The sequence below is a fragment of the Dermacentor variabilis genome, chromosome 5, assembly GCF_050947875.1.
Source record: "Dermacentor variabilis isolate Ectoservices chromosome 5, ASM5094787v1, whole genome shotgun sequence".
Taxonomy (NCBI): domain Eukaryota; kingdom Metazoa; phylum Arthropoda; class Arachnida; order Ixodida; family Ixodidae; genus Dermacentor; species Dermacentor variabilis.
The window spans coordinates 200,945,943-201,018,031 of NC_134572.1; the positions used below are offsets into that span (position 1 = coordinate 200,945,943).

The 72,089-nt window shown below is 45.3% G+C and overlaps 1 protein-coding gene and 2 long non-coding RNA genes across 5 annotated transcripts; 2 read left to right on the forward strand and 1 right to left on the reverse strand.

Moving 5' to 3' along the window:
* The first annotated feature begins 31,006 nt into the window (after positions 1-31,006).
* LOC142583432 (uncharacterized) lies at positions 31,007-42,965 on the forward strand. Of its 2 annotated transcripts, XM_075693899.1 has the most exons (3): positions 31,007-35,400; positions 37,167-38,689; positions 41,895-42,965. In XM_075693899.1, exons 2-3 carry the CDS (start codon positions 38,610-38,612, stop codon positions 42,406-42,408), a joined length of 594 nt encoding a protein of 197 aa, XP_075550014.1. In that variant the 5' UTR covers positions 31,007-35,400; positions 37,167-38,609; the 3' UTR covers positions 42,409-42,965. The 2 variants fall into 2 exon arrangements, with proteins under 2 accessions (XP_075550014.1, XP_075550015.1); XM_075693900.1 differs by lacking the exon at positions 31,007-35,400 and having other exon boundaries at positions 35,583-38,689.
* A 3,521-nt stretch (positions 42,966-46,486) lies between these two features.
* LOC142582066 (uncharacterized) lies at positions 46,487-49,879 on the reverse strand. 2 transcript variants are annotated; one of them, XR_012828374.1, is made up of 3 exons: positions 49,577-49,879; positions 48,997-49,085; positions 46,487-46,656 (listed from the first exon to the last, which is right to left on the reverse strand). It is a non-coding gene; the product is annotated as an uncharacterized LOC142582066 (long non-coding RNA). The 2 variants fall into 2 exon arrangements; XR_012828373.1 differs by lacking the exon at positions 48,997-49,085.
* A 5,023-nt stretch (positions 49,880-54,902) lies between these two features.
* On the forward strand, positions 54,903-57,147 carry LOC142583434 (uncharacterized). Its single transcript, XR_012828625.1, has 3 exons — positions 54,903-54,990; positions 56,603-56,677; positions 56,736-57,147. It is a non-coding gene; the product is annotated as an uncharacterized LOC142583434 (long non-coding RNA).
* The last annotated feature ends 14,942 nt before the right edge of the window (positions 57,148-72,089 follow it).

Sequence of the window (72,089 nt, forward strand, 5' to 3'; positions counted from 1 at the left end):
CATAACTTTCTAGCTGTCCAGTGCGTGACGTTGCGCTCGACGGCGAGCTAGCTGAATGTGCAGCAAATGTGCATTGCGAGTGATGCCATACAGTGCTATTTGCCTGTCCTGTGTGGCCTTTCCCCTTGCGTACAGCGTTCTGCCGCCACGGGTCGGACCGGCGTCATCACTTGGCAAGACGTCTTCCTGGTCGTCGTCGTCATCCTCACCGGCAATGTTGCTGTCGTCGTCAAGAAGCGGCTCGCTGGCGTCGAGACATAGCTTATGCAGCGCTGCACAAGCCGCGACAATCTTTTCCGCTACAGCGGGGCAGTACTGCAGCGCACGATAACGCTACAAGCAGCGGAACCGACTCTTCATAAAGCCGATGCAGCCCTCCATCACAGACCTCATTGACGCGTGAGCTTGATTAAAACGGCCCTCCGGAGACGATAGCGCGGGATGTCCCGGAACCGGCGTGATGAGCCATGGCTCCAGTGGGTATGCACTGTCGCCTGCAGAATAAATCTAGCGCAGGAATTGCGCCGAATTCATTACAGACATTGGCTGTGGTTCACAAGCGCGTTTGTATGCATTTCTGTACTCACCAAGGAGAAACTCTCCTCTGTGGACGATTTGGGTGTCGGCGAAAATGCTCCGCAGGGCTGAGCCACGCCATACGTATGCGTCGTGACAGGAGCCCGCGAAGCGAGGGTCGATGGCCAGCACTCGCATGTTAGAGTCGCACACCTGTGAATTGTAGTATATCAGTAAATTACGTCACTGTCGCGAGTTGGAATTTTATATATATCATGAGTATATTAGGTAGAGCGTGCTTACCACCATGGTGTTCAGCGCGTAGTATCCCTTCCGACACCAGTACGTCTGCTTCTCGGCTGGGGGCAGGTCCGGGCCGGCTATTGCGATGTAGGTGCCGTCCACGCATCCTACGACGTCAGAGATGTTGCCGCTCCGCAAGAAACCTTGCTTGACGAGCGCTATCTCCGATCTTGTACGCGGAAACGACACCCAGCGCTGTTCGGTGCCGACACGGACAATTGCTTCCGATACCGCGCGAACGCAGCGGCTGACAGACGGCTGGGAAAGCGATACGGTGGCTCCGCTACCGACAGCCGTTTGGAAGCCACCGGTAGCATAAAACCGAAGGGCGCAAATTACCTGATCTTGAACGGTGAGCCCTTCTATCTATCGGAGGCGAAAGTGCCTCCGAAAAGACTCGTCGGACGTGGCGCACGGGTCCCGTTGTTCTCTAAGTCGCCTCTCTCCTCCGTTATCAAAAGGCAAAAAAAGCAGGTTCGCATCCATCGTAGTGCTGCGGTCTACTCCAAACAAAGGAATCGCAGCAAGATCCGTTGATGCGCGGTGACTGCAGTGACTGTTTGAATCACGTGTACGCGCCGAAGCATGTTCAGTTATCACACAAAACGTGAAGAGTAAGTGCAAAACCACTGACGTCAGTCTGACGTTTCAGAAAGGAAACGGAATCTAGGAGCGCCGGTCGTCATCGTCATTCGTAGGCCTACAGCCAATCAGCGGCGGCCGAAGTGGACAGTCCACTAGGTGGACTCTTGCAGAATAGCCCCCCAGAAAAGTTCACAAGGTAATCATTAAAAATATTTGCAAGAGCACTACCCGAAACTTCGTTTCCACCAAGTATTAGAGTTTGTATACGCGGAGCTGATTTTCGACGATTTAAGACATCATTTACCGTTTTCCAAAAGGTATCAGGCTTGTTCAAACCCTCGAATTCTGCATGAAAATAGGACTTCATATGCGATTTTAGTTCCTTATTTAGCTTGTTTCTATACGACTTGTATTCCTTTAATATACTTGAATCCTTAGTCTTGACGAACTTGTGATACAGCGCGTTTTTATAATTATTACGTTTTAGCAATTGGGGGGTTATCCATGGCTTCCGTAATTTTTTACCGAGCCTGAGCTTATTTTTTTCCGGAAAATGGTTCTTACATATTCTAGACTTCATCAATATAGGCGATTTCCACGTTATCTATTTCTAAAATTTGTTGACACCGTAGAAGTTCGTCTCTGAAGCTATCTAGACGTGTTTGAGTTTTACTTTGATATAGGATATACTCATGCTTCCTGTTCTTTTTAAAGTTGTGTTTTCTTAGAAAAAGAAATACTGGAAGGTTATTACTAAGATCGTGTCACATCACCCCGGCAGTAGCATTTTCAGTGTCACCATTTCTAATGAGCAAGTCCAACAATGTTTCAATTTCGGATGTAATGCTTGTTGGCGTACGTAATAAATTTTCATAACCATTTGAAGCTAAAATATTTAACATAGTCTTTTGTGGTACAGAAGCGGTCAGCATGTCGATATTAAAATCGCCAGCAGACACCAAGTATTTCCTATTTTCTGCAGTAAAAGACAGCAGCTGTTCATAAAGAAAAGGAACTGAACAACATTTCCATTTGGAGGCCTGTAGCAAACAGAAAATATGTACTCCCATTCGCACGAACTGTTACCATTTCAATATCTTCGAAACAAACATAAAAGTCGGAAAGCAATTCCCAACTTACATGTTCTTTCAACAACAGCAAAACACCGCCGCCCCGGCGGTTCGCTCGGTTCACACAAAAAAGGTTACTCCATTACTCCATCGCGCTCCCGTCACCTTATGAGCGACTCAAAGTACCGTTTACGATGCAAGAGCTTGACGCTGCGATTTCGGTTTCTCGACGCTCATCGGCACCAGGACCAGACGGAATCACATGCGCTACACTCTGCCATCTTCCAGTTGCGTCGGAAAAGTGATGGAAAGAATGGTCTTGTCAAGGCTGCAATGGTTTCTAGAGAAATAATTGCTTTCCTGATTTTATGCACGGATTTAGAACAGGCCGTTCTTCCATTGACGGTGTTATCGACTTGGTCTCCACTATTCAACAGGAAAGAAGTCGCCGTCGGTTAGTTGGAGATGATTTTCTGGATATTAAGGGTGCACACAACTATGTACTCCACTATGCAATCGTTGATGCACTGGAAGATTTACACGTCGGTGGCCGGCTATATGCATGGATTGTTAGCTACCTCATTCGCCGCACGGTGCATATGTCGACAAGTGATGGCGACACCGGACAGTACCATATACATCGAGGTGTTCCACAAGGGGGAGTTCTCAGTCCAACTCTTTTCAATGTAGCGTTGATTGGCCTTGCATCCGAACTTGCTAGCACGGTGAAGATTAGCGCGTATTCGGACGACATGCCTATGGACAGCTGGAGCCACCCGTCCCCAAATGTGTGCTGGGCTTCAACGTACAGTGACAATCGCAGTTAAGTATCTGAGGCATCAAGGCCTCCAACTCTCAACAAAAAAAAATGTTCCGTGATTACATTCACGCGAAAACAAATGACCAGGTACCCGATAATCGTTAACGGAGTAGCGATACCTACGGTTACACACTACAGATTCCTTGACTTAGTCATAGACCGGGGATTATTTTGGTCAAGACACGAAGCCGCACTGAAGTCAAAGCTGAACAGTTTTGTTCACGTCCTTCGCGTCGTTGCAGCAACAAGATGGGGAACATCGGAGTCATCATTACTCCAATTATACCAAGCACTATTCGTAGGGTATATACGGTACAGCATTCAGGCGCTCTCAAGCAAGGCACTTAGCAGTGTACGCGCGCTGGAGAGCATTCAAGCTAAAGCATTGCGCACAAGTTTAGGCCTCCCACGATGCACGTCAAACAATGGAACAATAGCGAAAGCTCCTGCTTGTCCTACTGGGGTATACTTGCTGTGCGAGCCCCTTCGAATGTATCTTCGCGTGTTGACCCGACACATGCGCCATTCTCTGTCATGGCAACCTGCCACCCATCCAGGTTCCAGCTTTTCAAGGTCTATATCATGCCATCACACTTTTGCCGTCAAGATTTTCTCCCGCCTGTATTCGAGAATGCCCCCGTGGGTTCTGCCTAAACCTGTCGTTACATTGCAGATCGCTGGAATTACTAAAAAGTCATCCGTTGCATCTATTGGCGTCTGGCAACTCACCCTGTTGCACATTTCTGCAACCTACGGAGATACTGTACACGTGTATACCGATGGCTCTGTCACATCATATGCCTCTACTGCAGCCTTCATCATTCCGCAGATGATCATCGCTCGGCGGTTTAAACTAGACCATAGCTCAACATCAACTGCCGCAGAACTTGTTGCTATCCGGGAGGTACTTCGATTTCTCTCCGTGGAGCCTCCACACGCATGGACGATATTCTGCGATTGCAAGCCAGCTCTTCAAACGATTGACAGTGTCTTCAGACGGGGCCCGTATTATTCCATGGCCATAGAAATTACACAGCGTCTCGACCACGCAACTAGAAATGGCCACAATGTCACCTTTCAGTGGATGCCCTCGCACTGTGGCCTGTTGGGGAACGAACAGGCGGACGCTGAAGCAAAAACTGCTTTAGATAATGCTCGTGAAGTACGCATTCCGTTCTCACGAACAGACACAAATGCCCTACTTTGTCGCGTAAACCGCAACTCTACGTTAGAACACTGGACCCAACCAGATCGTCGAGACAAGCGATTACACAAATGGGACCAAGAAATGAAATTTCGTATGCCTCACAAGCTCAAAAGAAGCCAGACAAGCTTGGTGCACCGGATTCACCTTGGTGTCGCATTCACCAACCGTTATAAACATATGATAGGTGCCAGTGATACTAGCCCAAACTGTGAATGCTGTGACGTGCCAGAAATGCTTGAACATATATTTTGTCTGTGTCCTGCGTACGCGCAAAAACGACAGCAACTAATCTCTTCCATTGAAAAGATCCATGAGAGACCGCCATTAGACGGGTTTCTTTTAAGTCCTTGGCCTAATGCAAGCATCGCAGCCCTAGTAACAAGAGCCGCTATAGCTTTTCTCCAAGCCACTCGGCTGGACGCACGGTTTTAGAGATGCCAACACTATGCAAAGTTGTATATACGCATCTCTTCCTTATACCATCATCATTCATCAGCCCTTTCACTTCCCCTCCCTTTTCCCCAGTGTAGAGTAGCAGGCCAGAGCAAGGTATGACTCAGGCCGACCTCTCTGCCTTCCTGTAACTAAATTTATCTCTCTCTCTTTCTCTTTGTCAGAAAATACCGTCGATTGTGCCCTCGGTGCCAACGCCGCAAGGTTTCTGGTCAGCGTCTCTCTGGTCCACTCCAGCCATTTATCGGCCCTGCCAGGTCCTTTGATCGCGTAAGCATTGATCTGTAGGGTCCTTTCCGAGCATGGCTTCCAGAAACCACTGGATAGTCGTTTCCATCCATCATTTGACGTAATATGCAGCAAAAGCCGCCCTGTCTACTGCCGCAACGACATCGCTTATCAAACCACCACCGCCTGCTGTCCTTTAACTAATGGTTTGACGGGAAAATTCAACCGTACTCTTCGTGACACGCTCTCCACATACGTCCCCTCTGATCACACTGATTGGGACCTTATTTTGCCGTTCATGACGTGCGCCTACAATGCTGCACCACACGCGACCACAGGTTCTCCCCCATTATTCATCTTGTATGGTGTTACGTTTCGCCTACAACGCGCGGTATAGCCGGCGCGGATGCAACGGACGCCGGGGCTTCGTTCAAAGCGGCGGACATTTTGGCCCGTTCGGCGCCGCTGCTACGCCTCCCCGCCAAGCGCGTCCAGGCATGTTCCAATGCCACGTGTCTTCGTGTGTGCGTGTGTGCATGTTGGTGCCCACGCTTGTCAAAGCGCGGCAGCCGGGGAGAGGAGCTCCCCCAACTGTGAAGCGAGGAGGTCTGAGCGGCGCCGGCCCGGCGGATGCGTCACCTACTCGTCTCAACGTGCCCGAGCGGCGCATCACGTGCCCCTCTGACGAGGCGTTCCTTCTTGCCCTCAACGGCGAGAGTATAAAACCAGCTCCCCCGGACGCGTATTTTCATCCGCTAGCAGCTACAACGGGGCGTGGCACTATAGGCCAAAGCAGGTCACGTGACTTCCGCTGCTTTGAAAGAAGTCAGCTAAAAGCTAAGTGTACTGTGGCGTATGTATTGTTAAACAAGATTTCGTAAATCACAAAAATACTGTACGCGACGCCAATTGCTGAAATTGACGCCTGTTGGAAGCTACGACACTTACGGCACCGCAACCTCGCCCTGGCAAATGGCGACGCCCTAGGATGAGCACTGCTGATCGAGCTACCGAGCGTCGGTGGAGCGCCACAGCCTGCAGAAAGCGAAATGTGAGTAAACTTTTACATCATTAGCTGTGCTGTCTCAATCGGTGCGCTTGACTGTGCTACTAGAAAGCGTGATGAGTGGGCTTGCTGGTATGTACTTATGTCGCGTTCGTAGCATTTGCTGTGTTGACGCCAGGTATGTACGCTTCAGCACGAGTTGGAATTGTTGGTCGCTGACACGGTCGTGGTCGCTGCGAGCGCGTGAGGTCCAGGAAATGAAGATGCAGTGTTTATAATAACAATAATAACTAGAGAGAGTCAATGTTTGCAGCTGCTTATTTAGATAGTCTCTCTCTCTTAACCGTGGGAAAGTGCAAGTAGAATGCTGGGCAAGTTTTGCACTTTTCTGTTCGCGCTTTTCGAGTGTGCAAAGAGGACAAAACGCGGGTAATGGGACACATGCATGCAACATTACGAACTATTTGAATGAACCTTAAACAAAACTTTTATGGTGACGCTTTCTGTTACCTCCTTTCTGCGTTATCCGCATCATGCTTATTGCAGCTTCGGTGGATAGTTTAAAAAGAAAACGAGAAACCCTCGTTTGCAGAGGCAAGAATCTTTATTTGCTGCATAAAGATACTCTGAATTAACGTCGATCATGCCATTCACAATAACACTGACAAATTTAATTACTTCAGATCACTTGTTACTCAGTCAGCTGCATTGGCTGTTTTAGAGTTCCAAGAAATATGAAAGGATGTTAAAGACACAATTAAGCTTCTACGGAAAAGATTTGCTGACAGCCAGCTAAATGAGCAAGATCAGCTGTGAAGCCTGCTTGAATAGCAGGCTTTACTGCCAGTGTACCCTTTGGCTTATATGTATCGCCTGTGTGGGCACATCAGAAGGTTAAAAGCCATTGTTACAAGTCTCGCCACATACTGCTTGATGTTGTGCCGTGTTCAAATTCTGCAAACGAATGTAGTCCTTCGATTTCATGAAGCACATTATTCATCATGAGCAGGCAGCAAGGATTCTCAAAGGAATCAATGAGTCTGCCCCAACGAAATCTGGAATCTCTTCTGATGTTCTTCAGCGCACAACTTTTGGTGCAACTAGGCCCTCGGTGAGACCAAGGTGCATGTTGCTCAGAACAGTGATAAGCCATTGACATTAAAAAAAGTGCCCCATTTCACAAAAAAACAGCTACCTTTAAAAGCTCAGTATAGGCAGATGCACCCTCTTCTTTTTGCGACTCTGCTGAACCTAGTGCATCAAGCAAAACAATAAAAAGAAGACTGCTCAACAAAGCTGGGAGATGTTTGATCGCCTCAAGCAAGGGCCTCTGTCAAGAAAATAAAGAGACATGTGAAACGCAGTCTATGTTAAAACATTGATGGCATTAGTACTGCAGCAAATAAATGTTACAGCATGGTCAACCAAGGTTGATCTTGAAGGTGATACAATGTCATACAGTTTCTATATAACGATAGCTGGTACAAGGAAAGTACAACCGAATTTGAGCCAATCCCAAAGACAGTGCCTCAAAGCACGAGCTCCCGAGAAACTACCACATGACACACTCGCCACACATCTCAAAGGGCTAGTGGGCTTCGGCACATTAGGAGTCTCCGTCCAATCATAGCCTAGTGATTAGAGCATTTGGCTGCTGTGCTCAAAGGCAGAGGTTCGATTCCATTGTTGGTCAGGCATTTCTTCTTACTACAGAGGTCCAAGTTGAGTAGAGGCATTGCAACAAGGCTAGTGCATCTATGCAAACAGTAAAGTTAGCTAGATCTCCATGCACAATGTTTGAGGATGCAGATGCAAAATGCAAATCAATCACTGAATGCATTAATGTGGATGAGGTGCCCAAAGATGGAGCTTGCATTCCTGAGAAGAGTAGACACTGCAGCAACATTAGAGCATGATCTGTGCTAGAGCTCAACGAGGGTGTGCCAGTATAAGCACAGGCACTTCGTGTACAATATGACAAGGCAGCTGTCTACCGACACCATTCCCTATGTTTATGTCATGTGCCTCCAACAAACATCCTTGAAAGACAACCCGCGGATCTCGCACGCTCAGATGATCGCAGCACATTCAATGATGCAAGGGTCAGACCTGTAGATGAGTGGAGCGGGAGAAACAGAAGAGCTCTGAAGCACAGACAGCATAGGTCTCATCCAGCGAGCAACCCGAATAACAAACTATATAAGGGAAATGTAATCATGTAATCATTCAAGTAATACAGTTTTGTTATCATCTTAAACGAACTGACACTTGTTTTTCCAGCATGTAATCATTCAAGTAATGCAGTTTTGTCATCATTTTAAACGAACCAACACTTGTTTTCACTGTCAGCATGCGGCATCAAGAGAGTGCTCAATGAGCAGAAGCTGGATATTGGAGTTATACAACGAAGCACGTCCAGCAAGCAACTAAGGGGAGCAATTCACAAGCGCAGACAAGGGTGCTTGACAACTCTAAAGTTGAAAAAAAAAAGACAACTTGAAGTGAGTGTCACCGAGCAGTGTCATGTTGAACGGGGCCCAACTTATGGAGCAAGGGCCTTTGACTAATCACTACCCTCCTAAAGGTTGCATGTTCCGCTATTTTTAAATTTATTCTCCTTTGCAAAAAGCTGCTCTGCTTTCAAGGTCGTTTCTAGAGTGAAATTTTCAGAAACAGGACGAGGTACTTCTCACGTAAATTAAATTTCTGCTAACAGAATGAAAATATCAGGTATTGTACATATGGCGACAACACAAAAAATAAACTTGGTTTTCAAGTGATGGGATATTTACAGTTTTTACACTTCCTAAAAAAGAAGTGGCTGATCGCGCTGTCACCACAGCAGCTGGTGCGCGCAGCGGCTATTCTGGCAAATGACGCACCTTGGCTTTGCTATAAGAGCCCTGTCTGGATGGAGCCAGCATCACTTCAGAGCGATCCAGGCAGCAAGTAGCACCTGCCATGTACTAAACCCAGACCTTGCATCTTTGCAGGTACATAAGCGTTCAAATGTTCATCTCGAGTTCAAATTATAGCTGCTGGATCGCTCTGCATTGTTGCATTGTTGCTCTGTTGTAGGAAAATTGTAATGGGTGAAAATCCGCTGAAATCATTTGGACAGGTTCTTGCGGACAAACCGCCGGGTACCATTAAAGAACTAGCTAAAGTCTTGGTTGACATAACCTCAAAGCTGGAAAGTATCACAACAAGCATCAGAGTTGACATAAAAAGCTTAGTAGCAGACAACAAACAGTCCCAGAGGGACATGCAGGACATCAAGACATCCATGGATGTCATGAATAGGACATTTGAGCAACTAAGGACTGACGTGCACAACGTGCACCACGAACTATCAGAAGTGAAACACCAGCAGGCTAGCATTATTGGCGATGTGTGCCAGTTGCAGGGGGAAGTGAGAGAAATGCGACAGGAAATAATCGAGCTCAAGCAATACAGTCGTCGGAACAACTTGCAAATAAGAAATGTTCCATTGTCGGCAGACGAATCGCTGCCAGACATGATGCAAAACATAGCGACTTGCTTGAAGATGGAACTTCGTACCGAAGATATCGATGTACTGCATCGAGTTCCGACCAAAAACAAGGCTCAACAGAATATTTTGGTAAGGTTTACCTCCATTGCAGTCCGAGACAAAATGATAAAGAATGCCAAGAAAGAGAGATTGTCTACATTGGCCCTTGGCTTCCAAAAGAATGAGCCCATATTCATTAATGAACACCTCTGCCAAGTGAGAAGAGAGAAAAATTGGAAGTATGTATGGGAATCGCAGGCCAAAATTCTAATGCGGAAAACCGAGAATTCTCGTGTATTGCACATCATTTCTGAAGACGACCTGAAAAAGGTAGTTTAGAGCCTCTAGAGCTAAGTCTTGTTTGCCACACCAATCATGGCGTTCTCTAGAGCCTCTAGAGCTAAGTCTTGTTTGCCACACATTCTCAATCCGTGATGGCATTCTCAATCCATGGCATTCTCAATCCGTGATGTTGAACGGGAATTCCACAAAACCCAGGGTATATCGATACTTCACTGTAACATTCGAAGTTTTCGAAGAAACAAAGATACATTGTGTTCCTTTTTGGCACAGCATAATTTTACCTTTGATGTAATTGGCTTAACGGAAACTTGGTTAAAAGAAGGTGAGCACATCTCCATTCCGGGATACAGTCTTGTAAGCAATCCCAGGAATGCTGTATCGCGCGGTGGTGGAGTGGCTCTACTAATCAAGCAGACGGTACCCTTTAGGATTATCACCGATACTGAGATTAGTAACAGTACGGTTGAATCTCTCTTTGTTCTTTTAGATTCACGTTCAGTTGTTGGTGCAATATACCGGCCACCAAACTCGAGTCTGCCCGTTTTTTATCAATCGTTGGAATCTATCCTTTCCACCCTAAGCAGTAAGAGCTATGGTACCATCACTATTGTTTGCGACTTTAACATTGATGTCAGCAAAGACACGAATTGTGAATACACGCACCTACTGGAGTCATACAACTTTAAGAATACAATCTAAGAACCTGCTAGATTGTCACCAAGTGCATCTACAACTATAGACCATGTATTGTGTAACAGTGATAACATACATTCTGGCGTATACGATAAGTCTCACTGACCACTGCCCTATTTTGTGTTATTACACAGCGCAAATAACACCATTGCAAAAAAGACCATCTTGGCAAATCGCAGGATAAATTACAAAATACTGCGGCAAAAAATTAAGGAAAAGGAATTTCAAGATGAATTTAGCAGTGACGCTCATATCGAATGCGCAAACTTTACAATTGCATTAGCCCACATGATATCTCAGTGTACCACATATAAACAAAACAAATACGAGGAACCTTTGTGCCTGTGGATGAATAACGCCATACTTACAGCAATAAAAGAAAAGGACTGGTGGTACCAAAAATGGAAAAAACATAGAGATAACACCTATTATTTGCAAAATTATCGAATATCTCGTAACCACGTAGTAGCTGTTATCCGGAGGCGGAAAAAAGAATACAATGCATTCTTAATAAAACAAGCACAAGGCAATACCAAAAAAATGTGGGAAATTATAAAAGCAGTAATTGATAAACCAAATAAAAAAACCGATCACTCTTGAACATGTTGATGCCAAGTGCGCCGGCACTTTTAATGCGTATTTTACTAGCATTGGCCCAAAGCTAGCGGAGCGTATTCCAGTTACTGAAAGCAATGTCGATTGCCCCATCATCCATGCATGTTTTTCCTTGGATCAAGTGGACGAGCATGCCATAACCTCAATAATATCAGGCATGCCTTGCTACAAAGCTACTGGCCACGATGGCATTACCGTAAAAGCATTGAAAGACAATATGGATATTCTTGTGCCAGTACTCACTAAAATAATTAATAACTGTATAAGCCGAGGCACATACCCTGACATATTAAAGATAGCAAGAGTTCCTCCTATATATAAAAATGGTGACGTCGATGACCCTGGAAGCTATCGGCCTATCTCTGTGCTTAGCATAATAAATACTGTATTTGAAAAGGTCATCGCAGCTCAGCTGAAGCACTACCTAAACGAAAACAAGCTTCTAACAGATTCCCAACATGGATTTAGAGCCAATCGATCAATGTCATCAGCAGTGTTAGAACTAACCCAGAGTATATATACAGCTCTACACAAAAATGAGATTGGCGTAGGATTATTTTTAGATTTAAAGAAAGCATTTGACACGGTCTGTCATTGCATACTTCTAGAAAAATTACGAACTTATGGTTTTAGCGAAATTACAATGGACCTCTTTTCAAGCTACCTAAATTGTCGAAAACAATATGTAAAATTTGGCTCCTTTGTTTCCCTGTATACTACTATAGTCACAGGAGTTCCGCAAGGATCAGTTTTGGGGCCCATACTGTTCTCGCTATATGTAAATGACCTCCCAACAATACTAAAGTCATCAAAATGTATCATGTACACTGACGATACCACGCTATTATTTTCGTGTAAATCTCCTGGCATATTGCGGAACACTATAAACAGCGAGTTATCCAACATATCAACTTGGTTTGCTTGTAATAAATTAACACTAAACAGAGATAAGACAAAATACATGGTATTCAACTCCCGTTATTCCAGGGGTGACACAATTGGCATGCAAATTCACCTTCTAGGTGGAACAGTAGAACAGCTCGATCACATAAAATATTTAGGGGTATTATTGGACTGCAACTTGAACTGGAGACCACATATATCTAGTATATGCGTGAAATTAGCTTCGCCTTGCTATTTATTAATAAAATGCAGGGAATATCTTGACCTTAGCGTACTTAAAGTTGTTTACTTTTCCATATTTCACTGTCACATCACATACTGTTCTGAATCATGGTCTAGCACATATAAAACATACATAGATCCCGTCTTTCGGTTACAGAAAAGGGCCTTGCGCATTATGACACACACAAGCCCACATGATAATACTGACATGCTGTTCTGTCGTCTCGGTATATTACCATTATCTCTGGCATGCGAAATGAAAGTCGCCATTTTGATTAACAATATTTTTCGTGGGAATCACTTATTATCACGAAGCCTGTTTATTACACCTAATCGCAATACAAGGGGTGCAAAAGATATAAATTTTAACCTACCAATCACTCGTAACACGTATGGCCAACGACTACTTGAGTTTCATGGTGCTAAAATTTGGAGTACAGTACCTCTTGAGGTAAAAATTGCCATCAATTTCGTGTCTGCTGTTAAAAAGCTATACCTATCAAAAAGTACGTGATTTTTCGTCAGTCTGGTTCTCCACTTGTTTCAGACTGTGCAAGATTATTCCTCGTGGATCTATTCAGAAAGCCTAAACACTTCAACACAGACCCTTGCAAATATGTCACTTCTACGTATAATATGCTATCTTGGTTTTTTCATTGTGTATGTGCATGTATTCTCCTGACAGTTCTGTTTTATTACCATTGATTGATATGCACTGTTTTTCTTTTTTAATGGTTTTAATTATATGTATCCACCTAACTGTATTAGGTTGTATCATTAAAAACTAGATATGCACATGACATTGTAGCTGCTACTACATATATGACTATGGGCCTACACTAGCCTTTGGCTACAGGCCCAACAGTTCCTTTGTACAAATTATTATCAATGAAAAACTGAATTGAATTGAAATTGAAATCCTGCAATACAGGGCACCTAGAAGGTATCAAAGAATAATGAATATGTGCATTATTTTTTAAATGGTGCTTTTGTAAGCCAATACACTCATGCTCAATACAATGATCATAACTTTCTGTTTGTACCAAATTGATGAAATTTATGCAAAGTTTTACTAAAATTGGTTAAATTGTTCAAAAGTTGACCTTTCAGTCTTGCATCCGTCCTTAAATACCAGGCATGTTTTTTAGCTGCGGCTCATTTTTTTTTTAAATCGCCTGTGGCGTATAGCACAGTTCTAACCCTTAAACTACATTACTCGGCGATTTGGCCATAACTGCTACGAAAAAGTGAGTTCATGACACACATTGAAATTTACAAGTTATAGCTGGTGAGTTCGCTAGGTGTGTCCACTTGGGAACAAATTCTCATGATGCGATTTTTGAGGTATTGATATTCAAAGTCTATGACAAAATACATGGTGATTTTAGTTACTAGTTTGACAGCAAAACCCATAAACCGATACCATCCTCCGAATTTGTTCCAAAGTCGATGCGTTTTTCATACTGGCTAACTGCAAGTCGTAAATTGCAACATGTGCTGTAAATAATTAGTAAAGAACTAATTAGCAAAATTTGGTAGTAGATTTCACATTTGCTTATTTGGGGGATTGTTCTCTGCCTCATCAATTAACTTAGTTCAAGTATTAAAATGTGCCACAGACAATTCTTAAAAATTTTCTGCAGCTAAAAAAAACTGACATATTAGCTGTCACCAGTTTTAGTGGCTCTTAGCTGCCGGCACATTCGCTTGAACTGAGTCGCTTAATTTGTGCCCGCGTTTTGGTTTCCTTGTATTGCCAGCTTTGGCTGGCCGACCAGAAGGAATTCGGCCGGACTTTCTGGTGACTCCGCTTCGGCGCCTTGCCGAAGCTGTTGGCTGGACCCGGATTTTTTTACCATGGTGTCTATGCGCTCGAGCAGCAGCATTTAGCCTCAGGAGCATGCTGTATGCTCCACTGCTGCTGGAAACTTTTCCTATTGCAGCAGTAAAGCTCCTCAGCAACACTCCATAGCCGGGGTTCCCTTCTGCAAACTTGTGCATTCTCCTGAGTGCCCTTTCCAATGCAGTGTAGGTTTCTTCAGTGTCCTGCAAAATTATTTTACATCATATTGCACCATTCTGTTCACACAGGGAAACAGCACAAAAACTCAACCATCAAGCAGAGTCAGACATGCAGCTTCACATAATGTTAACTATTGTAAGCAGTTCCATCGTGAAGTCTGTAATCTTTAGTTACATCACATGCCTATAGGTTATTTGTATTATGGGCAAACTTTGTTCTGTCTTTGGGCAGACGAACCTGTATTCTTATTGATTTGGCGTTGTCACATTATGCAATGTTCTTGCACATGCTTTGGTTGTCTGTTTAAGTTGTGTGCTTTTAATACCGAACATTACTGCCAGCCATATGCTGTCTGCATATGGCTGGCAAGGTTGGCAAGTAGCAAAGGTTGAGAAATAGTCACCCTCAAATAAGCTTGGATGACATAAACACACTTTGTGGCCTTGAAGTACCCATGCGGTTTCAAATATGTGTGGAGCAATATGTAAAGAAGACTTTTGTGTTCGCAGCTCCCATTGTATACAATCAGCCACAATTATGTCAGCTGCAGTTGTACATTTTCGACTACTATTATTACTCTTCTAAGCATGGGGCACAACTCAATCTTGGATATAAAGCACTGCACACTGTCATTCACACCTCGAAATGACTCCATATGGAAAGAGTCAGAATACCTCTGGTTGTGCACAGAAGTCGGGAGCAGTGCTTGGCCCTGGCTGAGGACAGGAGTCGGGAGCAGTGCTTGGTCCTGGCTGAGGACAGAAGTCGGGAGCGGTGCTTGGTCCTGGCTGTTGACAGGAGTTGGGAGCAATTCTTTGCCATGGCTGTTGTTGCGATGGCGCGCCTGAGGCACTTTCCGCCATGTTGAGGGCTTCATCTTCTATTGGCTCACTGGGAGCATCGCCTTGTGCTGGCCTCATCGGTAAAAAGAAATCCAGCGGGGGGCATCGCTCACCTAATGCAAGCTGCCCAAGCTGCTTACAGTCTGCTGGTGTGAGCTTAGGGCTATTAGGGAAGCACCCTCCGAAGGCCCTCTGCACTGCAGCCTGGTGCTTACAGAAGGCACCTTGGCTGCCTACCCAACAGGTGCAAATGCCCACATCAGCTTGTACCTGATATGTTGCGTTGCTGGAGGAACTGGGCACATAGTATGTTTCGCCAGATTTGGTAACACTCCCTGCGGGCAGCTCTGGAAGGTCTTGCAGCAGGTGTTCAAACGTGAGGCGATGTGATGCCTCTCGGTGGTGCGCATGCCGTAGAAGCCTTGTCTCGAAATACTTCTCCCAAGTCGAGACTATTATGTCGACCAAGGCAACTGCATTGTATGCCTTTGTACGGCAAAGGACAACATCCTTTAGAATTCTTATTGAGGCTTCTGAATAGTTGTTTGTGTTGTGCCCCCTTGTTGCAAGATTTGTTCGGTACATCTGCACCCATTCTTTTTCGCAGCAGAGAAATGCCTTGACTCGGTGGACATAGCCTTCATGGCCAACAGTGCGGAGATGCTCTTTTGCTGCTTCCAGCTGGCTCTTGTCCTTTGCATAAAGTACCTGCAAATTACAAGGCAAGTAGGATCTTGCTCAGGACATTCATGGTTATACCGCACCCTGAGTGGGGATGAGGAAGAGAATAAGAAGGTGCACCTAGCAAGTGGAAGTTATTGCTTAAAAAAAGGGTGAGGGAGGATAAATAGAAAAGGGGATGGTGTTTAGCTGATATAGAAAAACGACAGGTATGGGTCCTGCTGTTATTTGCAAGCAGGGCTGAAGAAAACAGAAACAGATTCTAACATGCTAGCAGGGGCTGATCATACAGTGGGCTTACCTTCCTGCAAAATAGGAAATAAAGGGAATTAAAATTAAAATAAAAATGGTAGATGAAATTTCCCAAAGGCTTGTTCAGTTGGGAGTAGAAGTACTAATACAAATCTTTTTCAGTAGTGAGGGAGAGAGAAATCTGATTGACCAAATATTAAATAAAACAATCACTTTATGCTTGGTAAGATGGCATTTTAGTAAAACATGCCTTGTCCGGTAAGAAAGTCAAGAAATCTAACAACTTAGTAAATTAGAAAAGAAGATATGATCAGTTGTGGTCTAACAAGCTGTCAGACCTAATGGCATAAATGTTTCAAAGGTAGCCAATGAGTTCATTTGTTACACTAATGGACAAATATAACCAGCAGCCCTTCATTTTTTGCAGTCTGCAGATGGGCTTAGAAGCATTGAATCATCGAAAACAAGAAAAAAGCTGATTTTATAGAAATATATAAGCGACTTTTCTTTTGCTTCTAGAAACAAGCAATACTGCTCATAAATAGTAGGTCCCCTTTTCCTTCTTGTATTTGATTTCTTACTCTCCCATTAGAGCTGGGATATTTGCAATGGCACTGCTGATTGTAGTCATTAGTATGAGCAGATGGACATGTTCTACCAAGTTTCCATGGTGAGTGCTGTTGATGTAGGCTTATTTTAGTTTATTTTTCCCTCTTTTTAGGCTTGGCAATAATAGTTGCATTATGCACTTTTTCATGTTCGACATACAATCAAGGTTACTGAAATGCAAGAAAGCCTGTGGCAGCTACCATTGCAAATTACACATGCCCCAAAGATGTAAGGTGTTTTTTTTTTTCTAAAGAAAACACATGCAGTCTCACTGTCAACACAGGATAGCTTTTAAGTCTTGAGGCCTGTATGCTTGAATACCTCAAGGGCAGCCACTGCTTTATTTTTATTGGTAGTGGACTGTATGTCACAAGTAGAAGTAATTTCTGCTGCCTTGATGAGTGTCATGATGTATGCCACATAAATTTTTTTTACTAGGATGTCATAAAAAAATGTTCATTTCCATTGCACTTTACCTCATTTCAACACCTCTTGGTATGTACGACAGTCACTTCATCATGCAATTTTTAAGTGTTCATTTCTGTACCTTTTGGAAGGCAGCCATCAGTTGACGTCGGTCTTCCTTGGGGACTTTGTTACCCGCTGCAGTCAGCCAGCGCCATTCTGCTTGCAGCACATGAAACTGGCATAGGAGCTGTTCTGCTGCGGGCCATACCTTTTTCAGAGCATCCTTCTCGGGACGGGAATTGTCTGACATCAGTACTAAGGGAGCCTGCAATAAGGATTGCATAGATTGCAAATATATTCTAACATCTGGATGTAGATATCTAAGTAGGCTTTCTGCTGCCTATTCATTGCTAATTTTCCTCCATAACTCTATTTCATTAAACTAAAATACTGAATGAATGGTATAAGAATGATGTCGAATCTATGTGTTGTGCCTGTTCTTTTACAGAATTTATAACATTTTGAAAATTTGCTTTTTCAATGCATTTATAACACCTCAAGTTTGCTGTCTGGGCTCTAATGTTTGTTAAATACAACACCATTACAAGAACACTCACTGCCATACATTGAATGAATTAGCCACCCAAATGACAATAACCAATTGCAGTTAGAGTAGCAACAAGTTTGAGCTCCACCTGCTAGGCTATTATCTTCACTGCTATGAATCCATTTGTTCATACCAAATGCTATAATGCAGCTGGCACCGAACTTAGTGGACATGTGTCAGTAAAACTATGGTCGAAACATTATTGTAGTGGCTATTTCTGATGCTAACTGCCGATTCAAATTGTGAATAAATCAAATTATTGGAAAAGAAACTGCACCAATCTTTTTAAACTGTATATGCAGTAGCAACTGCTGACAACACTAAGGTGAAAGTTGGAACAATGTTGTTAACACTTGCATCATGCCTTGCCCATCGTTTTTTATGCCACACAATTGGAACCTAAAACCAAAAAGCTTGCTCTAATTCCCAGAGAGTTTTATTTTTCCTATCATTTATAGAACTTGACAAATTTAAACCATTATAAAAATGAAGAATGCAAAATGAAAAGTGGGGGACACCATAATTTTGTAACCAGGTGCCCTCGGAATCTAGTTTAATACGATGGAGTGGAGATGCATTTCTCAAGCAACTTCCAGTTGCAGTAATCACTGAAGAGCTTTATTGGACTGCAGTGCATTGTTTGCTTTATGGAAAGCGCCGCGCTCCACTTTGAAATCGAGGGGCAGCTTCAATGTCCTCATTTTTTCCACTGTCAGTATTTCATTTGTTCTTTACCTGCCTTAACATGTCACCGTACTAACCAGCTCACATGAAGAACCTAGTTCAGTGGGGCAGCTTCAAGTCAAGGCTCGTTAGAGAATGTGGCAGTTAGTGTGCACTTTCATGCATGCACTTATCCTCATTTACTTAAATCGCACCACCACAAGTCGCTCGTTCACAGTGCCGTTGGTGCTTGTGCGATATCAGGTTTAGGTGCCTGTACATAATACTACACAACAGTAATGCATACAATGGTGATCCTAATCAGTATTATTTTTAGGAAAGTAGCTCCTCTATGAGGCTTAAGCAGAACCGAAAAATCGGCTATCACAACATCGCTTTCTTCTAGAGTCCGGCCAAGGTAACTATGTTCATTTGCAGTTTATTTGTTAGATTGTCTGGCAGTCCCTGAAGTTCTCAACTCTGCGGCAGCACCAGAGCTAAAAAAAAAAGTTTATTTCAAAATTCTGCAAGGTCCATGACTTGGCCACACATCGCCACAGTGAATACTTGAGCATTAACAACTGTATTTTTGTTATTGAACTAACATTTGTATCTGTCGTAATTATTCAAAGTCAACCCATTGCTTTCTTCAGTGAAATAAATTCTGGTGGTATGCGTGGCAAAACCACTAAATTATTATTATTATTATGAGACCCTTTGCAGGGGACGCTGGATTAATTTTGACCATGTGGGATTCTTTAACGCACGCCTAAATCTAAGTATATGGGCTTGTTTGTGGCTGCCATAGTAGGGATCGAACTCGCAGCCTTGCATTCAGAAGCGCAATGCCATAGCCACTAAGCTACCTATTCAGCCTTGCTTACTTTCCTGGTAGTGTTATTCTTTGTATTTTTTTACTGGAGCTGCCATATTTATATATTATGGATACTAGGAACACAGTGTTCTACAGAGCCTATTATTTTCTGTCCAAGTGTGCAGAACACGTTGAGAATAAGCGTTATGAACAAAAAGAAAAATATTTCACAGAAGCTTTTTCAGAAACGGGGGAGGAACACGAGGCAGAAAACTGGAAGTGGGTTTCATCCCAATGCACTTAAATGCACAGACAGCGCTTGTGATATGTGAACCATGGATGAACCATTTGCTTTACGCCACATGCGTGACAACACTGCAGCCAGAGATCTTGCGTCAGTCTGTCTCCTCTGACCGTGCTTTCAAAAGACAGCGAGTCGCTTGCCAAAATTCCTCCTTGTCCAGCGGTCCAGCTCTAAACAAACAAACGACGATTGCTGCCTGTCATTTAGTGTTGATGAAATACATTTAGCCAGAAGCTTTCTGCACAACACCGAAACTGAGCAAGACATTTTTTTCCAAATATTTCGCCTGTAGACAACACTTGTCCATAGTTTTAATCTATGCAGTGAAAACGGGCATGTATGAGCCTATCTTCTAATTGTCTCTAGTGGTTGCCCTGCTAGCCTAAAACACTACTTGCCCACTGAATAGTCCTTTTACAATGCAAGAAACAGTCTTCTGTTTGAAACACGACTGTTGCTCAGAAGGAGCACTGAGATCATGATTTTTGCCATGGCCAACACTGACCTATAACAAATCTTATTCCGAATGCCTCAAAAAATTATATGTATAGCTACTGATATTTAAGAAGCCAACCAACACTGACACCAAGGATGACATAGGGGAAATTAGTTGTGCTTAATAAATGAAATAAAGAAGCGATAAATTCACGTAAATGAAAGGGGATAAAAAAACAACTTGCCTTAGGTGGGGAACGATCCCCCACGCATTTCACGTGTGATGCTCTGCCAATTAAGCTACAGTGGCACTGTTTCCCCATCCACTTTCTTGGGTATTTATGTTTCCTAGTAGCTAGTGTAACTTAATGTGGATAGCTACAAGATTGAATTTTTCATTAACAGGAACCTGTACCTGTCTGTTGCCGAAGCATGATGGGCAGCTATCCTTGAGCAGTTGGAAGGCAAGGCTGTAGCCCTCCGTGGTTTGAGAGCTGTGCAGCAACACAGCAATAGGCACGGCACCTGCTTTTGTGGCGGTAAGCATTATTGTCGCTGTGCTTCTTGTCACATCACACGAGGAGGTTGAATCAACAAATATTATCTCCTGAGCGGCATCCAGAGACTGAGCTCGCTGCATGATAGGAGTGACCACAAGCACCGCCCAGCAGTCTGGTGTGCCAGCTGTGTAGATGTACGTCCCTGCATAATGCGAGCATACGGTCATCAAGTGAATTTCACAATGTCAAGCAAGAGAATCAGTGAATTGAAAAGCTTCTATGACATGTTACATAAATTTAATACATTGTTACGCGAAGAGCTTTTCAATTGCTATTATTGCACTGTTTACTCAAATTTCTTTAACACCTGTTATTGTTACTGTACATTATTCAGAGCAGCTTCTACGTCATATTGGGAAACTTGACTAAATGCACAAGTGAATACATAAGAAATTCAACTGTTTCCAACAGATATATATAAATGTAAAAAGAGGGTAAAAGTAATTTCATTCATTCTTTACACTTTGCAGCAACAAAATGTAGGCAATGGTGAAGTGGTGCATAAGGTGCTAAAATAGCGTACTACCAATGCATATTGAATGGCTGAATACTAGTGCTAATCTCAATTTTTATGAAGTGTTGCCTTGTGCTCTGAATGGACTAATTTTGGGATAGAAACGTGCCCTTTAGTGTTTTCATCGAGTGTCTTAATAGTGGGATTTAAATTGGTAATTACTGGCCTCCAACAGATCCTAATGTTCACCACTGCAAACCATAGGTTCATAATTGGGGACCCAAATGCTTTTGGCGCGCAAGAAAATAGTGGCCCCACAACTGTGCACATGGAGATCCAAGGGCAGCTTTCTAGTTTTTTTAATTCCAAGAAAAAATACAGGCATGGCTGTTTGTATTGTTCTCAACAGGAATGCAAAATTGCATGAAATCCAACATAGACAAAATTAGCCAATATTACGCCATTTTTTGCAGTGTTTTTTTTTTCTCCATGGTACATTCTCGGTGCACCATGAACTTTATGCACTGAGGTCACATATCTCGCTACACAGTAGTTGGTCACTAATGTAAAATCATTGTGTTGGGCCTAATTAAATGATAAAGTAAACATAAAGGTAGCACCACCCATTTTAGTGCTGAGCGAGACACGCTGTTAATAGGTGAGAAAAACAGTGTGGACTATTTATGCAAAAATAAAGACATGCTTCACTTCTTATGCATCTCAATGTTTATAATGAAATAAGAAAGCATACAGCACAATTACACAGGTAAAGCCTAAGGCACTCACTAAGAAATTCACGCACACCCACATACACGCACAATAAATTGTCGTCTTATGTCTCACATACTCAGAAAAGTATGCATTGTTTGCTGACATTGTGCGAGTGCACTCATGTACCACTTTGTAAACAGACGCAATGCTGCTTCAGTTCTACTTGCCAAGTGATGCAATCTTACTTCCCAGCTACGACTAAGCAAGCCTGGCTTTGAGGAAGAACATTCATTTGTGTCAATGCTTTGTCCGCATCACTGTGGCTTTAAGAGGAAGCTTTAGCTCGGGTGCTCCTATCTAAATACATGTAAAAAGAGAATTCGTTTTTCTCGGCAACCACTGCACCAATTTTGACGAGGTCTGTTGCATTTAAAAGAAAAACTTAAAGTCTAGTGACTGTTGGTTTCGAATTTTTGAGTTAGGGCGTCAATCTTTTATTAAAAACTGGCGAAAATCCGAAATTTCCAAAAAACAAAACTGCCAAGTTTACAACTCCGTAACGTCTAAAGGAAAAACGATAATACAATTCTGTGAAATGCATCTAATAGTACATCCAAAGCGGACAAAATTGATATATTACACATGAATCTCTAAAAATTTAGTAACATGGAAATACAGCTTTTGCAGAACCCTTGTAAACAACGTAACAAATTCACGTAAGATGTAAAATGACATATCGAATTTGTCCGCTTTCAATCATCTAATGGATGCCGTTCACAGAACCGCGATATCTGTTTTTGATACAGAGCTATCAATTTTTAAAAATTGTGCTTCTATTTTTTTCAAACGGTCAAATATTTGAAAATCGTTTCAAGAAAATTCAAGCCCTATATAGAAATTCCGCTTCCAACAGTCACTAGAATTCAACTTTCTCTTTCAAATGCAACAAATTTCATTAAAATCGGTCCAGGGGTTATTTCATAAAAACGTTTTTGCGTTTTACATGTATTTGAATAGGCCGCGTCGGAGTTGGGCCCGAGCTAAAGCTTCCTCTTAAGAGGGGATCACCGAGTAAACTGCCAAGAAGCTTTTTAGGTGTTAGCAGCAAGAAAATTAAAAGAAGCCTGAGAAACGAGACAGCACAAAGCCAAGTGCTGATGACCACTGTAAACCATTTAAAAAACAGTACACTGATATTTAAAAAGACAGTTTGAACTTGCATGTCATAACAGTTGTGTTGGTTGATGCATTTTTTGTATAGAACAATGCCACTTTTTATGTGAAACGTATTTAGTTCGACACATTTGTTACATCTTGCACCAAATTTTTATAGTGTGCCGGCTGTTGTAGTGTATTGCTAGCACATGACTTTTTTAAAATTGAACTTGCCCTCCCTGAACAGTGAAGTCATTGTCACTTTGTTAATCTTTGCCTGTTTTCTACATATGCCAGTCAATTTAAATAGTCATATTTTTTATGCCTCATGAGAAAAGTACACTGAAATGCAAAACTCTGAAATCTGGTACAAAATTACAGAATCTCTTAGAGATACCGCAACAAAAAAGTTATTAAAAGTTAAAGTAAAGGGCTTATACATTCAGCACACAAAATCACGGACTAGGGCATGATCAGGAAAGGACTTGGGGGGGTCCAAACTATTATTTTTTTCATTGAAAATTTTGTATGAGGTGGGGGGCAAATATCTCTCTAGAAAAGACTCAACCTTTGTTTTGCTAAATATAGCATAAATTTCCTTGAAAAACATTCTGATTCACTAAAGGTGGAAAAGAGCATTTATTCAATACACATATTACAAGTTTGAAGACTTGTCACTGCAAAAGTAAAACATTGCACACCACCAAACATTTTTTGGTAATCTTATGATGTTAGAACTACTGGCCCAAGAAAAGTTGGATCTATATCGCCTAGAGCATTTTTTTTTTAAATTGCCAAACTCTGCTTTTTGAGCAAGCAGTGACCCCAAGATAGGTGGCTTTTTGGGACCATTGTAGCTAACGTGATGAAGCAGAAAGATTTTAGGACAAATCTTCAAATAGTTTCTTGCAAATTAATGCAAAAAATGTGCAACTGCATTATGTATTTATTTCGTGATAAAATTTAAAAAAATGCTGAAATTTCAAAAGCAGTGAAAATTGGCCAATTTTAAAGGCACTAAAAAAATTGCCGATATTGTGTGGTTTGCATGGATTGTGCAAGGAAAGCTGTTTTGTTTCGCGTAATGCGTTTCTTTACCCATGTTACTGAAAATACTTCATCCATTTAGTTCCAAGCCAGTAGCCGTTACTTATTTTGCTCAAGTTTTGTTAGGTTTTGTTCTTGATTTAGATGCTCTTCAAAATTATTGGCTTGGTACTGTTCTCAATTCATGTTCAGTTCGACAGCTGGTATGACATCTTACCTTGTGCTGCATAGTCTGCCAACTTTTCTTGGAGTTTTGGAAGAGGATTTCCTATGGAACCATACTTTGCTTGCCTCCATTGTTGGTGCCAGTGATAAACACTCCTTTGTTGTGGGTTCACCATACCGTTGGCAAGCAGAATGTGGCTGTTGTCTTGCATTGCCAGTGCCTCCTCGTGGTGCCGAATGGCAGCTGCAGGCGTGAAACCAGCCTCGAAATATGCATCGAATGCAGCCCTTGTTTCTGGGCTGGCACGCAGTAACTTCAGTGAGTCAGCACATTCTGTGCTGTGATTATGTGTTGCGGCCAATTTGATCACAGCTGGGAGGGGAGTGCTTCTACGCAAATACTTATCATTTCTCTGGGTGTCAGGGTTCACTTTCTTAATTTTTATATCGAGTTTTGCTGGGCAGTCAGTGTTGCGCCGTGCAGTAATTTTGTTTCGTTTGTGGTGTTGACACCGCCACACCTTGCGGAAGACCATTCTGTAACAAAGTAATGTGAATACAGATAAAGAATTTGTTTCACTTTTGTAAATCATATTCGATTGGCTTCTATACATAACAGCTCTGCAACACATCAAAAGCGTGGTAGCCATAGAAGAGTGGTAATGGTCGCAGTTGGTACGCCCAGAAAAGTCCATCAAAGCAAGAAAAAAACCGCCCTTCCCGCCCTTCCATTCGAGAAAAAAATGGAAGGGCGGGTAAGATGGAGTTGCACATCGCCCTACACATTTTCGCAGAAGTTCATCAACGGTATAGAGAAGGCCCGCACGTATTGTCCTCAAGCTTCACTACGCACCGCGCTGTGTAATCGCACGTGCGTTAGATTTCCGTATTTGCGTTAAACATTTAGTTACTGTGCGTTTCTTTCGTTTTCGGCTCTGGCAGCTTGACGCCGCGCTATTAGTGCGCCCAACCGCGCATTTGCCGGGCTGCTTAATTTATCGCTTGCTCGTGACGTGCTTGAAACCGGAGTGCCTGTAAATAGCTAAGTCCACAATATTTTCGGACGCCTGCAGCACAAAGGCAATGCTGAACACGAGTCAGAGAGAACATGCACAGCGCCCTATCTTGCGAAAATCTGATACTTGCAGCGGAGAACGGCAGAAAACAGGCCACGGAACAAGTTAATTGCGACTGCCAACTCGCAGATCATGCTTGTCCTTCGTTTTCACGGGACGTGCATGTGCGATCTGACTCGCACGATTTCAGTTCCAACGCAAACGGAGCAATCACAGTTTATCAAGATTTATCCGCTCCGACGAACACTGTTACCGCGGAGCTTCGATTTGCAGCAAAGATTTTTTCACATGAGACGTCTTTTCTTGCGAACGCAACGAATCTGTAGGATTACAATGCAATGCAAGGTTGTTTTGGAGGCTTCGGTAGGAAATTCGAGAGGGTATAAGTAATTGTTTATGGACGTCAGACTCTGGAGTTTTGCAAGACGCGTAGCGTTACCTGCCGGTGCGAAGAGGCAGTAATTGAGTAGTGTGAAGCCCGACTCCCTTGCTAAGTTGCCTATGCAGCTAGCGACTGCGAAACAACGATTTAACTAGATTTTGGTCCATAGTGCGAGTGTTTTGCGCATTTAACACCCAGACAGAGAGCTATGAATGTCTACGCTAGCCGGACGCGCTGTCGAACTTAAAGCGTTTCCTGGCTCACTCGTCAGACTGATGGTATAGAAGCGACGGTAACCGCGATAGCACCGCGCGCTACGAACGCCGCAATCGACGCTACTGTTGTGTTGTAAATTGCCATGAACGTAAAGGACGGAATAACAACGTTCAGTTTTGCCGATTTCAATCGCGATCGTATGAAGGGGAAAGGCGAGAGCGCTGGATACGGGCCGTTCATCATCATCATCATCATCATCATCAGCCTGGTTACGCCCACTGCAGGGCAAAGGCCTCTCCCATACTTCTCCAACAACCCCGGTCATGTACTAATTGTGGCCATGCCGTCCCTGCAAACTTCTTAATCTCATCCGCCCACCTAACTTTCTGCCGCCCTTTGCTACGCTTCCCTTCCCTTGGGATCCAGTCCGTAACCCTTAATGACCATCGGTTATCTTCCCTCCTCATTACATGTCCTGCCCATGCCCATTTCTTTTTCTTGATTTCAACTAAGATGTCATTAGTTGAAATCCTGGCCGTTCAACCTGTTGGGTAATCGGATTACTTGCATTCCCCACAACACTGCCGCTCGCATGAGAAAGTGCGACAATTTTGTTCTTCTGTAATTGTGTTCCGTAGCCCTGACGGAGGACTGTGGTGACCAAGCGAAAACTCGAGAATCTGCAGCCGCCACTTCGTTGGTAACAGAAAAAACAACGTTGCGAACCACCCTGTTTATGTGCTTGAACGAAAAAACCAGTCAAAAACACAAAGGACAAGAGGAGAGGTTCACACCACAACGACTGGACTATCAACTGAGGTTTATTAGAATCTGTGTAGTCCCAGCAAGGCCAGCAGAGCATGCGCAACTATGTATTATGTACCAACTGGCCCAAATTTCAACCCTTCTGTTTATGTGCCATCGATATCTCCACTTCTTAACACCGCCTCCGCTTGACTCAACAAGTGGAACGGAGAAATTTGACATGTCAGCTTAACCAAACATTTTGGTTCGTTTATCAATTCAAAATCCTGTTATAGAGCATCGTTGTATCGCGAGCTCATTTCTACTTTCGGCAGGCACGTACCCAAGGGGGGGCCCGGGGGGGCCCGGCCCCACCCCCCGAAATTACGACGCATACCCCCCCCCCCTTCCCGCCCACGCCACCACTTCTCACACACATTCTATAGCGCCGTCAAATCAATGTTGAAACTTGACAGCTATTCCGCGGTCAACATTTTGTTGCCTTTTTCACTCCTTTTGGATGGCGGTAGTTATCGGCATCTTTTGGGGTGTGAAGGCCAGTTTCGTCATCGATTCGGTGCCCACGCGATTAACTCGAGATGCATTCAGTTGTCACCATCTTTTTGACGGTCACACGCTTCGCTGTTGCTTCGTTAGTGCAGCCTTCGTCGTTTAGACTGATCCAGGGACCAAGAAAGGGATTCGGTTCGTGGTCAGCTGGTCTGTATGCACGTGGAATGAGTTGCGGCCAGAGAAAACACCAATTGCGTTTAATTTTTTTCTTTTGCTTCATTATTTCCTCGAGTAACGGCTTGCCGCGACGCTGACAGGTTCTCGGAACCATATAACCGCGATATGGGTTAGATAAGGTGAAAAATAAAATAATTCGAAACGGCGTTCATCATGAAACCCTGCAATAACCATTAAATCCATAAGCAACATGAATGTCATCCGTTACCTCGTCTGGTTTTTGCCTAATTGTAGAACACTTTTCGTGCAAGATTGCCAACTGTAAACGAGAGTCGCAAGGCGTTGAGAAATTAAGCGATCTACTAAGGAGTCCATTTTCGGCAACCGAAGCGCAACAACCAAACAGGAAGAAAAAGCGAAAGTTAACAAATTTAACCGTTTTTTATGAAAATATTTATACATCATCTTTTTATTAAAAGAGGAAGTAGAAAAAACGCCACCGGAAGTGGAGAACAATTCCGTGTGCTTTGAATCACGCTTCTACAGTTATCAGTCGAACCGCCTGACGTAGCCACTTCTATGCTGTGCTTATATAAGTGTCTTGCTAAGCTTCCGCGGGGGGGGGGGGGGGGCGGTAGTACGTCTAGAATCGCAGCGTCCTGCACCCTACGAGGTTGTACTGGACTGGCAGCCACGCATCGTTACGTAACTTCCCAAATAACAATACGAGTCGTTTGCGGCACTTCACATCGTAGAGCATAAGCGAGAGATCCAAAAGAACTGTGACGGTCCCTCAAATATATATTTCTCTATAGTTCTTCCAGAGCTAATTTAAAGAAACGCTACTATAGTCGGATACAAATTAAGTCTCTAGTGAAGCCGCGCCCACGCTCTCATAACCGCCAGCCACTGTTCCTCCGGGAGGCTGCAAATATTTCGTACTTGAAACTTTTTCTGTTACCCAAATAAGGCGGTAACCACAAAAATGATATTGTTACGGAGGAAGACTCCGTTTATTGCGGCTGACGTGTTCATACAGGCTGATCCAGTCATCGACGTCTTCCCCATCTTTGCCGGAGAATACGCCAGCATCACGGGGAGCGGGGAGAGTGATGTAGGTCGTCGAAATGGCAGCAGGTGTCGGAGCCGGCGGAGTCGGGTTGTCGTCGCCGGGAGCCATGAAGGAAGGCTCGACGTACCGTCCACTGCGAAGCTCCGTGACGAGGTACAGGGAACGTCCACCTCCACCAGATATGTTACGGAGGAAGACACCGACGAAAAGCTATTTACAAGTATATTTACGAGGCAATACGTTGCGCTTGGCCAAGAGGCAACAACCCGCGCTAGCTTCTAATCGTCGTCGTCGTCTTCACACTGCTCGCCTTTCGTGATCGCACATATTGTGCCCTAGCAATATTATTAGCGCGTAATTTTATACATTTTGCCTCGCCTATTACAGTGGAATGGCCGAACCCTAATTCTTTATTGAACTGAAATAACATGCTTGCTTTGCTGCCACTATTTATTGTCAAGTTTCGCTTCAGTTGGCAGTGAAGTTTCATGAGTAAAACGGGTTCAGCAGTGAAATGAACGGCACCGCAGACTTTTAAAGAGTGAAATGCTCAGACTCCATACACTTTGTCCATGTCTGTAGCACATATTTTCATAAACAACGGTTAAATTTGTTAACTTTCGCTTTTTCTTCCTGTTTGGTTGCTGCGCTTCGGTTGCCGAAAATGGACTCCTTAGTAGATCGCTTAATTTCTCAACGCCTTGCGACTCTCGTTTACAGTTGGCAATCTTGCACGAAAAGTGTTCTACAATTAGGCAAAAACCAGACGAGGTAACGGATGACATTCATGTTGCTTATGGATTTAACGGTTATTGCAGGGTTTCATGATGAACGCCGTTTCGAATTATTTTATTTTTCACCTTATCTAACCCATATCGCGGTTATATGGTTCCGAGAACCTGTCAGCGTCGCGGCAAGCCGTTACTCGAGGAAATAATGAAGCAAAAGAAAAAAATTAAACGCAATTGGCGTTTTCTCTGGCCGCAACTCATTCCACGTGCATACAGACCAGCTGACCACGAACCGAATCCCTTTCTTGGTCCCTGGATCAGTCTAAACGACGAAGGCTGCACTAACGAAGCAACAGCGAAGCGTGTGACCGTCCAAAAGATGGTGACAACTGAATGCATCTCGAGTTAATCGCGTGGGCACCGAATCGATGACGAAACTGGCCTTCACACCCCAAAAGATGCCGATAACTACCGCCATCCAAAAGGAGTGAAAAAGGCAACAAAATGTTGACCGCGGAATAGCTGTCAAGTTTCAACATTGATTTGACGGCGCTATAGAATGTGTGTGAGAAGTGGTGGCGTGGGCGGGAGGGGGGGGGGGGTATGCGTCTTAATTTTGGGGGGTGGCGCCGCCCCCCCCCCCCCCTTGGGTACGTGCCTGCCCCAGAGAAGATGGCGGACGCGGCCATTGTTACACTATGCATTTTGAATATCCACTATTTTGTCAAAAATAGCTTACCTTGTGCATTTTGTGGCAACGAAGTCCACAATCCAGGATGTGTTGGTTTCGGCGCTGTAGTTGCGCATCCACTGTTCTGCTTCTGCTGCATTATTCAAGTTGCAGCGGAGCACCTTCGTTTCCAGCGTGGACAATTCGGTGTCTTCAACACACTCAGGAACGTCGGCGTCGCACATTTTTGCGGCGGCAAGAAACTTGGGTGTTATCAGCTGTAACAGCACCGTGTTCGCATCAATCGCGGCTTATTGGTGTCGTCTACTATAATGAAAAGCAAAACGTGTGGAGTGGGTAGCGAGCGCAGGTTGCAAAGGTACGGCTGATGGGACTCCTGCTTTACCCAGGGAGCGCTGCGAAAACGGTTCTTATAATGTCCCTTGATAATTTGAAAGTAACGGCACTCTTTAAACTCTGCCGCCGCCGCGCGACCTCCTCGCCTCCTCCTCGCCCCTTGCGTGTTCCCCCCGCGGCAACCAGCTTTGCCCACGTTTTTCTGCACGAGGATTGGTCACCCTGCCGTTGCCCTTGGAGACGCGCGGATCTTGAGTTTTGCTTGTGTTTTTCTTTTTCGTTCGCGCCATTTTCCTCCTGAGCACGGCTGGCTCGGTGCTTCAGCCCGGTGTAGCGAACGTTGTACGCCGTGTTTCCTGCTCCCATGTGCTAGCGTTATGCCGGGCTGTTGCGTATATAACTGCAGCAAGAAGCCTGGACATGGTTATGCCGTTTTTATGATACCACAAGGAAAGCGTGACGGCTTGCGCAGGAAGCAGTGGCTGCATGACATTGGCCGAAAGAACCGTGTTCCGACAAAGAACAGCGTTGTTTGCGAGCTGAGGCGTCTTTCTCATAGCTCGTAGCAAAGCATCCCGTAATGCTGCATTTTTTTTTTCATTCTTCCGGCCTGCTCACCAGCGCTTTTGCGGTTGTCCTCAGCATGCTTAATATTCCCCTCGCACGTCGCTAACTGTTGTTATTCAGTCGGAAGTGCAGCATTATAGATTCTGCTTTGCGCCTTGAAAAAATTTGTGGCAAGTATACCTGTGGTATTGCAGGTGATGAGCGTTAGCTAGTCAACATTGAGTTTCTTTTTTTAAGTTTTAAGCCGAAAGCCTTTAGATCTGTTTCAAGGTCGCGTTGTAAACTGGAAGTATCACGTGATCCAAGCAAGGCCAGAGGTGACCCAAATCATGTCCACCCCTGTATAAGAGAATGATGACCCAAGTTAATCAATGAATCATTAGTGATTGACATAAGGTGGATTTGGGAGGATTAATGTTGATTAAAGTGTATTAAAGAAAATTAAGGTGGATTAGAGTGCCTTAAGAAGGATTAAGATCCATGAATAAAGATTAAGGTGGGTGGAGGAGGATTAAGGTGAAGGGTTCATGAAAGAGTATTAAGACCGATTAGGGTGCATGAACTAGGATTAGGGAGGATTAAGGTGGATAAAGTCAGATTAAGGTCGATTAATGTGGATTAAGTTGAATTAGGCTTGCTAGAGGAGGATTAATACCGATTAAGATGGATTAGGGTGGATTAAGGTGTATTACGGACCATGGAGCTGGATTAGGAATGATAGAGGTGAATTATGGTGTATTAAGGTAGATTGGGACTATTAAGCAGGATTAAGTTGGATTAAGATGCATGAATAAGGATTAAGGTGGTTGATGGAGGATTAAGGCGGATTATGATGGATTAGGATTGATAAAGGAGGATTAAGACCGTATATGGTAGGCTAAGGTGCATTAGGGGCGATGTAGGTTGATTAGGTTGTATTAAGGTGGATTGGGAGTATTAAGCTGTATTAAGGTGGATGAAGGAGCATTAAGATGGAATAGGGTGGGCTAAGGTGAATTAGGGCTCATTGAGTATTATGACCGATTAGTCTACCATAATCCTCCTCATGCACATTAATCCACATTCATCGACCTTAATCCTCCTTCATACACTTTAATCCACCATAATCCACGAGAGTCCTCCTTAATGCGCCCTAATCCACCTTCATCAACCTTAATCTACTGTAATCCTCCTTAATGCACTTTAATCCTCCTTACTCAACCCTACTGCTTCCTCATTCACTTTAATCCACCCTAATCCACTATAATTGTCCTTAATTCACCTTAATCCACATTCATCTACCTTAGTCCACCCTAATCCTCCTTAATCCACCCTTATCCTTCTTCATTCACTTTAGCCCATAATAATCCTCAATGCACCTTAATCCTTCTTAATCCACTGTCATCCTTCATGTACTTTAATCCACCCTAATCCACTATAATCGTCTTTAATGCACTTCAACACACTTTCATCCACCCTAAGCCACCTTCATCGACCTTAATCCAACCTTGTCCTCCTTTATGCACCTTAATCCACAACTTTAATCCACCTTAACCCTCCTTAATACACCCGAATTCATCTTAATCCAATCACTAATCAATCATTACTTCGCTAATCATTAATCATCTCCTATGCGCGGCTGCACATGCTTTGGTTCGCTTCCCGCCTTCCTTCGGTCACGTGATATTTTCTGTAGCTCACAACGGGATCTCGAAACAGAGGTCTAAGGCTTTCGCTTAATAAGCCACACACAAAGGGATGTGTCACAAGCAATACTAGATCAGACGCATGAAGTAAAGCATCTGATCATGTGGCCGAAAAATTGTCTGGAGTATAGAACTCGCCCCAAAGCTCCTTCTACATCGGTATTCCCCGTTCATACGGCTTTAAGAAAAAACCAACCTCCTCATAAGCATTGCCTCCAGCATTATCGATGCTGTTATTAGCATTTCTCAAAATTTCCAACCCCACTGGGGCGTGCAACTGGCCCAAAATAACACGCCTCCATAGAATCCTGGGGCCCGTCCACGGAAGCCCAGGAGGAAAAGCGCGCCGTGCGCAGCCGGCGGGCGAGGAGAATCGAGGTGGAAAGCGCCGTGACGAGGAGAGTGTCGCGACTTTCAAATTATCAAGGGGCTTTAGGTTCTTAAAAGCACCTTCTGTCCTGAACTGAGCAGTACCAAGCTCGGTCGTCTGCTTCGGAAAGCACGTTTACAATATAGACCCGCCACTTTCGGTTGTGTTGTGCCACGGCTTCCAGCGAATATCGGGCGCCGAAGATTTTTTTCAGGGGTCGCACGCTGCGTAAAGGCAAGAAATTATGCAACGCCGAATACGTGTCCGCCGTTCAAGAAATAGGCGGCGAAGTTTCAGCGCAGTGTCAATCGCAAGTGAAGAGAGTCGCGTACGAAGTTGAACTTCAGTTAAGGTTTGCACGCTGCTAGGTTCAGGCTCACAAACGTGAGGAAATGCTTGCTATAAATGCATTCACAGCAGCTATGAGCAGACATCGTGTGCACGGAACTGCTCGAGCGCACGACGGTACGCGCCGCGATGGCAGCGGTCTTTTGACATGCCACGGAACGGCGGGCCTCCTGCAATCTTTGTTGACTGCATGCCGCTAGACAAGTAGTTATGCCTGCGCTGTAGTAGCGGTCATCTGTTCCTTTAGCAACTGATAAATAACTGATGCAATACATATGAGATCGCAGTAACGTACGTCCCAATCGCGCTGCAGCGCGAGCTCGTGCGCTCGTGCGCTGCGCGGTTCTGGTGTTCGGCGCTGGTTCCCACAGTTTGCCATCGGGACTGTAGATGAAAAAGACCGAATTTTAGCAACGCATATAATCAAGGAAGCTTCAAGACAGGCGAAGCAGTCAGCATGGCGCGAAGTTTCGCTTACCCAGTGCCACGAACTGCAGTTATCCAGCGTGCCCGACGCTTGGCTTCGTGAGGCCTTGAAGGAAAACGGTAGAATCTGATGCTGGGATTCAGGCCTTGTTCATGGCAGCCCACGACGCAGCAGTAACGACGGTGACGCTTTTTGGAGGCTGAGCTAGGTCTCTCCGTATCGGCGCCGCCGATTCCTTCTGCTTTCAGCATTACGTCCCACGGCGCAGGGAGAGTCCGTTTTCATTAAACTATAGGCTGCGGCCAGCTCTCATCGTGGTCGGTGTGGTTTGTAAGAAGTGACCAGTCTTTCCGCACTCGCAATAGAGCAGAAAAAAGTGCGAATTGATGCAAAACTTGGGCTAGAAACGTGTGATCACCACAGCCAGGGATCAATACTACCCAAGCTTGTACTACCCAGATAATGTTTCTCGCCACCACCAGGCGCCGCTACTATTAGCGGCGAGAATTAGGAGCGGCGCCCTCTCGCGAGTGACGTCACGGCCAGGACGCCGCTCGCTCGCCTCGCTCGGCTGCCGCGTGCGCTCGTTCCCTTCGTTTATGCTTGGGGTATGAGTGGGTCGAGCCGTGCTTATTGAACGATATGTCGGCTTCTTTCTGCTGCCATGACTGAACCGCAGTTCCTTCTCCTAAAGCGCTTGATTCAATAAAATTTGCGGCCTGGATATCCCAAGCTATACGTAGCGTTGAAGGAGTCTACTGGCATTGCAATGGATATATGAGCCGTGCCTGCCCATAAACTTTGCGTAAAAGGAATGTCTGCAAATTCAACACGCGAAGTTGTGTATGATGCCTCGCTAAGCACTTAACATTCCCTTAGTATTTAGCTATGAGAGACATTGCATTTTACATAGAAGAAAAATCTTCGTAATTGGCGTCAGCATGTTATCTGTGCTAGAAAGTCACTGCCCAGCAAAGCTGTCATCATGATTCCTATTACTTTGGCGTGTTGTTCTATTCAAATATGGCCATTCATTAATGCGTAAAAGATAGTTAGGCGCGCATTTCTTATGAGAAAGCTTGCTGCTACATTCATCCCCCTCTGAAACAGGCCTCCAAAAAACGAATTGCTCATGGCTGCTAACACGACGGCACATCATGTAGACTATTTACATAGTTAATTCACAAGCACCATAGTAGCAATCACCTGAGAGAAAAGTTTCGTTGTTAAGATCGAGGGCCAATCAATTGCAAGTGATGAAATGTTTGATAGTGGCCCTCAGTAGCATTTATCGACAATATGGCACATCCCTGATCACGTAGCGGTAGCAACCGACTGTCGGTATGGCGAGGCACGCTATGTTCGCGAAACCCATCAGTTCACTACAACTTCGAATTCAAACCATAAAGCATTTTTTTTTCAGCGCCAACTGGAATGGCTATAGTATTCTCGAGCTACTACAGCGCAGTCTAGATTGCCTAGAAAAGAAAAATTCAAGCACCTTCTGTCTCACCATGTCTCGATCCAGTGTTTAATTATACAAACGGATAACTATTCGCCTCGTCGGTACATAAAAGAGAACCTTGCCCAACTGCAGGCTAAATCGTTTTCTCCAATGCAATAGCAAACATTCATAGAGAAAGCACTACAAGCCTTGCATATACTTTCACTTGATTTCTGACCCACCACCGGGCAATTTTGATATCTTCAATATGTCCCATACTGCTAATGATTGACGCTTCGACTTCTTTCTAGCTGCAGCCATGTGGTCCAACAGGCATATTTCACTAAAAAATTTGGACCGAACAGCCTGTGTCAGTTCGCCAAAAAGATTCCTCATGTATATTCCTCAAGCAACAAGCACCAGTAAATTTCTCAAGTGAGTTGAGGGAATATATATTGGTACATTCCTATTTGCAGTCTGTAAATAGCTATAAGCCTTCATTAACTTTAGTTCAAGTTTCCGCCGCTTAAAATAAACACGCGAAGAACCGAACAAGCAGTTAAAGAAGCAAGCGGTGCTTGTAGAATCTAAACTGCAGTATTAGTTTCTGTGAGCGTTTCTGTGAAGAAATGCAAAAATTCCATATTATATTGTGAACTACTCGTCGTGAGCAAACCTGTTTTAGCGGATTAAAATCAACGTAACTGTTGTAGAAGTCATATATAGCCAGCATTTGTGACATACTTGTACCGCGGCAGGTATGGTATCATAACTGGATTCTTATATGCTATGTTTTTGCGATTGTCCATCCGCGAATAAAAAACCCGCAATGGGCTGGTCTGCGCTCCTTCGGCTGGCACTGTAGCATTGCCTTTGAGAGCTGCATTGTTGTCTAAGAAATTAGCTCTTTGAATAAATGTTTGCAAAGTGAGACGTCGTAAAAATATATTTGAGACGACCACCATAAGTATACAAGCAGATAGAACGAGGGCAAACGAAAATACCGCAGAAAGCGCCCGGACAACGCCCGAACTGTAGCAGATGACAGGCGCGAGTCCTTGCCCTGACGTCACACGAGTGGCGCTCGCAGCACCCCTGTAGTTCGTTCTCGGGGCTAATACCTGAAACTCCAGTGCAAGACGCCCATATAGATGGCCGCAGACACCAAACAGGTGAGATCGCCTTCGTATTTCGTACCAGCGCTATTGGCGGCTGGGCTAGAGGAGGAGTTGCTCAGGAAACGAAACTAAGCATGACTGATGGGTAGGGGTGAACCGACCGCGGCACGTGCACAGGCTCATCTCGACACGTTTCAGGATGCCTTCAAGGTCGGCTGTGTGCAGAAGAGTTCTTTGAATGGCAGGTATGACTGCATCGGCTGGTTGATAGCAAGTGGCCGAGGCGCTGTCGCAGTCATTCCCACGCAGAAGCGTGAACATCAGTCACCCGCGCCGCTCGTTGTCGTGTTTACACGTCTCAGACACCGCTCTCTGCCCGACAGCGCCGCATTGAGGAATACCCAGGATCTTAAAAAAACGCTGCATACTTCTTTCGCAACAGTAATGTGTGTCTCAATACAAATGAAATCAAAATAAAGTGGCAAGTATGCTGAGTACTAACTTTGCATGATCAAAATTTCTTCAACAGGGCTATATGCACTCAAAATCTGCATGCTTCTGTTCCAAATTATGTATTAGTAAGACATATAAATCTTGTGGACAACTTTCTGTGACAATAAACTAGAACAATAAAGGCAGAAGTTCTGCACATGTCTTACTGTGCTATGCAGCTCAGAATTAATTCATAACCCATTTGGTTTCATGAGCAGATAATAAATTAACTTAGCTTCCACTGAAAATAAAGAATAGCCATGTCCAGCACACAAATTGTTGTAATTTCTATTAATCTTAGCATCCATGGAGTCGGTCTCGCTTATTTACATGAGGCTTTCACATATGCGAAATTTGAAAGGGAACAGTGATTTTCCAGTATTAAATTGCACGTCCTGCTTTTATCTAGTTTTGTACTGCAATTTAATAATATGCCAGTGTAATGTTGTATGAATCTCGCCAACAATAATGCTTTGTGGGTGATGTAGATATGTATAATAAAAAAATAGTATATACCTCTCGTCTGTGATAAGATGCACTCACTTTAACTCAATTTGTGTGATCGTGAAATACCATACTTTCCTATTTCAGTGCGTTGCAGTTCCATAAACAAATTTTTACGACCTGCAAATGGTAGCGGAAAAAAACAAGAAAAAAAAACGTGAATCCCAAGCATTGCAAGAATCAGCATATGGTGCTAAGGCATAACTGCACATCTTGGTAATGACTGAGCAGTGGATTTTGGCGATGAATGCATTTCGTATCTTCGGAAACAATGGCGGACCTTGCAGAAACAAAGCACATCACCTTCACCGACCATCAACCTGAAAGCTTCACTAAACAAAGGAATTTGAGTTGGTTTTAGACCTTGTTGATGCGATCATTTTTCGTCCAGTGCCAGGTGACTCAAGCCAGGTGATGCAGAACCCACCCAGCTCCACTGCCAGCTTGCACTGCCCTTTCGTGTGTTTTTGGAATGGGTCAAGATGCCATCACGTATACTAGCACTTTTTGTGCTTCTATTTTCCGGCTTCCACAAGGTGACGCCACCGAGGCAATTGTTCTTGTCAGGTTTGAAAGTGAGGCAGTGCAGGGGGACATGGATTGGGCCTATTTTGGAGTCATAAGCGCAGAGCAAAATTAGTTTTGAGGACTCAGGAACATGGATCAAAATGAATTGGCGGCTAATGTGCATAAGTACCTGTACCTGAAAAGCGTGGACACAGAATAGAGGAAGAGGTTAAGAAAGCAACCAAGTACACGGTGATTGAAAGTGTAAATAGACAACCAGAACTCCTCAGAAAGAAAGTGAGAGAAACAGAGACAGCGAATGGGATGCAGAGAATGGAAACAAAAAAGAAAAAAGGCCATGGAGATTTACAAAAATGGGAAGAAAAAAATTGGAAGGGAAAATGAGTGCGATAACACAAAGGGCAGTGCCTTGCTATTGGAGGCTCGAGCTGATTGCCCAAGTACAAATACAGGGTCCTGAATACATGGCTGCGTGTGTTCAAAAAAAGATTTTGCTCTCATCGGTGCACTGTTCTTGTTCAAATTTTGCGGAAGGATTGCATTTTGGAGTCGACTTTGTTTAGTATAATATTGGGCACAGTTAATTGCCTGGTTTCCAAGAAAAAAAGTGCAAATTTGTCTCTGCTTATGGGCATATGAACTGCTGCCAGTACGATGCAAGCATAAAGCATAAACAGTGGCCTGCTCCAGGAGCGGGCAACACGCGGCAGCCCTCCCTGAACCGCTGCTTTCTGCAGATGACGACAGGTGGCGACACTGCCAGGGCTGCTTTTCAGACAATTTTTCCCATAGACGACAAAAGTTTCTAATTTTTGTCTTAAAAAACAGGCGACTAATCCTGCCAAGTGTTATACTAAATGAAGTCGATGCCAAAATGCAATCGTTCTGCAAAATTTGAGCGAGAACAATGCAGTGGTGAGTGCAAAATCTATTTTTTTTATTCACCACACACAGTCAAATATTCAGGACCATGTACATACCGAAACACGTATTCTCAGCAGAATGAGGCATGAGGAAAAATCCGGAGACAACTTTGCACATCCTGATGGAATGTGGAGGGATTCACCCAGTGGGACCCATAGGTAATGTACATAGTCCAGAAACGCTTGAATTTAGCAAGAGATAAGCAAGACATTTAAAGTATTGGTGGAAAAAAAGCAGGGAAGAGATTGATAGAACCGAATGTGTTACAGGCATAGGTAGCCACACAAGGTAGATAGAGCAGTTTTGAGGAAGAAAAGAAAGCTTCAGGAGATGTACGCAAAAATGCTAGAAAGAAAAACATGTACAGCGTACCTAATTAAATCAAAGCAGGCTAGGTGGCTATTTCTCACCGCTCCATTTCGAAGGGGATGCCAATAATCATCATCATCAGTAAGCTAATAATTGTATTGCTAGGTGATGCCACCCTTCCATACACATAGAGTTATTGCTCTACAGGTGAGCCTGCCACTACGTGTAATGTGCGCTTTTTGCACTTACAGCTGTAACCAAATGGGTAGAAGATCAGGCTATTACTTGTTTGAAATTAATAGCCAGATGCATTTCTTTTTAAGTGATGCTTCCCTTGCCTGCTTTCCTGGGTCTGGTGTGCCTGCCTAGCTGTTGGGTTGTTTGTTACTTCGTCGGATATATTTGTGAATTTAAGTATGACGGTTATCGGGAGTACCTGCAAAGTGGCTTATATAGCCTTTGAATGCTCACCAAGCATGCCCACATTTGTTTGCATACCCAAAAATAACTTCCTGCGTAAAGCTTCAACATGCAATGTCAGCTCACGGGCATCTCTAAAGAACCTCGATCCCTTAATGGAATGGTGAAGTATGTTTAACGGATTTTTTAATTTAGCCGATTTTCTTTACATAGCTTATGCACAGTCATATGGGCACTTTCAAAGTCCTTCGAACCAAAGATCCTTTACTTCAAGGGAGAATGCGCACTGTCACACAGGCACAGCAGAGGAGCCCTACTGGAAGGCAGCTTTTAGTCAAGGGAGTGCGCATTTGTCCTTGGAAAGCTCAAGGGAATACTTTCGAGCCTAGAGGGCGTCCAACAGCAGAAAAAAAATATCTAAAATATGAAAGTTCAATTTTTACGTCTTCAGAACAAGCTTATAAGTACTGAATACTATTGCTAAAGTACTAAACACTTTCGGGACACCCGCAATCATTATGAACGCGACGGTGCAGCAGCGCCGGCCCAGCCTGTCGTCAGCAGCAACATCGACGCAACACGTGTGCCATGCCTAGAGTTAATAGTGCCATGTGCGATTTGGTTCTTCGGTTAGCGGTTGCTAGGCATCCCAGTCTCCTTGGCTTTTTTCTGCGCATCTTCTTCCCTCGTCACTTTTGTTTTGTAGTTCTTTATTTTACCGTGTTTACGTGTACCTACCGCTGCCTAGCCACAGGGAATGAAACAAAGCGGCTGAAGCAAGGGCAACACTGAATAATCGACGCCAACATGCGGTGTACGAAGCGGTACACATGGTGGCCATCATTGCAATAAATACATCTGTATTTGGTAAAGTAATGCCTCTAGTACGCGTGGATTTTGTTTTGATGTTTCTGTGTATTAGGAAAAATAAATATTGCTGAAAAAGAATATGACAAATTTATTATAAGACGCATTTGGGCCATATTTTTTTATTACTATCGAGGTGATGGCAGCGCTAAGGATACATTGCAGTTCCTGTTAAAAGCTTCAACGGAGACCATCTGGAGACCGTGTAGCACCGAGACATATCCCTTGAACTAATGTGCCTTTGAAAGCTCAATGCTCCTTAACTTCAAAGGACCTTTGGCATGCTCATGTGACTGGGGCTAGCTCTCATCAAACCAAACCAGTCCTTATACAACATCAGATAGGTATCACCAAAGCTTCACAGCATGTGTCTTGGATGTGCTTAACTTTTTTAGGAAGTGTCTACTCAGGGAGAACCCAGCCAGCAACTGATCAACCCACCCCAGAACACAGGATGGTGGACAAGAAAAATTTAAAAATATTGAACAAACGCTCCTCTTGGGTACAGGAAGGCAACATTATTGCAAACTGTGACGAGGTGTGCTTTTAGGACAGGGACAGAGTAAGGCACAGATCAACAAACAAGAGTAGACAACGTTTAGCTATGTGCCCTACTCTGTCCCTGAGTTAAAAACGTACCTCACCACAGGATTCAATTTCAACTTGCCCAAGAAGCAGCACTCTTAACTTTATTGCACTTCATTCAATGTTCTTCTCCTGTGATGCAATGTCAAACATTTCAACTGCCACTGTCCCAGTCATTGGCCTCTGGATTGCGGCTGGGTTCCACTTCATTGTTGCACTCAGGTGGGCATGCAATTAGGCCAGCTTCCCTGAAGCCTGTAGTTATGGTATACATAGGCACTGTGGCCCAGGCTTTGTGGACCGATTTGGCCACTTTGTCAAATGAAGTGGGCTTCATGCACCAAGAGAATCTGATGCTGTTCTCAGCATCTGTCATTTGTAAATCCCACTGGCGCTGCAAAGCAGACATAGAGCTGTGTGGTAGCAGCAGTATCAAGTGGCTACAGCATTTTTGCCTTTCCACTGATAATAACCATGGATGATCAATTTGTTGCCTTATTTGATTTCGGAGTTGCAGCTGGTGATGCGCCCTTATACTGTACCTCAATAGAAGGCATTTTCTAAAACTGACAGAGAGAGAGAATAAGCTTTAGTGAACCAACTTTCTACCAGGGGAGGGGCCCTTATTCAAAGGTTCTTTTGGCCGCTAAGCAGGCACGGGCCACCAGCTCACGCTGGTCTTTCAGGCTGGAGCTGAGCAGCACAGCCTCCCCTTGGGATTGGTGAGGGATAGGAGGTATTGTGGGGTTCCGTTGGCATAATTGGCACAGAATGGGCATTATTTGCTGTGTTTTTCAGGGTATGAGTGGTGAAGTAGGCTTAGGTGTCTTGAGCGCCAGTAGCCAATTGCCTTTTCAGTATCATTTTTTAAATATAGTGGCAGCTTCATTCTGTCCACATCAGAGACATTGATCGTAGTGAAGTGGTGTCCTGTAAAGGGACTTTGTCCTTCTTGATGATGTGACTAGGGCAAACATTAAGATTGTCAATTCGTTCTTAAATTATTCCTTGAAGTTCTGCAGCTGCTGCTCAGTTACCTGGCAGCTTTTGGCACATGATTGTGCAGCTCGAATCGCCAAGTCGTGCCTCGTGAATGTTGAAGACATGAACCATGCTGGTCTACTGACAAAACTATCAGCATTCACATATTTCACCAATGTCCCTGTGTGTCCCTGTGTGTAGAAGCACGGCCGACTCGGAGTGTTGGTCGCGGTGCAGTGCCAAGGACAAGATGACCACCTTCAACGAAATAGTGAAGTGGTACAGACTTAATAGACAGACTATGCCGCCACCTCACCCGGGGCTTACCCGGAAGGAGGCAGTGTTATACAGGCAATTACACATGGGGTCCCTGCTCACCCCGGTGCTAGCTAAGCACGTGTGTCCGAGCGTGTACGCGAGTGATGTGTGTAGACTGTGCGCTAAGGAGAGAGCCACCGCGGCTCACATCCTTTGGGACTGTAGTATAAATCCACGAGAAGCCAGCGAGAAGACGACGATCCCGCCGCAGCTAGAGGCTGCAACGAGGAGCTATGACCAAGATACACAACTCAAGGCCGTCCAGCAGGTCTCGGCAGCGACCACGCGAAACCGAGGAGAAGGGGGGCAGCACCCCCAGGAAGGGAGCGGCGGCCCTCTCAGATCCGCGGAAGTAGCGAGGAACCAAGACCTCGAGGAGCACAATGCACGAGACTGACCGCGCAGTGGCAGTGGCCGCGTCGCGGTAAAAGCTTGTCCTCCCTGCGTGGAGGGAGCCTAACCGACTCTGCAGGCATTTTCGCTAAAGTTGTTCTCTCTCTCTCTCTCCCTGTATTCAGATGCAACTGCACTGTTGATTCTCCTGCCTTCAGCCCATTGCACTGCAACCTATGATCAATGATGAGCTCCCATTTCCGGCCATTCTGCCTTTTTACCCTTGTTCAGGACCTTTTTGCCCTTTGTGGAGCTTGTACTTTCTGAAGTTATCTGCCAGTCACAAATCGTTATTTTGCTGACAGTGAAGTGCTATCCTGGTGCATGGTTATCATTCTTGACTGCCAGGGCAATAGCAGGCAATTTAAACTTGGTAGTATAATGTTTAAATTTTCTTATCATTCATTGTGTTCGGCAGCTGATAACAGCAACAGCGTAGTGTGCCAGTGGCTGAGCCATTGATGAAGAAAATGAAAAATGAAATGTAGCTCCTGTAGAAACCTTTCATTTTTAAAAGCAGTTTCCTCCACTCTTACCAAATAAATTTTGATTTGAACACTTCTACTTCAGTTGTGTCGGTGGGCCTACACCGCCACCAATGACAATGGATTAGCTCGAAATAAGAACAACATAAGAAACATGGACACACTCAGTGCTGACTTCCAACCTGTTTGTGCTTGTCTCTCATGCAGTTCTTTTTTTTAAACATGAACTGCCAACATGCCCAAGTATCTACCCTTCATAGCCAGGATTGGCTTCCTAGTGGAGCAGGAACATGCTCACACTTCTCTTCTTTTCAGCTCTGTGAATGTTTCATCTTCAACTTTTAGAACATTCAAATGATGTTACCTTTCGTAACTGCATATACTCCATTCCATACATAGCAGTCAACATTGTGGAGGCTAAAGAGACTTCTTGCAGTGGCTTCATTTGCACTTCGAGCTAGTTTGATGCTTTCTGACCACAATTGTGCACAACTGTTTTATATATAGGCTCAGTATTGAATTAAACAAATTTTAATCCTTACAAACAAATGTACTGTGGTATACGGTGGCTAATCGTTGTTTTAGATCATTCTTGTTTTTTGTTCTTCTCGAATTTTTTTATTTTCAACCCGTCGAGCAGCCTCGCGTACATGCTCGTGTGAGCGAAGGATAGATGGAACACACGGAGTGATAACTTTTCTTGACCGAACTTCTTGCGTAGCTTCCACAGTGTTGACTGCTACGTATGGAATGGAGTATAGTGAACGTATGTGCCATTTGTGCCATCAATTTAGTGGCAAGTGCATAAAAAGCATAAAAATAAGTGGTAGGGCATCAGAGGTTGCACAATGCGGTGTGATGTTTCGCTACTGCTCCAAATCTGTCGCAGGCAGTTCTTTTACATTATGTTGCAGAAAGAGCACATTTTGCAAAGGTGTACTTATTTCTATAACTCAAACTTTAAATCTGTTCTTGAAATAGCTCGCTGCACCATTGCTGATACTTTCTTAGCATGCTTAGGATCCCTATTCTTTTACCAGTCATGCATAACATGCATGGGCCGAGTTGTGGAATGTGTTGGCACAATAGCAAAGCCGTGGGTTTCTTTGTGTGGTAGCAATGCAGATGAATATGGATTGCTGTTTTTTTTTTTTTTTTTTTTTGCAGGCGCATGTCATGGTGGTGCTGCTGCGTCAAGTTTTGCCAGCAAATGACCTTCTGCAAGTGTCGCTGACAGAATGTTCTTCCTGTTTTTTTATCTATATTGCAATAAATAGCTTTTGAGCAAGATCTTTATTTTACTTATGGTGCTATTTATTTTTCTTCAAGGACACACTTCATATGCTTTGTTGCAATGGAATTAAAATCACGACAGATACAGTTATTGTGCAGTGAAAATGTTCACTGCCATGTTGTGCTACGCTGAAATGACTTGGCATGTGTTGAGCTGCATTGGCTGAGTAGGAGATTCATGTCTAAGTAATAATTTAAAATCTCTACGAACTACAAAAACACTGATGTGTGCATTGTGGTCTGCCTCTACAAACCTTTGTCGTGATTGACAGAAAAATTGGTACTAATTGAAGCAATCCATAGAGTAAAATAATTCAGGGACTTCTTTTTTAATGGAACAACACAAAGATAGGACTGTGGACGACACAAAATTAAGTGCCAACTCCAAAAAAAATTTATCGAAATAAGGTGAGAATATGTTATCATTTGCCATGTGTTCTGAGATGGTTGACCAGGACAGATGCACAAGCTGGAATGGTTTGTATATATATTCACACCTTGTTTCAATTTTTTTGGAAATCAGCCTTGTCCATCTTCATCCTCTGTTTGCCACATCAGTTCAGTATGGATTACTGACATGCCATTGCTTTAGTTACAGTGCATGTCATATTTAGGGCGTAGGGGGGCTCAGTGACATTGCGAAGAAAATGGCTTTTTGGCGTGCTCGCCACTATCGTGCTAGCAAAGGCGCCACTGCAGTGTTTTGATTAACTGATGTCTGATATCCATTCTAAAATGGTTAGCCAAAGTTGCTGGTACAATTGAAGTGGCAACTTATAAGTGTCTCGAGACTTTGGCACCCCACTTATATGCTTGCTTCATAAAGAAGAAATGCAAGCATATAAGTGAGCAGGCGATCGCTAACCTCAAACAGCGCTATACTTTGATGCCCTTTAGCGATGTCATCAATTCCAGTATTGCAACAACGTATTCCAAACACTCTTAAGTATTCAGCCATGGCTTGTACATTCCACCACAGCAACAGCATCTCAATGAATCCCGGCCGCGCTTGCTGCATTTCGATAAGGATGAAATTAAACAAAGCCCATATACCGTGCATTGGGAGCACATTAATAAACCCTAGATATTCCAAATTAATCTGGAGTCCCTCACTATGATGTGCCTCATAATAAAATCATGGTTTTGGCACAAGAAATGCCAGAATGAAAATTTTGATACAAGTGGTGCAAATTAACCGTATTCTCTCCACCGCATGTGTTCCCATGTAAAATTCTTGACTGCTCTTGGAAAGGATTCCATAGCATTTAAGTTAATGGCGCACTTCGTAAAGTGACAGTAAAAAGAATGATGCCATAAAAGAAACACACTCGGAAGCAAAAATTAGCACTGTTATTTAGAAGAATCTATACAGCCGAGACGTTCAGCCTATTTAGAGTCCTGTTTAGTAACTAGACTTGGGTCAGTAGGCCAATCCTCAAGTGTGTGGAATATTTTAGGTAGTTCACCGTACTTCTCTAGGAGCCACACAAACCTTAAAGGATGACTTCAAAAGTCCCACCCGTACCCTGTCCACTCTTTCTCCTGGTGCCTTTTACCAGCATAGGACAGAAATTCATGGGGGCTGCTGATACTATTTTCCTCTGAATTTCACTTTAATTTGCAAGACAGTGTTTACGTGAGTGCATTTCAAAACGCTACATTTCCTGTGTAGTTCCTGCCCAGACAGAAAGCAATACAATATTGAACAGTATGCTGAGATCATCCCTAAGCATAGCACTGCGCGAGGTTTTTGTGTATCTGAGGGTAGAATTAAGCTCGGCAGCAAAGACTGATTGCTGTGGTAACAAAAAATGTCTGCCATTCCTTTTTTGTTTTCAGGGCCTTTTTTCACTAGCACTTCATCTTACCCAATTTGGGAGGAATTTGTCTGCGGTACAAAGGTTTCTTGACGAGTCACTTGTATGCCAGAGCGACGAGCTCTATAAAAACGAATTCTGAAGTGAAAGTTGAGTGTTGAAATGTTACCTGTGGCAAGGATGATATATAGCATGCTAAAAAAATTATTTTGAGAACTCCATCAGCATATAATAAGGAAACTTTATGCCTTTGAACTTCATACTTATGCTGAAATAAATTTCCTTTAGATTTCTGTGGCATTCTATATTCCTGTAGTTGCCATTATGTGGCAAGTTTTAATCGCATTTCACGTTTTTTTATGTTGCACATGCTACGTACACCTGCTTCAAACTGTGTTTCATGCTATGAAGGGTGCAAATAGGGTTTATTTTCTGAATTCCCTGCAATCACATGCTTCTTTTCTTGGGCAATAGAGGACTTGAGAAATGTATTTTCCAAATCTTTTATTACAGTTATTGTAATGAGTGAATGTGTAACACAAAAATGAAGCTTGCACCAAGTGGTCATATGGACGGATTGACTCCATTAAAATTGCTGGCTTTACTCCAATATTCTGAAGAAGACCTCCGAAGTCAATGTGAATTCTTGAGCAGCATCTGTAACGATTGCAGAATTAGTCCAGCTTAAGACCAGAGAGAACAAGGCACTCATGTAATGGAACATTTGTCACATTTCACAAAATGGAGGGGAGGGAAATAACTTTCACCACCGTGATTAGTCAATTCTAATCAAAATAGAATGTAAACAGCATATATTCTCTTGGGAACTGAAGACAGCACAGAGCCTTTAAGCAGGTTGTTACTACTACCGCCTGATAGGCTTTGTGTATCTGCCAACTGTTACGATTTTATGGCAAGATGTCCGATTCATAGACCATGTAAAATTATTGCCGTCCATACAACAATCATAACTTTTCATTTGCTTCCTATTTATGGCTGAACTGATTTCAGCAGAATGCAAATATATAGTCATCAAGATGTTTTTTCAGAGAGTTACTATTTGTACCCACTACACTATTCTGGGTGGATGGAAGGTAGGGGCATCCCCTTTGAAACGGTGTGATGGCAGTCGCCACCATGCTCAGGTTTTTATTTTGCCTTCTATTTTTGTTTACCTGTGTTGTGTGTTATTAAATTCGTGATTTTCTTTAAATACGTCTTCCTTATTAAATTCGTGATTTTCCTTAAATACGTCTTCCTACCCTTTTAACCTTACGTCACCTCTGCTTTTGAGCCACCAATCCTCCAATCGCCTTTTGCTAATTTCCACCGCATATTTATTTACATGACTATCGTTATCTCTGAACCCTAGGCCTCAGGAAGCGTGACTGTGGCCGCATCGACATCGGGCTTGATACCATCACATTTTAGTATGAGGTGTTCCATTGTTTCTACATATTTACCACACACAGTACATGTGTCTTCTTCTTCGTTAAATTTCTTTTTATAGCTCCATGTTCTAAGACATCCTGACCTAGCTTTAAAGAATAGGGCACTGTCTCTTGAGTTATCATAAAATGCTTCCTTCCTGATCTGCTGCTTCCAGTATCGATATAGTTCCACACTATGCTTCTTTTCCATTGAATTTATCCAATTTTTACCTTCCGCGTTTTTAACCTGTCGTTTAATGCTCTGTCTTTCTTCATCCTCGTGTCTGGCATACTCACTGGTTAGCTTCCTAGTTCTTTTCCGCCATTGTGAGTCAACGCTCTTTCTGTATAGGTATTTAAATACCTTAGCTGCCCACCTGTTATCGTCCAATTTCCTCAGACGTTTTTCGTATAGGTTTTACCCTGAGCTTCCCGTGCTTCGAACGATGCCCAGCCCATATCCCCTTTTACTGCTTCGTTTGTGGTTTTCCCGTGGGCACCTAGTGCTAATCTTCCCACAGCTCTCCGATTTACTTCTTTTCTTGACTGAACCTCTGCCCTTAAACATGGGAACGCATTCCCAAAAGTAAGCCCCGGCATCATTACTACCTTCCAAATACTTCTCAGTACCTCATACCTGTTGTACCCCCACAATGCCCTATGTTTCATTATCCCGGCATCTCTTCGCCCTTTTGCTAGGAGAGACTGTTCGTGCTTTTCCGTGTACATCTGTTCTTTGTTTATCCATACCCCAAGATATTTCTATTTGGCCACTCGGGGGTATTTCATGGCCTTGTAAGCTCCTGATCAGTTGTATCGTTGAAAAACGTGTATCATTGATTCTGACCTACCAGCGGCAGCGCCACCACTAAGATGGCAGGTGAAATTTTGGCTATCATTATATGAATATTCCATGAATAAGCAATACGAACATTTCTGTTTTTCAGTGATGCAAATAATGTTTTGATGCCAATTTCTGATGCTGATTTTTGGTGCATTTTTTTAAAGTGTCCCTACAGGTAATTCTTCGAGAATAATTTCTGTATGTCTTCGCCAATGAAAGAACTAGTATTTTTCGAACAATTTTAGTGTTTCTTGGCTTTAGCAGTAGTAGTAGTATGTTTTACATTCTAAAGTTGGCTGATCGGGCTTTTCATTAGAGACTTAAAATAACGAACTCAGTTGCACTGAATGAATCTCCGCGGAGATAGCGCATAGCGTTTTCTACTTTACTAAATAATGCAGTCAGGCATGGTCTGCCTTCCTGGCTTTCAAGCTGTTCACCAATTCAGCATCAAGCAGCAGAAAGTCGGCACCTCTGTGGCACATCTCTCTTTACACGTGTGGTTTTGAACAAATTAGACAAATTGTCAGTTATGCAGGTTCATTAATATTGGACTGACCAACACCTTTTGCATAATACTGCTATAGCAAGTAGACTTGTTTCTGCAAAATTGCTGGAAGTTGCAAATGGTGCATATTGTCAAACAGTTACAAGAATGTGAATATTAGAGACAATGTTGGGGTCTTTCTAAAAATAATGTGGCAACTTAAGTTTGAAACATACTTGCTGCTGATGTGTATTCACTGCATTTTCCAGTCAATCTCGTAACGAAGTTTGAACATCTCACGAATCCAGATATAAGAACTAAATGTCTGTAAGAAAAATTATATATATATATATATATATATATATATATATATATATATATATATATATATATATACACGATTTGCCTTATGGCAGCTTTGAAAGAAAAAAAAAATATGTACCGCAATAATGCTTCGTGCAGCGATGCAGCTCGCGTGGTCATGAATAGAGCAAAGGACAATTATTCCTGGCGCTAGTACAGGGGCAGGTCGAATGTAAAGATGCGCTGTTTTTGTGCTCCTTTATGCCATAGAAGTATCCAGCGAAAATTATTTTGCACACGCTTCTTTGCACCAGCTTGCACCAGGCGGGCTGCTGCGCAGTGTGAGGCGCACCCCAAAGTGTTAAACTTCGCGGGAAGCGTATAGTTATTTCGTGGTGCGAAGAGCCCCGCGCTCAGGAGGAGCTGGGTGTATCGTTGCAGAGCCAAGCATAAGTCCCACGTTGCCAACATGCTTGCTGAGATAGCACACGTATAATGCAAAATTGTACTTACATTTCGTCCAGTGTAGTCCGACGCATGGTAATGTGGCCAACGGGCGTGCGCGGCTGTTCAGTCAGTTCGCATGAGCGCCGCCATTTGCACTCGGCAAGGTCGCAGCGTCTCCACCATTGCCATGACAACAGGCGTTAATTTCAGCAATGGGCGTCGCGTACAGTATTTTTATGATTTACGAAATCTTGTTTAACAATACATAAGCCACAGTACACTTAGCTTTTAGCTGACTTCTTTCAAAGCAGCGGAAGTCACGTGACCTGCTTTGGCCTATAGTGCCACGCCCCGTTGTAGCTGCTAGCGGATGAAAATACGCCCCCCCGGACGCCAAGAGAGAGGCTCCGATTTCTTCTGTTGAGTAACGTGCTCTCCCGTCTCTCCACTTCGGTCGACCTGACTGCCCGCTCTTTTGCGATGCTAGAATAAACAAGTTGTTCTCTTACCAGTCGACTCATGCTTTGCAGGGACCTTCGGATGCTTCCAGTTGTGCCCCAGGCCGCCAGGCCAACGCTACCCTTGGGGCTTGCGACCCATTTGCAATAACGGGCGTCAGCACTGAGATTCCAACAACTCGTGCCAGCGGTGCGATTACAACAACTGTCTGCCAGCGGTGAGATCGCGACAACGGAGGCCAGCAGCGAAGATATGCGGTTGACTGTATGCTGAGCAGCACAACGACCATCCGGGAGCAGTGCAACGAGCCCTGTGTGATGACTGGTTGCCTGCAGCGGAACGACTGCGCTGAATTCTTGGCTGCGAGGTTTGGTGAGTGCGGGACTTTCTTCTTCTGAGTTTTGCCAGGCTTTTTTTAGTGTCAGAAACAGAGCTGGTAATTGTGGTTGTCGTTGCTGCCGGGTTAGTTTGCGGCAAGACAATAGTAGGCAGTAGAGAAAGCAGCATTCAGAGTAGCCATGGATTGGAAGTCGTTGCGCAAACCGAAATTGCTGGAGCTTGCAAGAGAGTTGGGTCTGGATGTCTCAGACAAACTCAGAAAACCAGAACTGTTAGAAGCGGAGGATGACGAGCTGTCGGAATGCCTTGAGACCATTGAGGAGAGGGCAAAAAGACAGGAGCGTGAACTTAAAGAACAGAAACAGAAAGAGAAAGATGAGCGTGAACGAAAAGAACAGAAAGAAAAAGAAGAGCGTGAACGAAAAGAACAGAAAGAAAAAGAAGAGCGTGAACGTAAAGAACAGATAGAACGAGAGCAACAAGAGAAAGAAAGAGAGCGCGACCGTCAACACGCTTTGGAAATGAAGCGTCTCGAGTTAGAGATGGAACGCGCTCGTAATGGAAGTCAGGCACACGGTGCAGGAGAACGAGTATTGTTCAAAATGACTGACCTGATGCGGCCGTTTAAGCTTGGAGAGGACATTGGTTTGTTCCTGGTTAACTTCGAGCGAACGTGCGAGAAGCAGGGGTTCTCTCGGGAAACGTGGCCACAGCGCTTGCTCACTTTGTTACCCGGCGAGGCGGCCGACGTAGTCGCTCGCTTGAAGAGAGAGGAGGCAGAGGATTTCGACAAAGTGAAATCGAGTCTGCTAAAAAAGTACAGGCTGTCAGCGGAGGCGTTCCGTCGGAAGTTTCGGGAAAATGAGAAAGGTAAAAGTGAGTCATATACAGAGTTTGCCTACAGGCTTATGTCAAACATGCAGGAGTGGCTCAAAGAAGAGAAAGCGTTTGGTGACCACGAGAAAGTTCTGCAGTGTTTCGTGCTGGAACAGTTTTATAGTCGGTTACCTGAGAACGTGCGGTACTGGGTCTTGGATAGGCCAGACGTTTGTACGGTGGCTAAAGCCGCCGAGCTAGCCGAGGAGTTTGTGACGCGTCGGGCTCGCGGAGCTAAGGACGGTCAAAAGGGTGAATTTGGCTCCAAGTTTGAGAGGCCAAAGTTCACACCCATGAGAGCAAGGGGCGACACACGTAGTGCGGATGCGAGTGAAAGCAGTCCGACCGAACGTAAGGAGACGGCGGCAGCCGAAGCCGAACGCAGAAAGCGGTTCGAGACGAGGCAAGCGCGCGTGTGTTATACGTGCCAGAAGCCGGGTCACTTTTCGGCGCAGTGTCCGGAAACAAAAACAAAAGTCGTGTTTTTGTCATTATGCAGCACTGACGAGAACATGAAGCTTCTCGAGCCTTACATGCGAGACGTCCTCGTGAACGGGAGAGAGTGCCGAGTGCTTCGCGATTCCGCAGCTACCATGGATGTAGTTCACCCCTCTTACGTAGAACCCGATATGTTCACGGGCGAGTGCGCATGGATCAAGCAAGCCGTGGAAGCTCATAGCGTGTGTCTGCCCGTAGCAAAAGTGCTTATTGAAGGACCTTTCGGAGCACTTGAGACGGAGGCGGCAGCGTCATCTATGCTGCCCCCCCAGTACCCGTACCTATTTTCGAACAGGTCCGATCACCTCCTGCGCGAGAAGGGGCTTTTGTTTGGTGAGGCTAGCGTTCGGGCCTTAACCAGATCGAAGGTTCGGGAGCTCGCTGCAAAGGCGGTAGTTGCGGGGCCGACGTTGTCAAACAATGAAAAAGGGTCAGAGGCGCAGCAAGCTGATATTCAGAGCACGCCCGAACTGAATAAAATTGAGCCTGTAGCGTTGAAGGCACCAGATACTGGAGAGGAAATGCCCGACACGGGAAAATTAGAAGCGCTATCTGCAGATTTGATCATCGCGCCTACGTCAGACGGACTTAATAGGTTGCTAAAAGTCAGCCGGTCGGCTTTGATAGCCGAGCAAAAAAAGGATGGCAGCCTAGAAAACATACGCTGCATTGTCAAGGAAGGTATCGCCAAGAAAAATGCTCATTTTGTGGAAAGGGGTGGGGTCCTGTACCGGAAGTATCTAGACCGCAGGGGAGTGGAGTTCGATCAGCTGATCGTTCCTCAGTGCTACCGTCAGGATCTGTTGCGCTTGTCGCACGGGGGTTCGTGGTCCGGACACCTAGGAGTTAAGAAAACTAAGGACCGTCTCTTGCAAGAGTACTATTGGCCAGGGTGTTTTCGGGACGCAGACCACTTTGTGAGGACATGTGACACCTGTCAGCGGGTGGGCAAACCAGGGGACAAATCGAGGGCGCCGTTGAAATTGGTACCTATCATTACGGAGCCTTTTAGACGGCTCGTTATTGATACAGTGGGACCTCTGCCGGTAACAACCACGGGGTACAGACACATTTTGACTGTGATCTGCCCAGCGACAAAGTTCCCTGAAGCAGTGCCGCTTAAAGAACTCAGCTCAGTTGAGATAGTCAATGCACTACTGTCCATATTTGCGCGAGTTGGTTTTCCTGCGGAAATCCAATCAGATCAGGGCACAGTGTTTACTAGCGCTTTGACGACGACTTTTCTCGAAAGGTGTGGGGTAAAGCTGTTACACAGCTCAGTGTACCACCCACAATCGAATTCCGTTGAGAAGCTCCACTCCGTCATGAAGCGCGTGTTGAGAGCATTGTGGTTTGAAAAACAAACTGACTGGGAGCTATGTCTGCCTGGGGTGACGTTGGCATTAAAGACCGCGCCGCATGCGGCTACGGGGTTTTCGCCAGCTGAGCTAGTGTACGGTCGCTCGCTGCGATCTCCGCTTCGCATGCTTCGAGACGGATCACTGCCCTCTCCAATGGCTGCAGACCATCTCTTCCATAAATGGCCGCCTCCTGCGCTGGAGCCTCGCTTTGCAACAATATTCCTTTGAGGTGCGTTACAAAAAGGGGAGTCTCAACGGTAACGCCGATGGCTTAAGTCGAAGCCCCTAACGTAGGAATCAGCCTCAAAGTTATTTGTTACTGATGTTTTTCTTCCTGAGGCAGGATTTTTAACATATTGCTTTTGTTTAGTGTTTCAAAGTGATGACGTGCTTTCTAGTGCAATTTTCCAATTTGTGGACGCGTTCTGAGTGCTGCTAGACTACTGTAAGGAACTAGGCAGTGGTATAAAAGGGGAAAGAGCCTGGCAGGACTTGGTGAGGATTGTTTCGTGCTTGCTGACTGAGCGGTTGAGTTTCGGCGTAGTTCTAACGCTTGCCGGGAACGAGAACAAAAATGTCAACTCTCCCGAAGTCACTTTGCAGTGTCCTGTGTGAACCTGAACGTGAGAACGAGGCCTTCTCGGTGCGCTGCGCTCAAGAAACGCCGAGGGACGACCGACTTCGGTTGCGAGCATCGTCGAGCGACATCCCTCCGGACAGCGGATGCAGTCCCCTGACCATCGGGATCTCCTTCCCCTGGCGGGGCGGTCTGTTACGTTTCGCCTACAACGCGCGGTATAGCCGGCGCGGATGCAACGGACGCCGGGGCTTCGTTCAAAGCGGTGGACATTTTGGCCCGTTCGGCGCCGCTGCTACGCCTCCCCGCCAAGCGCGTCCAGGCATGTTCCAATGCCACGTGTCTTCGTGTGTGCGTGTGTCCGTGTGTGCATGTTGGTGCCCACGCTTGTCAAAGCGCGGCAGCCGGGGAGAGGAGCTCCCCCAACTGTGAAGCGAGGAGGTCTGACCGGCGCCGGCCCGGCGGATGCGTCACCTACTCGTCTCAACGTGCCCGAGCGGCGCATCACGTGCCCCTCTGACGAGGCGTTCCTTCTTGCCCTCAACTGCGAGAGTATAAAAGCATAGAGTTAGTAGAACAACTCTAGAGGAAAAGCTGGGCCGGAAAAGTGGGAACCTCTAGGGCGCCGCCCTGTTGCTACTGGTCAATGTGGCCAGCGCAATTACTATTGAAAGAGCTGAAAGCAAGTACAGGTCACCTTATGCTTTGTCATCTAAAAACGCATACTTGATGGCTTTATGAAGGTGGTACGTTAATATTCGGTTTACAGAAAGCGATCGCTAAGTCCGTGGCTTATGTAAATCACGATGTACGCATTCATGCAATAAAGAATGACGCGAATTTCTGTTTCGAATCTGTTTTTTGGATGCGCAGTAGTTTCGTACAGTTTAGGTTTGACATGCGATCGCGCGTCGACATCGGACGCAATGGCAAACTCGTGCCTTATGTGCCACCGAAGCCCCGAAGTGATCTGGCATATAACTTCACATGTAAGTAAACGAATGTATCTCCTTGTTGAGAATATCACGCGAGTAGGCAGCTCTTGTGGTGCATCACAATCGTTTGAGAAGCGTCACAGTAGAGCATTTTTCTACATGCGGAGCGGTGTTTTTATTTGCAGGTTTCCCTTCAGTAGGAAATTGCTGTACAGGCGGACCAGCGCACCGGAATTCTACTGGCCAAGCCGCAAGCAACTCATAGAATCTGTTTAATTGTAGCACTTTGAACAATCATGCTTCTACAAAGGCCACAGCAGAAAAACAGCCTGATGCGGAGTATTTCTGTGCCACGAAGTAATCAAGAGGCGAGTGCCTAATGCGGACGAAATCGAGTGCATCGAGACTTAGAACGACAGAAAGCTGAGCTAGTTGGTAAGGATTCATTATGCAAAACAGAGGTGAGGCGTGCAGACAGGACACAAGAGTAGAGAAGTGGGCAGCGCTCGTGTTGTTTGCTTGTAAATACTCTACTCTTGTGTCCTGTCTGCACGCCTCACCTCCGTTTTGCATAGCGAGTGCATCAACCCACATATTAATAGCGTAGGCGTTTTATTAACTGTGCAATATTTTCAACACTTCCTTGCATGCCATTTCATGTGAAATATTTTTCTGGTCACAAATTTGTGCAGCGAATCTATTTGCATGATCGACTCCGGGTTTGTGGGACCGTTCACTTGCACTTGATGCTGAGTCTTTTACATGTATCCATAAACTGCAGATATGCACATCAGATCCCTGCGAGCATTTTCAAAATTAATTATTTGAGACAACAGGCACCATATGCAATACTGACATAATCTCAAATACCACTAAGCAGTTGGGACACACTTTTGTTGAGTATACTCGCAGGTAAAATAAGTGATCATGTGGACAGCTCCAGCTCACTTTCCTTAAATCAGTGTGTACAAGGGGTATGCAAAGATAATGTTTTTTCTCGCACACCGATTATTTTGCTGTATAAGCAAGAGAACCCACCACGTTAGTGTAACGTATCTTGTACATCACACTAATATGTGTTTTAATTTACCAAGTGAAATGAGTTACTTTTATGGCTCATTCAGTCATATCACACTTCAAGCTGCATTCATCAATGTTCAGTTGGATTTTGCAAATGTTTAATGAAACATGTTTCCCTTTTATGCATATATGCAATGGCAAGCCCTTCCGTGTGTTCCAAAGGTAAAGTTTAAGCTCTAAATTAAAGAAGACATTTCTAGTCAGAAACAAGCAAAAATGGTGAATGCAGAGTATCAGAATCCCAAGTTACAGAAATTACGAGAAGTGTCAAATAATTTTAAGGAAAGAGTCTTATTTGAAAATGCAAGACTCTTTAGTGGAGGTCAAGCATGTCAATATAGGTAGAATACTCTGCAAAATTATGCGAGTGAGAGGATGTCAAACAATGGGTCAGGAAATGCGTTTTTTTTTCTGCAAAACAAAAGCTGATTGCCATTACATAAGTCACTTTAGCATCATGAGACTGCTGGTTGATAAATTCAGAAATAAACCAAAAAACAAGACACGCAAAAATAAAAAACAATTTAATGATGCTCTCTCCACACTGGGATAAATAAAAACAAACACATCACATCTAATGTGTACATATCAGACGCCTTGTGAAACACTCAAGAAAAAATTCAGTTTCGAGCTATGGCACTTGCCGCATAGATGTGGGTGGCCTTGAACTAATAGTGATAGTTACCACTGCATTTAGAAATTGAAAGCATTCATGCAGACAAGGAGGATTCTTTATATTTTTGGCTACCACTTCAAATGCCTCCACCAAGTGCTACAATGCTGCACGCAGCCATACTAAGGATCTCGCAGCAACACCTGCAGGTAAAAAGCAGAAGCAGTCAGAGCGCTGGTGTGTACTGGACACTATGTTTGAAAACTTTTAGGCAAGAAGAGTGCAAGAAGCAGACATAACAACTGCATTTATTTCCATAATTTCCCATTTGAATGGCCTTTTCTTTTTGCTTAGACAATGACTACGCCTAGCCACAGCAGCTCCCTCATACTTACTCTGCAAGCCAATAGGCCGTGGAGGCAAATGCAGGTAAGAGGCAAGAAGCAATAGAACTGGTATCGACATTCATATAATTTTTTTCTTTTAGGCGGCCAGCACACCTCGAACAGCCACTTCGACTGCGGGTGTGTCACCCTAGTCGCCAAGGAAACATTTGAGGGAAAGCGACAGGCAATGTGAACAGCCACTTTTCCATGTAAACGATACTCTTTCTCTCGGATGATTCCTACGCCTCGCCACGCCAGCACACTTGTGCACAAAGATGCCGTGGAGGCACGTGCAGGTCAGAGGCAAGAAGCAGTGGCACTGGTGTCGACATTCACCCAATTTCTTTTTCTTACACTGAGGCAGCCAGCACACCTCGAACAGCCACCTTGACTGTGGGTGTGTCAGTAGATTCCTGTTGTACATATGCTCATAATAAACTTCAGTAAACTTGAACTTGATAATTAACTTGAAGGCAAATGGGACATTGATGCATTGTTTTTTTGAACATTTATTGTACACATACAATATATGTTATACTTTGCAGTGCTAGAGAACATATTTTGAAGCTTCCTCCTATATTTTGCACCTTTAATTACGTATGTGTTGTGTGGTCCTCAATGCAGTTCATGTTGTAGCAGCTGCTTTGTCTGTGTATTGCACATTGGCTTAAGCTCGTGATATCCACATGCTTCTCTCACATATACAAAATAAAGTTCTATGTAGTCCTCAGTGTTACAACAAAAAATGAGAGTAAACAATCCGATCGTGGAATTGTGTTTATTACAGCAATTCCTATGACAGTTATTGACAAGTTGACAACTTGAACTGTTCAATCCGTCCATAGCCTCCTCTATTGTTCAAAAGTAAAGGAGGCTATGATCCGTCATGGCAAGGAATTGTATGTATACATAAAAAGGGGGGGGGTTATGTGTGTGTGTTTGTAGTGGGGGGTATAGGATTAGGGCGGTACGAAAAAATGCACCAACACCGTCCTCTAGACCCATTCCGTTAAGGTACCGTAACAAAGCGTATTATGCATAAAGTTCACACAACCAACTCTGATGTTACTACACACGCCAGGCGACGCGAGCTACATTTGCCATGACGCATTCGCGACTGCACCAGATGCCCTCCATATTATTCTCGTTAATCGTGCTCACTGCACCGAGGCAAAAGAAAGATCATGGGCGCAGGTGCCTTTAAAGTATCTCGACCTTGCGAGGCACTGCTGCGCGTGCCAGGGGAGCTGTCCGTGCGAACACTCCCTGGCACACATTTGCCTCGGCGGCCCCAACGTATGTACCGTTCTGCTTCGAGCTTTGATCCCCCCACTGTCCCTTGGCTGCCCTGGAGTTTCTGCGCCGCCTGCTTTATTATAACCTCGGGTGCTCTCCTGAGACTTCCGTTTGTCGGTTACATGTGCCCTACAGCTGGATCAGTACTTATAATAATAAAAAAACCCGATCTATCGTCGCGACGATAGATCGCGAAAGCGGCTTTTGCAACATACCGCGTCCGTGCGAAGAGAATTACGGAACGCCAACGAGGAATCTGACCACAGCTTCAAGCTCGTAACCTCGTCGAGTGACACTTCTGCAACAGGCGTGACCGCTGAAAACCGCATACCGCCGGAAACTTCAACAGGATGATCCCTCGGTTGCATAACTGCCACCTGTACGGCCAACATGGACCACACCCACACATTCCCGCAACATAGAATAAAGAACCAACTTATAAAGCCCAAACACACGGCTGCACGCACACATCACGACACCACAAGCGAGACGCCATGCTGCTACGCTGCTACGGTTGCCGGATTAAAACTGACTACTGTCACCAAGTCTAGCAAGCGTCTCAGGAGCTGGCAACCTCGGCGCGTAGCAACATGGCGGCGATCTTGCGGTTCCCGATTTCAATGCATGGGCCCTATGGGTAGCTTGTCCTCTAGAGTCGGTATAGTAACTCTATGTATAAAAGCAGCTCCCCCGGACGCCAAGAGAGAGGCTCCGATTTCTTCTGTTGAGTAACGTGCTCTCCCGTCTCTCCACTTCGGTCGACCTGACTGCCCACTCTTTTGCGATGCTAGAATAAACAAGTTGTTCTGTTACCAGTCGACTCATGCTTTGCCGGGACCTTCGGATGCTTCCAGTTGTGCCCCAGGCCGCCAGGCCAACGCTACCCTTGGGGCTTGCGACCCATTTGCAATAACGGGCGTCAGCACTGAGATTCCAACAACTCGTGCCAGCGGTGCGATTACAACAATGGCCGCGAACCTTCGACCACACTCGATACTATTCTTCCGTAATGACCCTACTCATGCGAATGTACGCCCTCCTCTGATGCTGCCCGCCGCGACAAGGAATGCCGTCAGCTCGCCCGCTCTGGCACAACCGTCGACCAAGCGCAACTGCAAACACGACAGGACGATAACCAGCCTGCTTTTCACTTTCTTCCAGACTACCTTGTGTGGCTTTAGGTTACAGCTGTTACTTCTGGCCTCTCCTCCAAGCTGTCTCCAAATATCAAGTATCCTGCCACGTTGTAGCGCAGATATATTGCATGTGAACAATATCGTCGAGTCTGGCACGCCACCTACGGCCCAACGCTGTCGTAGTCGTGAAACCGTGCACGTACAGCGCCATAAACCGTATTACGACCAATTCACACTATCTTAACCATGAGTCGCCAGCATGGCTGCTTTTCGCATTGGGGTGAATGTAGGGAAGAGGACTGCCCGGCTCTGCAGCCACATCGCGAGACTTCCGGGAGGTGCGAGCTCGACATTGCCTGGGCTTCTCTTGAGGAGACGCTGCCAACGCTGCCAGATGCTCCCTTTTCCTGTTCTTTGTTCGCATTACAATATACATATATTTAAATACATTATGAACGTCGCAGAGAGCAGTGGTCCCAGTAGCGCATATCGGCTCACATTTCCGAGATTTACCAATAAAAAGATGCTTGAAAAACACTCGATACGGAAAAGTCGTGGAAACCCTTTGATTCCAAAAAATCAGAAAGGCAGGAAACAGCGTTAAGAAATGGGTCTCTTTCACGAAAACATTTGGCATTCGTTAGCCAACTAACCTGTAGAAAGAAGAACCTTTTAATGACCATTGTCTCAGTGGTGCATTACGTCAACTGTCCCCAGCGCGTTGACTGCTTTTGTGGCCGTGGCAGATTACCCACGCTGACTTCAGTGTGCGTGTCAAGTAGGCAGACTAGATTTCATGACTGCATTTGGTGGGAGCGTACTGTTTATTCCAGGGGTTTAGGACCAGACATATAGGCTCGGCTTGAGAGCTGGGAAGACAAGCCAAAGGTAAATTTCGGACTGTCATAGCTTTGGTAGCCTGAAAAAGAAAGAGCATTTTCATGACCATTCTCACAGCGGTGCCGAGCAAGGATCCTTTAGGAAAACGACCCTTATTGCTCCTTTTAGTGAACACACACGATAACACTTGTGAACTTTAGAACTATGCTATTATTCTTGCCCCACACTTCCTCACGACTGAGTTCTTCTTGAAGCAGTTTGGTTAACCCGTTTCATCTGGCACTTTACCCTACAGAAGACAGTCATGTGCAGACATTCGAATGTTGCACCTAATTACAGCTGCAATATCATTTATCAAAATACAAAATGAGTTGGACCCCTAAGTCACCCAAGAGGCAGCAGAAATTAAAGTTGATCTGGGTTTATTTAGAACGACACTCACGTACTGGAATGAAAAGTCCGTAATTCATTTGAAAAAGGTTTATCGATGAGCAGATTTTTTTTTACATTTGTATTACAACTGTATGTCACATCTTGTGGAAGGTTTTTTTTCCAACTCTAAAAACAGGCAGCCACATTGCTCCTTGTTATCTAAACCGACAGCTTACTGTTGGTCGAATTAAAGTGTATTAATTGTATACCGAGCCATTTTTAAAAAGTCCGCGTTGTTTAGCGGAAAAAACAACAAAGGATAAATTTAAAATAAACTAAGGTATTTTACGTACCAAAACCACGATTTCATTATGAGGCGAGCTGTAGTAGCGGACTCCGGAATAGTTCTGGCCACCTGGGGTTCTTCAAAATGCTCCGAATGCATGGCAAATGGGCGTTTTTGCATTTGGTCCCCATCAAAATGCGACCCCCGGGGCAGTGATTTGATCCCGAGACCTCGTTCTTAGCAGCGTAACACCATAGCCACTAAGCCACAACGGCAGGTAACAAAAACAAACACCCAACAATTGAACTAAAGTGGTGTATCAGGGTGGAGTATAAGATATTGCCGCGAGACAGAAGAAGTCTTTCGCATTAGGCCATCATCGATGAAGAAGAAATAGAAGTTCTTCCTCGCTTCTTGGCTGCTGCGACGCCTGTACTGCTCGCGTTATTTGCACATATTTGTAAATATACGTTTATTGTGCAGCATTTCTGGTGGAGCTCCTGGGTACGCTGCCTGTTTATCACCATCAGCGCAGCACGGATTTCAGAAGCGGTTGCCGCGTCGTTGTCTCGGCGATGGCCACTGAAGCCCCCACCATGCCGGAACTTACCGTGCCGCAGCTGTTCCTACCGTATATGTTATCGCTCCCAAAAGCCCCAGGCACCTTCTGTGGCACAGAAGACGTGGGCCTTGAGGATTGCATTTCATGGTAGGAGCGTGTCAGCAGACAGAACAGGTGGGACGATACCCTTATGCTGTCAAAATGTGGTATTTTACCTTAAGAGAACCGCACGCGTCTGGTACGAGACCTATGGGCACAATCTCGCCAGCTGGGACCTAGGCAAAGAAAGATTGAACCACCTGTTTGGCGAGCCCTTTGGTTGTCAGTTAACCGCTGACAAAGTACATGGCTCTCGCGCGCAGTCATATCCTGAATGATACATTTCGTATATTCAGCATATTCTAACACTTTGCGGCAAAGTTGACGGTAACATGTCCGAAGCGGACAAGATCGAGTACCTACTCAAAAGTACCGTCGACGACGTATTCAACCTCTGTGTGTTGACACGTTGACTTTTTTATATTTTACGGCTGAGCGCTTTTCACCATCAAACGAATGTTATCGCTAAGCGTCGGACGCACCCGTATGTATCGGAAGTTTTTCGAATGTTATCGATGGTTTTGTTGTCACCGAAGCTTTTGTAAACTTATTGCATGTGTGGCGCGAACTGCGTAGAACTTTACGGAAGACACGCGGGCACCACCGATTACTCGGTTACCTTCAATGACTCAAAGACAAAGTATTTTATTTAGGCATCAATGCCTAAGAGTTGCCTAAGAGGCAGACGTAGAGGCAATAAATGCCTGACAGAGTGTCCGCCCTCTTCTCCCAACTCTAGTGTATAAAAGCCGAGAAGCTTGACCGGCATGTCAGAGTTCGACGATCGTCAACCGTGTTCACCGCGATTGCTGTGCTTTCAGTGTAACTTGTCTTGGTGGTACAAGTTCGCACAACGTCACTACTACATGAGCTCTGCTAGTGTTTTCATGTACCGAACGGCCCGCAAAACTATGATCAAAGCCCAAGCCACGAAGACAACGCCAACGTCGCCACGGACCAGCGAGCTAGCCGCAGGCTTCAAGGACTACGCCACTGCGGTTCAACATTTAAGGACACGGAAAGCTGGCTGGAGACGTATGATAGCTTCGCAACGTTTAACAGCTGAAAAAGCGACGACAAGCTGCGCAATGTTTATTTCGTATTGGAAGACGCCGCCAGGACGTGGTTCGAGAATGGAGCAGCTACCTTAACGAAGAGGGACCTGTTCCGAAACGGCTTGCTGCTGACATTCACAAGAGTCGTGCGGAAAGAGCACGCCCAAGCTCTACTAGAAAGCCGAGTACAGCTGCCCAATGAGAGAATAGCGATCTTTATGGAGAAGATGGCCCGGCTTTTCAGGATCATCATCATCATCATCATCCTATTATGTCCACTACGGGGCGAAGGTATCTCCCTGCGATCTCAAATTACCCCTGTCCTGTGCCAACCGGTTCCAACTAGCACCTGCAAATTTTCTAATTTTGTCGCGCCGTCTAGTTTTCTGCCGTCGCCGTCCTCTACTGCGCTTCCCTTCTCTTGGTACCCATTCTGTTACCCTAATGGCGCAACGGTTATCTAATCTGCGCATTACATGACCTGCCCAGCGGCATTTTTTTCCTCTTGATATCTATTAGGATATCGTCTATACTCGTTTGCTCTCCGATCCAAACCGCTCTCTTCCTGTTTCTTAAATTTTATGTCTTTTCGCCACGGCGATCAGCAAATGTAAGAAAAAGAGACCGCTTCCTTATGCGGGCCTGATCCGCATCCCTCCGAAGACCATAGCTGAGTTTTCTACAGAGACACCGATGATTGAGAAGACTCTGGAAATGCCCACTTGGCAAATTATCGCCAAGTGCTGGCGCCGCAGTGCGCCATCCAAGCACTGGGTTCCGTCGACCTTCAAGAGACCACCAGGGCCGTTGTGCGCGAAGAACTGCCAAGATCATGTCTTCGCCGCCACCCCAGGTGGCCTCGGTCACTGACATAGTCAAGGATGAACTGCATCAAACACTTGGAGTTCAAGTGAAGCCGCAATTGCTGCCCAGCCAGAAGCGATGGCATACGCCGCCGTCACCTGCCGGCACTGTCCACCTTCGCGCCCGCGTCAGGACCCCACAGTGCCGCAATTCCGTCGTGTACCGCCGCCACTTACAGCACTCCCGAGCTTCGCCAGCTCGGCGTTCCAAGGAAGACGAAGTTAGCGCAGCCCCGACCATCGTCCGTCGTGTTATCACTGCGGAGAACTGGACATCAACACGGACATCCCCTGGACATCCCCTACGCCCTCCGAAGGTGTCCATACAGCGAAATGGAACTACGAGGGTTCGCTGTCAACGCTTCCCGCCCATAGGAAGGTGAACGCCCTCGCGATATAGCCTACTACATAGCTACCACTCAACGGAGCCCTCGACGACCCTATGGTTCGCGGTCAGCAGGCCGCTCCCTGTCGCCGCAGTGCCGACCATACACTAGCCGAGCCCGGGGCCGGAATGTCAGCTCATATCCGAAAGACTAAAAGTAGCAACCGGTGGAGGAAAAGCGAAAGTTATGCTGAGCGACTTCAGCCAGGAGTCCAAGCACGTCTAAAAGGGCACCACGATCGCATACATTAAGGAAAATGAAGAAACCAGCAATACGTTTGTCCTCTCGAATTCCGCAGCATTTGTCCCGACGACCACAGTTCTCGAGCAAGACTTCGACATAGAGCTATGTCTCCCCGTGAGAAAGTAGTAACAGCTCAGAAATCTTTCCGACGATACAAAGGCTGGTTTTCGACGTCATCAAGGATCTGACGAACACCAGTTGCAAAACAGCGCACAATAACCAAATAGTGCAGTTGACCACTCCACCAAGTCCTTGCTGAGTTTCGAAGCGAGAACGTGAAGCTATAAGGCAACAAGTCGACGAAGTGCTGCGCGACATCATCCAGGTGTCGAAAAGCACATGGACATCCCCTATAGTCTTGTTGAAGAAAAAGGACTGAACCCTGCGTTTCTGCTTCGGTTATGGTCGACTGATCACGAAGAAAGACGTATATACCTTTCCACAGATAGACGACGCATTGGAGCGGCTCTGCAACGCTCAATTCTTTTCGTCGATGGATCTCAAGACTGGCTACTGGCAAATAGATATACATGAGAGGGATAGCGAAAAAACTACCTTAATCATGCCACACGGCCTCTATCAGTTCAAGGTCATGTCATTCGGACTGTGCTCGACACCTGCAACGTTTCAGCGCGTCATGGACACTGTCTTAATAGGAATGAAGTGGCAGCCCTATCTGTTTACTTGGATGAAGTCGCCATCTTCATTGTAAATTTCGACCATCACCTTAGGCATCCAGCGACAGTAGTAGAGGCCATGAAGTCATCAGGGCTCACTCTGTAGCCTGAAAAGTGCAACTTCGCTTTCGACGAGCTGTTTTCCTAGGTCACGTTATCAGCAAATCTGGAGTCCACCTTGACCCGCAGAAGAGAGCTGCCATCGCAAAGTTCTAGCACCCCATCGACAAGAAGGCAATGCGTAGATTTCCATGTGTGCCTAGTACAAGCACATTGTCAATGACTTTTGGCGGATCGCTGAGCCGGTGACACATCTTACTAAATGTGACGTCGAGTACAAGTGGGAAATCCACAGGCCGACGCATTTCAAGAACTCAAACGACGCATGCACTTCGACGAGGACGCCGATACAGAAATCCACTTTGACTCCAGTAGCCTAGGCCTCGTGCCGTCCTAGTCCCGAGGAAAGACAGACTTGAACGTATGATAGCTTACGCAAGCCGGCTCTGTAAAAAGCGGAAGGCAATTATTTTACGAGCGAAAAGCAATGCCTCGCATCTTTTGGGCTACAGCGAAATTCCGCCTTTACCTATGTGGCAGGCCGTTCATATTCGTAAGCGACGATCACGCGTTTTGTTGGCTAGCGAATTCATGACCCTTCAGGACACCTGACCCGGCGGAGCCTCAGACTGCAATAATAAGGCATCGCTATTCTCTACAAGTCCAGACGAAAGCACTCTGATGCCCATTGCCTATCATGTGCCACCATTGACCTGCCTCCGCAAGAGGACGAGGGTGCGGAAGACTTCGCTTACCAGCGACGACTACACCCTGAGCTAAAACACCTCGTCGAGTATTTGGAAAGGAACACCGACGTTGTCACTAGGGCACTTAGGCGAGGATTATCTTCGTCCTCGCTTCAAACGAATCTACTCGTTATGAACTTCTCATCAGTCCGCAGTCAACTACCTTTTTCGTGTTCCTTGAGCGCTGCGTGCAGAACTACAGCATGTCCTGCATGAAGCATGAAGCTCCGACCGCTGCGTACCTCGCATACTCCCTGACGCTATCGAGGATACAGGAGAGGTATTAGTGGACGTGCCCTGAACGCCGACGTGACCCCTTCAGTCTAGACGCCGCCTATGAGGCTAGCAGGATTACTACAGCCGATCGAGCATTCTTGCCGACCTTTTCATCAAATCGGGATGGACTTGTTAGGAGCCTTTCCGGCGTCGACATCGGGAAATAAGTGGATCTTCGTGGCGACGGACTACCTCACCCGCTTTGCTGGAACGAAAGCTCTGCCAAGAGGTAGTGCGGCAAAAGTGACGAATTTCTTCGTCGAGAACATCTTGCTGTGACATGACGGCCCAGAAATCCTCATCCCCGACAGACGAACGGCCTTTACAGCGGAGCTCACCCAAGCCATTCTGCAATACAGCTATACAAGCCATACGATGACAACGCCCCACCACCCACAGACGAATGGTCTTACGGAGAACCTGAATGAGACCCTCGCCGACATGCCAGCAATGTACATCGACATGGGGCATAATGCGTGGGACGCGGTCCTGCCGTATGTAACTTTCGCTTACAACTTGGTGGTGCAAGAGACAACACAGATCATGCCGTTCAAGCTGGTTTAGCTGGTTCAAGCTGGTCGTCGTCTGGCAGGAGCCAGACGACGACTCTCGGCGCCACGCTGCCGCACGTCACCGACGATGCTAATCATGACGTCGCCACCTATCTCCAGCGCGCCGACGAAGCCTGACAGCTCGCTCGCTAGCGTGTTAAGAACCACCAGAGGACCGACAGCCGACACTACAATAGACCTCAGACTCTATCCAGGCGGCACTGCGGAAAAACCCGTCACCAGCGCCCCCATCGCAGCATTGGCGCTAACTGAGTAGTGCAAGGAGAGCTGTCCGCAAGCAAAGGTGCATAGGCCACAATGGACCCTTCTCTTTTGTTTCTGTTGAGGCGCGGTTTCCTAAAAATCAAAGACCTGGAAAGCTTATTCCGCCCATCCACGCTTCGGAAAGGAAGTTCAGCAGGGCGAAGTACGTGTACAATATAAAACAAAGTCGCAAGTGTTATTTCGGCGTGCTGCAGCTAGCAAGTACAGAGAGCATCAGGTTTGTTTAGAGGCATATCAGCATAAGAATCTAAGCATTTCAAATTGGTTCATATTGAATATGTTCTCAACACAAGGCTTGCGTATCTCCTATATCTTTATGTATTTTATCGTAATGTTTTGTCTCGCAATTATTTACAAAGAGTAAATCCTTTCATAGTCTTTTCCCGGGCAGCAAACAGAAAACGTTTTCTAACGCAGCAAACAGCGTGCGGTCATAGCGAATGTAAGCTTCCTACAGTGCCTACGCGCTGCATCTTTCTTTCTCGCAGGAGCTACAGCATCGCTCTGTACTTTAATGGGACACTAAAGTGAAAAATGATTCCTTCTGCATCACTAAGTTACCGTTCTACAACACCAAAAACACCACTCTTACAACGATAAGATGTTTGGTAAGCCAGAAAAAGCGTAAGAACGAAATACGGGTGGCGACGACTACTTAAGTTCTCGCACCTGGGGGCTGTGACGTCTTGGATTTTGATGGCATCTTCTAGGCCTACTAATGACATATAGCGGCACAGATTGACTACATTGTGTTCTAAAGGAACCAAATATTAAACATGGCAAGTTTCGGGAACCTTTATTCAGCCAACGCGGCCCAAATGCGAAAACATACTTTGGTATTCCTGACGTCACACTGACGTAACGGCGCTGGGATTTCGGCGCAAAATTTAAATACTGATACTTGGACCTTCTTTTTCTTATCTAATAATCAAACTATTTTTTTAAATGACTGCCTGCAGGGTTCTCAAACAGTGCTTCATTAGTCTAAGCTGATTTGTTTAGCTTTAGTGTCCCTTTAATTTGAACTTTTTGCAGACGCTTCGAGCAACAAGCGCGCTCGAAGAAATGTAAATAAACACGACATTTTTTTTCTTTACACAAATGCGTTACTTCGCAATTACTCATCCAGTGCTCCTACAGCATCATTATTGCTCACATTTGAAAAACGCAGTCGAGCAGGCTCAGCACACTGCGAAGCGTGTTTGCTCTATCGGCGCAGGACATACAATATACCGAATGTAGAAATGAGCTCGCGATACAACGATGCTCTAGAACAGAATTTTGAATTAGTAAACGAACGAAAATGTTTGGTTAAGCTGACCTGCCAAATATCTCCGTTCCACTTGTTGAGTCAAGCGGAGGCGGACGTCTGTTAAAAGGTGGAGATATCGATGGCACATAAGCAGGATGGTTTGCAACGTTGTTTTTCCTGTTACCAACGAAGTGGCCGCTGCAGATTCTTCAGTTTTCGCGTGGTTACCACGGTCCCCCGTCGGGGCTTGGCAACACAAATATAGAAGAACAAAATTGTTATTCCATCCCTCACGTTCATGGCAATATACAACACACCAGTAGCGTCAATTGCGGCGTTTCTTCGTAGCGCACGGAGCAATCGCGGTTGCCGTCGTTTCCGCCATCAGTCATAAGAGTGAGCCAGCAAGCGCTTTCTGGCAGTTCGGTGGCGCATCCGACTAGCATAGAAATTCATAGCTCTCTGTCTGGGTGTTAAATGCGCAAAACACTCGCAATATGGACTAAAATCTAGTTAAATCGTTGTTTCGCAGTCGCTAGCTGCATAGGCAACTTAGCAAGGGAGTCGGACTTCGCACTACTCAATTATTACCGCTTGGCAATGGCCGGTGGCGCTATGCATCTTGCAAAACTCCAGAGCCTGACGTCCATCTTCCACGACGTTACGTCGAGTACCAGACCGACGCCCGTGTTTGGGTTTTGACCCCCATAAGTCGATGAGGACTTAACGAGAAGCTTTTAAGGCGCCATTTCGGACCCTACAAGATCATGTGACTCAGTGGCGAACTCGACTATGAGGTCTCGCAAGACTGCATTTCGCTATCACAGTGGCACCGCTCACGACGTCCACCTTGTGGAACTTTCTACCAGCCGTTCTACCAGCGCTAAAGAATTTTCGGATTTCGCTTAGCTGAAATTCGGACTTTCTTGGACTGCGTTACTTGGGGCTTTTTTTCTTTGTTGTTTTGTTACTTTTGTTTAATAAGCGTCCTTTTGTGTTTCGCTCTCCTGTTATGCATGTAGCAGCGGGACGATGCTTTTTGAAAGGGGTCGTTGACATTTGGACTTGTTTATCTAATTTCTTTTTTCATCCACATTATATTTCCTTAATTTATAATTTCCTTATTTCAATTAGTCAGTGCAAGTAACTTCCCTTGTGTTGTCCTTGGTGTCCTTGTTTGCTCACCACAGGGACGTCTGCGTCGGCAGGCGTTTGGTGTGTTGCGACACCACGGACCCAAGCACACGAGGGTTGGACCCTCCCGCGTGTAGCCGTGCGCGGCTTCGCCGTGTCTGGGAAAAAGGGGATCCTGGGGGTTGAGCCGATGCTGGGTGTTTGGGCCTTTAAGGCCCCCTTGAAGGCAACACATCTCTTCGGCCTCGGCTTCACATAGACGGCACCTCCAGACTGACCCACTTGGACGAAATCGGCAGTCACCTTTTCCTGTTTCTCTCTTCCTACAACCTTGGTCTTTCCCTTACTTTCCGTCTTTCCTGTCTCCTCTCTTCTATTTACTGCCTTCTTCTTGGCGGCAAGGGTTAACCCTGTGTGGCTATCCAACCTTGGGTACACCATATTTGGTTATAGTGGCGGCGTACGACTGGCGTCTTGCAGACTTGAATGCAAGCTCTGCCGCGTCCCCTCGTTGGGCTCCGTGGTGGGCCGTCGGCGCTGTTGCCGAACTTTTATATATTTTCATGGAAACTTCTTTCCCCAAACTTCCTGATCGCCCTCAGAAACGAGGGCGCACCGAAGATGTATTTCAGTTTTTCGGAAACCAAATCCAGAATTTTCCCCGGTTCCATGTTTTTTCACTCTGAAAAGCCAAACAAAGCAGCGCGAAAAATTTCACCATTCCTTGTGTCAAAGTCCTTGACTGATGTTTGTGGTCCAGGTTACAAGGTGTCCACGTTGGCAAGCGGTGACCTACCCTTGGAGCTCCGCGATTCGAAACAATATGAAGAACTACCGAAACTAGTGTCATTTCTGGAGACCCACATAACAGTAACCCCGCACCGTTGTGTTCCGACATCCGACACAACACCACCCGCGGTGTTGTGTCGGATGATGATTTGCTCGAGCTGACTGAAGCGGAGCTCCTGCAGGGCTTCAGCGAACACAATGTGAACAAATGTCAGATGAATTAAGATGAGCCGAGGTGGTAAAGAGATTCAGACGAAGCACTTAATAATCCCCTTTAGTTCAAGTGTCCTTCCCGAGTCAATCGAGGCCGGGTATATCAAGCTCCGTGTTAGGCCGTACGTGCCAAATCCGCTTCGACGTTTCAAACGCCAGCGTTTCGGCCACAGTTCGCAGAGCTGTCGGGGCCGCCAAACATGTGCCGAATGCAGTGCACATGAACACACCACTGAAACTTGCGAGAACCCCCTCCACTGTGTAAACTGTGATGGGGAGCACGCCGCGTACTCGCGGTCGTGCCCATCCTGGAAAAAAGAAAAAGAAATCGCATCGATCAAAGTAAAAGAAAATATCTCATTCAAGGAGGCACACAGGCGGGTAGCATACCTGCCAAAGAAAAGCTTTGCCGAAGTGGCGCGTCAGGGGGCAGCGTCACAACGGCATCCGGCTGCTGTCCGACCCACAAGCAGTGAGTCGGCAGCGACGCCATCTGCCCTCGCGGCGGTTGCAGCTACAGCTGCTCCGCCAACCCAGCACTCCGGGCCATCGACCCCGAAAGTGGGCGCAGCCGCGGCTTCCCCAACCTCCGAGGCCCTTTCCAGCGCTGGCAACGGCCAGCGCCGCCAAATCCCTCAGGAAGCCCCATCGACCTCCGGGCTGGTGGGCGCAGGGGTCTTGCCTTCCGGGGCAGGACTCTCTCGGAAAACCTCTCACTCGCAAGAGCGCTTGTCCGGCGTCTCACAGGAGGCAATCGACACTACACCTGTCCTCAAGGCGCCACAAACGCCTAAGCAGCGCCGAGACTCGCTCGAACGCTTCAGAAAGGGCAAAATCCCTATTACAGGGCCTCGAAAGGGCTCTCTAATCTAAGACATCATTTCCGTTTCCCTAAACACAGCACCAATTTACTTTAAATATGGACACACAAATTATTCAATGGAACGTCAGAGGTCTTCTTAAAAACCTTGATGATGTACAAGAACTCATCCACAAACACAATGCAAAAGTGCTGTGTTTACAGGAAACACACTTAAAATCAAAACACACCAACTTCCTCCGACAATACACCATTTTCCGCAAGGACCGTGATGAGGCTAACACCTCATCCGACGGTGCAGCAATCCTTGCAGGCAAGTCAGTAGCTTGTCGCCAGGTAGCATTGCAGACGCCCCTCGAGGCAGTGTTAATTAGAGGGATTATTTTCAATAAGCTGGTAACCGTCTGTTCCATTTATATATACCTCCAAGCTATCGCCTCCAAAAAAACCGATCCCTATAACCGGATAAATGAGCTCCCGGAACCCTACATACTTGTGGGTGATTTTAAGGCCCACAACACGCTTTTGGGAGACGCGCGATGCTACGCAAGGGGCCGCCTTATTGAAAATGTTATTCTGAACTCTAGTGCCTGCCTATTTAATAAGAAGGAAAAAACATATTACAGCCTTCAACATAGTTCATATTCATCCATAGACCTAGCAATAGGCTCTGCTTCCCTTCGGCCTCATCTTGAATGGAATGTGATAAAGAATCCTTTTGGAAGTCACCGCTTCCCTATAACTTTAAGATCAATAACGCAGCATGACAACACTCCCCGGTTTCCCATTTGGAAATCAGCATCGGCTGACTGGGAGCATTTTAAATAATCTACTCATTTACCACTCGGTTTTATAAACAATTTTAGTATAGATGAAGCTGTCGCATATTTTACCGCTTTTATTATTGATGCTGCAGAAAAGTTTATTCCGCAAACAAATGGTGGCTAACCTAAAAGGCGTGTTCCCTGGTGGAATGATGAATGTAGAAATGCCCGAAAGAAGCAGAATAAGGCATGGGGAATACTGCGTAGGTCGCCGAATGCAGAAAATCTTATCGAATTTAAACACATAAAGTCACAGGGAAGGCGCATACGGCGTCAGGCAAAGAGAGAAAGCTGGGTGAGATTCCTCTCAGATATCAGTTCTTACACACAGGAGGCGAAAGTATGGAATGGCGTAAGGAAGCTAAAATGGCAGCAAATAAATCCGTTGCCTTTGGTGAACGATCAAGTAAATACCTTAGAAGAGCAGGCAGACACCCTAGGGGAGCACTTTGAGCATGTGTCGTGCTCAATCCATTATTCCCTATCCTTCCTTAAACATAGAGAAATAGAGGAACGTAAGCCAATCATAAGAAAATGCAGACAGAATGAACCGTATAACCGACCTTTTTGGTATTGCCGAGTTGAGAGCTGCCTTGAACACATGCAAAAGCTCTGCGCCGGGACCTGACAGTCACGTATGACATGATGAGAAACCTACATACTGACACAAAGTTACACTACTCACACTTT

Excerpts from the sequence above, each read along its gene's own strand:
- LOC142583432 (XM_075693899.1), top strand. The coding sequence starts at position 38,610 with ATGAGGCATGAGGAAAAATCCGGAGACAACTTTGCACATCCTGATGGA. Across the intron at positions 38,690-41,894 it reads TCACCCAGTGGGACCCATAG|AAGCACGGCCGACTCGGAGT; the intron begins GTAATGTACATA and ends CCCTGTGTGTAG.